Consider the following 72,089-nt stretch of genomic DNA (forward strand, 5'->3'; position numbering starts at 1 on the left):
CCGCCGATTATTCCTCCTCCACCTCCTCCTCGGTGTCGTCGTGCTCGTCCTCCATGTTGACGACGGTGTCCAGTGTTTCGTCTTGCATGCGGAACCCGAGCACGAAGCAGCGGCGACCGATCCGCTCGTGATGATCTCGTCCATGTTGGCTTCGGTGCTGGTGAACTGTGGTGCCAAGCCGTGTGCGAAGGGTAGGGCCCCACGATGCAGAGTCGGCGCAGGCGAGCCTGAGTACGTCAGCGGCAAGTAGCTATACTGGGTGTTGAGGCCGGCGGTGAACGCAGGGGAGGTAGTGCACCGGTCGGGGTTGAAGACGGGAGGGGACGTGCGCGGGTCGGGGTTGAAGACAGGGGACGCGCGCGGTGCCGCGCAATACGGGAAGGTGATGTTGTGGTTGAAGCCGCCATGCGCGTCGCCGTCGATGTAGCCAAGATAGGGCGCGTACCCGCACAGTGGCGGCGAGAAGTTGGTCGGCGACGCAACGCTCTGCAGGCTCGCGCATGCTCCTTGTGGGCACTGGCCGGCCTGCTGAGGCGGTAGGTTCACCACCCCGCGCGAGACGCATCCTCCTACTATGTTGTCGCGTCCCTAGCCTTCTTCATGTTGAGCCTGTACCAAAGATCGGTGGCGACCGCCGTCTAGCGATCAACGTCGGCGCATACTTCTTCGGAGGCATGGCAGGCGAATCCGGGGAGAATGGCGGGAGCGGTGGGGGAGAAGGGCGTCGGCAATGGGAAAATGGAGGGAAAGGGGAAAACGGTGGGAAGTCGGTCAGTGTCACGGACAGTGCGGGCCCACACGCCTCTTCACTTCAGCCGGTGCCCGAGGCGACCCCCGGTATGCTGGGTTCGGCTTGGGTTCACCGGTTGTAATTTTGGTCCAAACCAGCGAAAAACGAGTATATGGAGGCGGGCTGGGCCGTTTTTTCGACGCCAGTTTGAGGGGAAACACAAATCCGGTTGTTTGGTTACATCCAGGATGTTAGACACTAGTAGAAAAGGGGGCTTTGGTCCAGGCCGGGTAAGCCCATTAGTCCCGGTTCAGTCCAGAACCAGGACCAATGGGTGCATTTATCCCGGTTCGTGCGGCTAAGGCATTAGTCCCGGTTCACCTGGGCCCTTTAGTCCCGGTTCGTGCCATGAACCGGGACTAAAGGGTGCGATGCCCATTGGTCCCGGTTGGTGGCACCAACCGGTACTAAAGGTTAGACCTTTAGTCCCGGTTGGTGCCACCAACCGGGACTAATGGGCTTTGAGGCATTAGTACCGGTTCATGGCACGAACCGGTACTAAAGGTCCCATTTTCAACCCCCCCCTTGTGGACCGCCTTTTCAGTTTTAGAAAAAAAAGAAAATGATGGAAATGTTAATAAAAATAAAATAAAATAAGTTTCCCATGTGATATGTGGTCTACTTGTTGGGAAAATTTACAAATATGAATTTCGACTTTATTTACAAAATCTCTCTAGAATTTGTAAAATGGGCATAACATTTGCATACGAACTCGGATTAAAAAGTTCTTTATATGAAAAATCATCTACTCGAAAAGTTACATCCGATGGAGACCGCCTATGGCCTGTTTGCAAATTTGTAGAATCCTCAGATTCCAAAAGGAAAAAAAGTTATGCTCAAATTTCAGTTTTTTTAAATTTTCAGTAAATCTGGTCAAACTATGGTCAAACTACTTATTCAAGAAGTATTAGTGTTACTAAATAATTATTCAAGAATATTAGTGTTATTAAATAATTATTTCACCTTTTTTGAATTTTGGTCAAATCTGGTCAAACTATGGTCAAACTGTGGTCAAACAATGGTCAAACTACTTCTTCAAAAATATTAGTGTTACTAAAAAATTATTGTTTTTTAGAACAATAGTTTCAAACTCAAACAGTGAAATATGTGACTTCATGCTCAAGCTAAATTCCTGAGGGTTAATAGGATTGACATCTTACTATTGTCAGGAAAACAACAAGTGCAGACTTAGAAACGAGGGAGAATAGAACCCGGAAGTTAAGCGTGCTCAGGCTGGAGTAGTGAGAGGATGGGTGACCGTTCGGGAAGTTAGATGATTTGGAATGATGAGGGGTGATTAGAGATTAAATTGAGCAGTGATGAGGGGTGATTAGAGATTAAAATAATTCAGAAATTTGAAAATAAAAAAAATTCAAAAAAAATTTCAAAAAAAATCAGAAAATTTCCTTTAGTACCGGTTGGTGTTACCAACCGGGACTAAAGGTGGACCGGCCACGTGGAGGGCCTTTAGTCCCGGTTCTGGGTTCTGGATTGAACCGGGACTAAAGGGTCAAGGTAGAATTGTTCGTTGTACTACATGGTCATCTTGGAGTACAAATCAAGGTAGAATAATATCCTACGCTATCCTAGCTTTCCTAATAATCACGATACTCAACATCCCCCCACAGTAACGGTCGACGCATCGCGAAAGTCGTGGCTGGAGTGAAAACCGACGAGGTTTCTCAAGCAAGGCGGTAGCCCTTTGTGTCGTTTTTCGATGTAGCCGAGAGCGTAGGGTGGTGTAGCCGTTGTTGAGGTAGTCGTGAGAGGGACGCCGTAGTCGATGTGAAGTCGGGGTGCCTGGTGTCGAGGTAGTCGTCGTGGACCGGGAAGAAGAGCGGCGGCGGCGGCTAGGTCAGAAGCGCGATGACGGTGCTCGAAGTAGGCGAGGAAGAACCCGACAGCGTGACAAGGACCGATGCGGACGGTTGATACGTCTACATCATATCTACTTTTCCAAACACTTTTGACCCTGTTTTGTACTCTAATTTGCATGATTTAAATGGAACTAACCCGGACTGATACTGTTTTCAGCAGAATTGCCATGGTGTTATTTTTGTGCAGAGATAAAAGTTCTCGGAATGACCTGAAACTTCACGGAGAATATTTTTGGAGTATATAAAAAATACCGGCGAAAGAATCAACGTGATGGGGCCCACACCATGTCAACGAGGGTGGGGGGCATGCCCCCTATCTCGTGGGCCCCTTGATGCTCCACCGACCTCAACTCCAACTCTATATATTTACGATACGGTGTCGCCGCCAAGCCCTAATCTCTCTCGGGAGGGCTGATCTAGAGTCCGTTCGGGGCTCCGGAGAGGGGAATCCGTCGCCATCGTCATCATAAACCTTCCTTCATCACCAATTTCATGATGCTCACCGCCGTGCGTGTGTAATTCCATCGTAGGCTTGCTGGACGATGATGGGTTGGATGATATTTATCATGAAATCGAGTTAGTTTTGTTAGGGTTTGATCCCTAGTATCCATTATGTTCTGAGATTGATGTTGTTATGACTTTGCTATGCTTAATGCTTGTCACTAGGGCCCAAGTGCCATGATTTTAGATTTGAACCTATTATGTTTTCATGAATATATGTGATTTCTTGATCCTATCTTGCAAGTCAATAGTCACCTATTATGTGTTATGATCCGTTAACCCTGAAGTGACAATAATCGGGACAATTGCCGGTAATGACAGTAGTTTGAGGAGTTCATGTATTCACTAAGTCCTAATGCTTTGTAACGGTACTCTATTAAAAGGAGGCCTTAATATCCCTTAGTTTCCAATAGGACCCCGCTGCCACGGGAGAGTAGGACAAAAGATGTCATGCAAGTTCTTTTCCATAAGCACGTATGACTATATTCGGAATACATGCCTACATTACATTGATGAACTGGAGCTAGTTCTGTGTCACCCTATGTTATAACTGTTGCATGTGGAATCACATCTAACATAATTATGCATCACTTATCCAACGCCTACGAGCTTTTCACATATTGATCTTTGCTTAGTTACTTTTCTGTTGCCACTGTTACAAATCAGTACAAAACCAATACTTTTGCCACCGTTACCGCTACTTCCATATTACTTTGCTACTAAATACTTTGCTGCGGATATTAAGTCTTTCAGGTGTGGTCGAATTGACAACTCAACTGTTAATACTTGAGAATATTCTTTGGCTCCCCTTGTGTTGAATCAATAAATTTTGGTTGAATACTCTACCCTCAAAAACTATTGCGATTCCCTATACTTGTGGGTTATCAAGACTATTTTCTAGCGCCGTTGTCGGGGAGCATAGCTCTATTCTTTGAGTCACTTGGGATTTATATCTGTTGATCACTATGAGGAACTTGAAAGATGAAAGAACCAAGATTTTTCCCTCAACTACGAGGGGATGTAAGGAACTGCCATCTAGCTCTGCACTTGATTCACCTTCTGTTATGAGTAAACTTGCGACACCTACTCCTGCTATTCATTCTGATATGTTGCATGTTATTGATGATGCAACTTCTGCTTTGCATGATGCTTATGATGAAACTACTTCTATGCTTGATAATACTGTGCCACTAGGTAAACTTCTTGATGAACAACTTGCTAGGGTTAGAGAGAATGAAATTATTGAAACTGATAGTATTGATGAAAGTGATGATGAAGATTCTCCCCCTAGATATGAATTTCCTCTTGTGCCTGAGGGTTATGTTATGGATGAAGAAACTGCTAGAGACTTTTTAGCTTGCAATGATAGATATGTTCTTAAGAAACTGGTAGCTAAGCTGAAATAAAAGTTTTTGAAAACTACAATGAAATATGACCCTGCTTTTGCTACTTCACCTATCTGTATTTCCGATAAGGATTATGATTTCTCTGTCGATCCTGAGTTAATTATTTTAGTTGAATCTGATCCTTTTTATGGCCATGAATCTGAAACTGTTGTGGCACATCTTACTAAATTAAATGATATAGCCACCCTGTTCACTAATGATGAGAAAACTCGTGATTACTTTATCCTTAAGTTGTTTCCGTTCTCATTGAAGGGTGATGGTAAAACATGGTTTAATTCTCTTGATCCTGGTTGTGTGCGTAGTCCCTAGGATATGATTTATTACTTCTCTGCTAAATATTTCCCCGCTCATAAGAAACAAGCTGCCTTAAGGGGAATATATAATTTTGTGCAAATTGAAGAAGAGAGTCTCCCATGAGCTTGGGGGGAGGCTTCTCCGATTACTTAATGCTTTACCTGATCATCCTCTCAAGAAAAATGAAATACTTGATATCTTTTATAATGGACTAACCGATGCTTCCAGAGACCACCTGGATAGTTGTGATGTTTGTGTTTTCAGGGAAAGAACTGTTGATCGAGCTGAATTGCTATTGAATAATAAGTTGAGTAAGGATAATGATTGGACACTTCCTGAACCAACTCCTAAGCTAACTCTGAAGAAAAGGGGTATTCTATTTCTCAGTCCTGAATATATGCAAGAGGCAAATAAATCTATGAAATAAAATGGTATTAAAGCTGAAGATGTTAAGAATTTACCACCTATTGAAGAGATACATGGTCTTGATAACCCGACACAGGTAGTAAAGGTAAATTCTCTCTATAGATTTGATGAGGGTGACATTCCTCACTATAAGTCTGCTAGCCAATGCTTGGATGAGTTTGATAATTTTATTGTTAAACAAGAAAACTTCAATGCTTATGTTGGTAGACAATTGAAATGTAATGCTTATATGATTGAACACTTGAGTGATTATATGTCTAGAGTTAAATGTGAACTTAAACTTATTAGTAAACATGCTTCTATGGTTACCACTCAAGTAGAACAAGTACTTAAAGCTCAGAATGATTTGCTCAAGAATTAGATAAAAAGAAAAATGATAATTTTGTTAGAGTTATGACTAGAGGGGGTAAAATGACTCAGGAACCTTTGTATCCCGAGGGCCTAATAACCCACAAGTGTAGGGGATCACAATAGTTTTCGAGGGTAGAGTATTCAACCCAAATTTATTGATTCGACACAAGGGGAGCCAAACAATATTCTCAAGTATTAGCAGCTGAGTTGTCAATTCAACCACACCTGGAAACTTAATATTTGCAGCAAAGTGTTTAGTAGCAAAGTAGTATGATAGTAGTGGTAACGGTAGCAAAAGTAATATTTTTGGTGTTTTATAGTGATGATAACAGTAGCAACGGAAAAGTAAATAAGGCAAGAACAATATATGGAAAGCTCGTAGGAAATGGATCGGTGATAGAGAGTTATGCCGGATGTGATCGATCATGTAACAGTCATAACCTAGGGTGACACAGAACTAGCTCTAGCTCATCAATGTAATGTAGGCATGTATTCCGAATATAGTCATACGTTCTTATGGAAAAGAACTTGCATGACATCTTTTGTCCTACCCTCCCGTGGTAGCGGGGTCCTATTGGAAACTAAGGGATATTAAGGCCTCCTTTCAATAGAGTGCCGGATCAAAGCATTAACACATAGTGAATACATGAACTCCTCAAACTACGGTCATCACCAGTAAATATCCCGATTATTGTCACTTCGGGGTTAACGGATCATAACACATAATAGGTGATTATAGACTTGCAAGATAGGATCAAGAACTCTCATATATTGATGAAAACATAATAGGTTCAGATCTGAAATCATGGCACTCGGGCCCTAGTGACAAGCATTAAGCATAGCAAAGTCATAGCAACATCAATCTCAGAACATAGTGGATACTAGGGATCAAACCCTAACAAAACTAAATCGATTACATGATAAATCTCATCAAACCCATCACCGTCCAGCAAGCCTATGATGGAATTACTCACGCACGGCGGTGAGCATCATGAAATTGGTGATGGAGGATGGTTGATGATCACGATGGCGACAGATTCCCCTCTTCGGAGCCCCGAACGGACTCCAGATCAGCCCTCCCGAGAGAGTTTAGGGCTTGCCGGGGGCTCCGTATCGTAAAACACGATGAATCCTTCTCTCTATTTTTTTCTTCCTGAAAGTGAATGTATGGAGTCAAGGTTGAGGTCAGTGGAGCTTCAGGGGGCCCACGAGGCAGGGGGGCGCGCCCCCAACCCCCGTGGATAGGTGGAGGCCCCCTGATGTGGATCTTTCTTCCAATGTTTATTATATATTCCAAAATAATTCTCCTTTGATTTTCAGGTCATTCCGAGAACTTTTATTTCTGCACAAAAATAACACCATGGCAATTCTGCTGAAAACAATGTTAGTCCGGGTTAGTTCCATTCAAATCATGCCCCCTCCAAGCTCAAACCTTTGCTTGTCCTCAAGAAATTCAGTTGATAAACTGAAAGTGATAAAGAAAAACTTTTACAAACTCTGTTTGCTCTTATTGTTGTAAATATGTAAAGCCAGCATTCAAGTTTCAGCAAAGATTATGAACTAACCATATTCACAATAACATTTAGGTCTCATGTTTACTCATATCAATGGCATAATCAACTAGCGAGCAATAATAATAAATCTCGGATGACAACACTTTCTCAAAACAATCATGATATGATATAACAAGATGGTATCTCGCTAGGCCTTTCTGAGACCGCAAAACATAAATGCAGAGCACCTTTAAAGATCAAGGACTGACTAGACATTGTAATTCATGGTAAAAGAGATCCAATCAAGTCATACTCAATGTAAACTAATAGTAAAGGATGCAAATGACAGTGGTGCTCTCCAACTGGTGCTTTTTAATAAGAGGATGATGACTCAGCATAAAAGTAAATAGGTAGGCCCTTCGCAGAGGGAAGCAGGGATTTGTAGAGGTGCCACAGCTCGGTTTTGAAATAGATATGAATAATATTTTGAGCGGTATACTTTCATTATTGACATAACAACCAAGAGATGGCGATATCTTCCGTGCTACACACATTATATGCGGTTCCCAAACAGAATGGTAAAGTTTATGCTCCCCTCCACCAACAAGCATCGATCCGTGGCTTGCTCAAAACAACAAGTGCCCCAACTAACAACAGTCCCGGTGGAGTTTGTTTTCAATTATTTTGATTTGATTTGCGTAAAGCATGGGACTGGGCATCCCGGTGACCAGCCATTTTCTCGTGAGTGAGGAGCGAAGTCCACTCCTCTTGAGAATAACCCGCCTAACATGGAAGATACGGACAACCCTAGTTGATACATGAGTTATTCGAGCATACAAAACAGAATGTTTATTTGAAGGTTTAGAGTTTGGCACATACAAATTTACTTGGAACGGCAGGTAGATACCATATATAGGTAGGTATGGTGGACTCATATGGAATAACTTTGGGGTTTATGGAATTGGATGCACAAGTAGTATTCCCGCTTAGTACGAGCGAAGGCTAGCAAAAGACTGGGAAGCGACCAGCTAGAGAGCGACAACAGTCATGTACATGCATTAAAATTAATCAACACTGAATGTAAGCATGAGTAGGATATAATACACCATGAACATAAATATCGTAGAGGCTATGTTGATTTTGTTTCAACTACATGCGTGAACATGTGCCAAGTCAAGCCACTCGAATCGTTCAAAAGAGGATACCACCCTATCATACCACATCACAACCATTTTAATAGCATGTTGGCATGCATGGTAAACCATTATAAGCTCCTAGCTAATTAAGCATGGCATAAGCAACTATAATTTCTAATTGTCATTGCAAACATGTTTATTCATAATAGGCTGAATTAGGAATGATGAACTAATCATATTTACAAAAACAAGAGAGGTCGAGTTCATACCATCTTTTCTCATCTCAATAAGTGCATCATATAATCATCATTATTGCCTTTCACTTGCACGACCGAACGATGTGAATAATAATAATAGTGCATGTGCATTGGACTATGCTGGAATCTGCAAGCATTCATTTCAAGAGAGAAGACAAGGTAATATGGGCGCTTTGTCAGATCAATCAATAATGCATATAAGAGCCACTTTAACAATTTAATTATGGTCTTCTCCCATCGACCCCCAAAGAAAAGAAATAAAACTATTTACACGGGAAAGCTCCCAACAAGCAAAAGAAGAACGAGAAATCTTTTTGGGTTTTCTTTTTAATTACTACTACAAGCATGGAAAGTAAACTAATTAAAGGCTACAACTAGTTTTTTTGTTTTTATTAAGGTTTATTTAACACACAAGAAGAAAGCATAAAAAGGAAAATAAACTAGCATGGATGATATAATGAAAAAGTATGAGCACCGACAACTAGCAATGAGTGTGTGAACATGAATGTACTGTCGGTGAGAAATACATACTCCCCCAAGCTTAGGCTTTTGGCCTAAGTTGGTCTATGGCCATGACTGGCCTGGCGGATATTCAAAGTTATAGTTGGGGTCGTACTGTGAAGAAGCCTCGGATTTCCACTGGTTGGAAATCACCTCGGGATCCCACTGGTAATCAGACCGTCATGGAGGATCAAATTGTGGTTCCGGCTCTGGCTCTGTAGCTGATGTAGGGTTCCGGTAGGCATGAATGGCCTCCAACGGAACAAGGTACTTGCCTACAGATAAATCAAACAAGGAAGGAGCAGGCAAGATAATAGTCTCAGGATGATTTTTACCAAATATTAATTTGTACTTAAGCGCCTTTTCCCTATTCTTAACAATAAAATCATGTGCTACCATACTCTTATAATCTAGATAAACAGGAGGCAACAATTTTTCTTCTTTCTCATAATGCCTAATAGGTATGTTAAAATGTGCAGCGAGGCACGAGGCGAAGGTGCCTCCAAGGACAGGGCCCTTAGTACGGTTAAGATTTAACCGTTTTGCAACTATAGCGCCCATACTAAATGTGTCATCACGAAATAAGGCATGGCACAAATAACAATATTAGGGGCACTCAGGTTTCCACAGTTTCCGCGCCCAATTAAGCATCTACTAGAAAATATAGCAAAGTAACGTAGAACAGGAAAGTGTATGCTAGTAATTCGTGTGTCGGAAACCTTCCTCATTTCCCCTATAGCAATGGTATCAATAAACCCATCCACATCGTCACGATGTGGTTCCTCTACACTGCCCTCAAAAGGGATCAAACAAACCCGACAAAAATCACGAAGTGACATCTCCTTATGCTCATCATATGAATAAAATTCCACCGTAGGTGGTGAGCTCCTAGCATGGAAATGAAAGTTTTGCACAAAGTTATTGGTGAGTAAGAGATACTGTTCGCGTTGGTCGTGGATGAAGGCGGTGAGGCCTGCATTCTCAGCCAATTCATAGAAATCATCATAAATTCTGGCTGCTCTCAAGAAATTATCACAAGGCCATTCACATGGTCAGACCTCCGCGGTGCGAGGGAGATTATACTTGGGCCTATTATCCTCCTCACTTTGCTTATCCTTCTAGCTTTGGCTCGAAGAGCCCCTCAAAAATCTCTTCATCTTTTTTCTAAAAATTTCTGAAATTTTAGTAACTTCAAAATAAAAGTGAACCAAACTCAACAAAATGATAGCAACTACTCCCACAAGTGCCTAGAGAGTATATCATGCATTAACACTACTTTTGACCATATAAATTTGATATGCAATCTCAAGAACAGGGTCACCTAAGAAGCAAAAATATGCAATGAATAAAGCACTAGAACAAAAACAAATTGGACCATTGGAGGAGTCACATACCAAGGAACAATCCCCCAAAGCAATTTTATGAGAGGTGCTTTGAGCAAGGAGATCGAAAATGGCAGCAAAATGAGCTTGGACTCGGGTTTGAGCTGGTTAGTGATGTTTGTGACAGGAAGAAGGAGTGTGTGGTAGCTGGAATAAGTGGAAGGGAGCCACTGTGGGCCCACGAGGTAGGGGGGCGCGCCCTCCACCCTCGTGGCCAGGTGCTTGCTCCCCTGCTGTGTTTTTAGTGCCAGATATTCTCAAATATTTCAGAAAAAATCATATTTAATTTTCAGGGCATTTGGAGAACTTTTATTTTTGGGGTATTTTTTATTGCAAGGATAATTCAGAAAACAAACAGAAATTACTATTTTTGCTTTATTTAATATAAATAACAGATAGTAAAAAAACAGGGTACAGAGAGTTTTGTTTTCTAAATTCATCCATCTCATGCTCATCAAAAGGAATCCACTAACAAGGTTGATCAGGTCTTGTTAACAAACTCATTCCGAATAACATGGAACCGGAGAATTTTCGAATAACACTAGGTTACCTCAACGGGGATATGCACACCCCCAACAATAAGAATATCATATTTCTTCTTGACAGTAGGAAGGGGAAATTCAAAACCTCGAAAAATAATCGATGGAATTTTTCCAATAGAATTGATACTGGGGACTTGAGGTTGTTTTCTCGGAAAGTGTACCTATGCTCATTACCATTAACATGAAAAGTGACATTGCCTTTAGTGCAATCAATAACAGCCCCTGCAGTATTCAAAATGGGTCTTCCAAGAATATTTATCCCGAGGACGATAGTATGTCCATTATTCTTGGTAGACCGTTTTAGAATACTCCAGGGGCTGTTATTGATTGCAACAAAGGTAATGTCACTTTTCATGTTAATGGTAATGAGCCTACGATACACTTTCCGAGGAAACAATCTCAAGTCCACAGTATCAATTCCATTGGAAAATTCCAATGATTACTATTGGAGGTGTTGAATTTCCTCTTCCTATTGTCAAGAATAAATATGATATTCTTATTGTTGGGGACATGCATATCCCCGTTGAGGTAACCTAGTGTAATTCCAAAATTCTCCAGTTTCATGTTATTCGAAAAGAGTTTGCTAACAAGACTTGATCAACCTTGTTAGTGGATTCCTTTTGACGAGCATGAGATGGATGAAGTTAGAAAGCACAACTCTCTGTACCCTCTTTTTACTTTCTGTTATTTAGATTAAATAAAGCAAAAATAATATTTTCTGTCGGTTTTCTGAATTATGCTTGCATTAAAAAATACCTGAAAAATAAAAGTTCTCCAAATGTCCTAAAAAATTTACATGATATTTTCTAGAATATTTAAGAATTATTGGCACTGAGAACACACCAGGGGGACCACCACCTGGCCACGAGGGTCCAGGGCGCACCCACCCCCTGGGGCACGCCCCCTGCCTCATGGACCCCATGTGGGCCCCCTCCACTTATTCTTGCACCCACACACTTCATCTTCCTCCGGAAAAAGTCCTCCACCAGCTCAAACCCGAGTTCTAGCTCATCTTGCTACCATTTTCGATCTCCTTGCTCAAAGCTCCATTCACAAAACAGCTTTGGGGGATTATTCTTCGGTATGTGACTCCTCCAATGGTCCAATTAGTTTTTGTTCTAGTGCTTTATTTATTGCAATTTTTTGTTGCTTAGGTGACCCCGTTCTTGAGCTTGCATGTCAAATTTATGTGGTCAAAAGTAGTTTTAATGCATGATATGGCCTCTAGGCACTTGTAGGAGTAGTTGCTATCAATCTTGTTGAGTTTGGTTCACTTTTATTTTGAGTTACTAAAAATTTCAGAAATTTTCCAGAGGAAGAAATATGTTTAGGAAAATGTACCAAGGCGGGTCCTCAAGGAAGCAAGCACCTAGGCTCGCGATACGTGAGCCGGACTATGAACTACCAAGAGAAGCTCAAGTGCGGCCTTGTGAATGGCCGTCAGAAGATTTTATGGTCCGGGCAGGCATCAAGGATGAATTTGACGCATATGTGTGTAACGCTGATCTTGAGAGCTTCGTGACAGATAAGTGCCGGAAATACCTCTATCTAACCGATTCATTTGTGAGAAGTTTTAAATTTACATCCTCACGCAATTCTCACAATGCTTTATTTGATCTTTATGATAAATAATATACCATGGACCTAGAAGATTTTAATACTGCTTGTAAACTCCCGCACTGGGGCAATGTTAGTGAACCTCACAAATCTGAATATAAGGACTTTCTTGCTAGTATTATTGTGGGGGAATCTAGGGAAATTACACAAGCTACCATAGGGAGCATTCATTTTCCTTCCATACATTATTTTGCTCTTTTCGTGGGTAGATGCATTAACGGTAAAGATGAGGCTTGTCACATGTGAGTTCTAGATCTTAGTGTCCTCAGGAGTGCGGTATTAGGTGATAAACAATATAACTTGGGGGCTATTGTTGCACGTAGGTTGCATCTTAATAGTTTAAGTGGAGACTTGTTTGGTGGAATTTATGCAACTCGTGTAGCTAATTTTTCTTGAGATACCCATACATGAGAATGATATTGAATTGCCTCCTGCTTATCTAGATTATAATGCTATGGTTCGTCTTCAGTTTCTTGAGAGGAATGAACAGTTCCTCCAATACCAACTAATATTTGACAGACATCGCACTGTCCATGTTGCTCTCCATGCTCCTGCTTTCTTTGACTTTTAGACAAAAGGAAGATATGTTATAACCAGGGAGGAGGCGAACGAGTAAGAGAGGAGGACGGAGGCAGCTCGCCTCCAAGTTGCAGCTCGTGAGGCAATAGCCGCTGCATCTCAGGACAACCCTAGTTACAACTTTGGATATCCGCCAGGCCAGCCGTGGCCATAGACCTACTTAGGCCGAAAGCCTAAGCTTGGGGGAGTACGTATTCCTCACCGACATTACATTCATGTTCACACACTCATTTCAGTTGTCGGTGCTCATACTTTTTCATTGTATCATCCATGCTAGTTTAATTTCTTTTTAAGCCTTCTTCTTGTGTGTTTGAAAAACCTTAAGAAAAACACACACAAAATTAGTTGTAGCTTTTAGCTAGTTTACTTTCCATGCTTGTAGTAGTAATAATTAAAAGAAAACCCAAAAATATTTCTCATTCTTCTTTTGCTTGTTGGGAGCTTTCCCGTGTAAATAGTTTTGTTTCTTTTCTTTTCTTTGGGGGTCGAGAGGAGAAGACCATGATGAAAACGTTGAGTGGCTCTGATATGCATTATTGTTGATCTAAAAAGAGCCCATATTACCTTGCCTTCTCCCGTGTATTAAATGCTTGCAGATTCCAGCTTAGTCCAGTGCACGTGCACTATTATTATTATCCACACCGTTCGGTTGTGCAAGTGAAAGGCAATAATGACGATATATGATGGACTGATTGAGATGGGAGAAGCAGGTTTGAACTTGACCTATCTTGTTTTTGTAAATATGATTAGTTCGTCATTCCTGATTCAGCCTATTATGAATGAAACATGTTTGCAATGACAATTAGAGATTACAGTTGCTCATGCCATGCTTAATTTGCTAGGAGTTTATAATGGTTTACCTTGCGTGCCAACATGCTATTAAAATGGTTGTGATGTGGTATGATAGGGTGGTATCCACCTTTGAACGATTCGAGTGGCTTGACTTGGCACATGTTCATGCATGTAGTTGAAACAAAATCAACATAGCCTCCAGGATATTTATGTTCATGGTGAATTGTATCCTACTCATGCTTGTACTCATTGTAGATTAATTTTAATGCATGTTGATGACTATTGTCGCTCTCTAGCTGGTCGCTTCCCAGTCTCTTTCTAGCCTTCACCTGTACTAAGTGGGAATAATACTTGTGCATCCACTTCCATAAACCCCAAAAGTTATTCCGTATGAGTCCACCATACCTGCCTATATGCGGTATATACCTACCGTTCCAAGTAAATTTGTATGTGCCAAACTCTAAACTTTGAAATGAAATTCTATTTTGTATGCTCGAATAGCTCATGTATCAACTAGGGATGCCTATATCTTCCATGATAGGCGGGTTATTCTCAAGAGGAGTGGACTCCGCTCCTCAGTCATGAGAAAATGGCTGGTAACCGGGTGCCCAGTCCCATGCTTAAATTAAAATAATTGCAAACAAAACTCCCCCAGGATTGTTGTTAGTTGGAGGCACCCGTTGTTTCGGACAAGCCATGGATTGATGTTTGTTGGTGGTAGGGGGAGTATAAACTTTACCATTTTGCTTGGGAACCGCCTATAATGTGTGTAGCATGGAAGATATCAAGATCTCTTGGTTGTTATGTTGAAATGAAAGTACCACTCAAAATATTATTTATCTCTATTTCAAAATCGAGCTCTAGCACGTCTACAAATCCCTACTTCCCTCTGCAAATGGCCTATCTATTTACTTTTATGTTGAGTCACCATCCTCTTATTAAAAAGCACCAATTGGAGAGCACCGCTGTCATTTGCATGCATTACTATTAGTTTACATTGAGTATGATTATGACTGGATCTCTTTTACCATGAATTACAATGTTTAGTCAGTCCTTGATCTTCAGAGGTGCTTTGCATTTATGTTTTGCGGTCTCAGAAAGGGCTAGTGAGATACCATCTTGTTATATCATATTATGATTGTTTTGAGGAAGTGTTGTCATCCGAGATTTATTATTATTGCTCGCTAGTTGATTATGCCATTGATATGAGTAAACATGAGACCTAAATGTTATTGTGAATATGGTTAGTTCATAATCTTTGCTGAAAACTTGAATGATGGTTTTACATATTTACAACAGCAAGATCAAACAGAGTTTCTAAAAGTTTTTCTTTATAACTTTCAGTTTGTCAACTGAATTGCTTGAGGATAAGCAAATGTTTAATCTTGGGGGAGTTGATACGTCTCCATTGTATCTACTTTTCCAAACACTTTTGACCTTGTTTTGGACTCTAACTTGCATGATTTGAATGGAACTAACCCAGACTGACGCTGTTTTCAGCAGAATTGCCATGGTGTTATTTTTGTGCAGAAATAAAAGTTCTCGGAATGACCTGAAACTTCATGGAGAATATTTGTGGAATATATAAAAAATACTGGTGAAAGAATCAACGTCAGGGGCCCACACCCTGTCCACAAGGGTGAGGGGCGCGCCCACCCCCCTGGGCGCGCCCCCTATCTCATGGGCGCCTTGATGCTCCACCGACATCAACTCCAACTCTATATATTCACGTTCGGGGAGAAGAATCAGAGAGAAGGATTCATCGCGTTTTATGATATGGAGCCGTCGCCAAGCCCTAATCTCTCTCGGGAGGGCTGATCTGGAGTCCGTTCGGGGCTCCGGAGTGGGGAATCCGTCGCCATCGTCATCATCAACCTTCCTCCATCACCAATTTCATGATGCTCACCGCCGTGCATGAGTAATTCCATTGTAGGCTTGCTGGACGGTGATGGGTTGGATGAGATTTATCATGTAATCAAGTTAGTTTTGTTAGGGTTTGATCCCTAGTATCCATTTTGTTCTGAGATTGATGTTGCTATGACTTTGCTATGCTTAATGCTTGTCACTAGGGCCCGAGTGCCATGATTTTAGATCTGAACCTATTATGTTTGCATGATATATGTGAGTTATTGATCCTATCTTGCAAGTGAATAGTCACCTATTATGTGTTATGATTCGTTAACCCCGAAGTGACAATAATCGGCACAATTACCGGTGATGACCGTAGTTTGAGGAGTTCATGTATTCACTATGTGCTAATGCTTTGTTCCGGTACTCTACTAAAATGAGGCCTTAATATCTCTTAGTTTCCAATAGAACCCCACTGCCACGGGAGGGTAGGACAAAAGATGTCATGCAAGTTCTTTTCCACAAGCACGTATGACTATATTCGGAATACATGCCTACATTACATTGATGAACTGGGGCTAGTTCTGTGTCAACCTATGTTATAACTGTTGCATGAGGAATCGCATCCGACATAATTATCCATCACTGATCCAATGCCTACAAGCTTTTTACATATTGATCTTTGCTTAGTTACTTTTCCGTTGCCACTGTTACAAATCACTACAAAACCAATACTGTTACTTTTGCCACCGTTACCGCTACTCCCATTTTACTTTGCTACTAAATACTTTGCTGCAGATATTTAGTCTTTCAGGTGCAGTTGAATTGACAACTCAACTATTAATACTTGAGAATATTCTTTGGCTCCCCTTGCGTCGAATCAATAAATGTGCGTTGAATACTCTACCCTCGAAAACTGTTGCGATCCCTTATACTTATGGGTTATCAATGGTGACATTCCCGCGCCTAGGGAGGCAGCACGATGCATACCACGTAGAGGTCGACGCGCGAGGACGACGGAGTGGACCGCGCGCCACGACGCTATGGACCGAAGGGGCGACACAACGGTAGCGCGCGGGTCGGGGCGACGGCGGCGAAGAGCTCATGGAGGTTGCAAGGACCGCGTACCAGGCTCGCTACGGCCCGACCGGCCGACGCAGCGGCAGCGTGAGGGTTGGTGCAGCCTCGATGACGGCCTGGAGTGGACGGCCTCGGGGCGGTGGTTGACCGTGGGCCACAGCACTACGGCCCGAAGAGGCGACGCAGCGGTAGCGTGCGGGTTGGTGCAACCACGGGAACAGCCTCATGGTGGCGGCGGAGACTACGTGCCGCAGCGCTATGGCCCGAAGGGGCGATGCAGTGACGACGCGGATCGGTGCTGTCGCGGGAAGAACCGTGGAGCAGTGACACTGCGGTCCGTTGGGACGAGCGCAGTTGCAGCCCGTGCTCAATCGGTGGATAGGCGCACAAACTCTACAACGATCTTCATGTAATCCGGCATGAGACACGTTAGACATGGGACGTTGCAACAGCTTGTAACCAGGCTTGGACACGTACTGCAGGAAGGCACAAGAGGACTCTCCACTAGCACGGGACGCACCATGCATGGGTAGCCAACAAGCATGCATACGTACCATGCACTATGAACGTGGCCACGCTGTAGATCGGTGGGCTAGGGCGGGCGATCGGGCAGCCAAACACGCCCGCGCAGTATGTGTGACTCACGGAACAACACAACGAGGATGACGGTCATGCACGACCGTGTGAGCGACTGCATCTGGCTCGGGCATGAAGTCTGGGGCGCTGTGTGACACCTTATCCAGTCCAAGTCGATGAAGATGTTGATGGAGTACTAAGGCCTTATTGATGACAAACGGTGGCGAGCGAGTCAACCCGATCTATAGACCAGAGGACCAAAAAAGAACACCGATCAAACGACCGGTGAGAGAGAAAAACCCCGGATCAAGGATCGGGAAAAAGACTCTAGGGCAGCCGGTCAACATGACTGGAAGACGAACCCTAGGTACGGGTGGCGCGGCCCCCGGCGGTGGTCGTGAAGGCCGTCCTCCCCGGGGGCGGCGCGCGGAGCGGAAGCGACGGGTGGCTAGGGTTTAGAACTTGGAAATTGATACCATGTTAGACGGGAGAGAGGGGTTTGGTGGAATTGTTCGTTGTATTGATTGATCCTCGTGGGCATATATATAGGAGTATATGGTCATCTTGGAGTACAAGTCAAGGTAGAATAATATCCTATGCTATCCTAGCTTTCCTAATAATCACGATACTCAACACATGACAGTTGTGTGGTAACCTCCTACTCGATGTTGCGAGCTTACAAAAGACACACATGTACTAGTAAGAACTAAACTAGTAGCAACAAAATAATCTTAGGCACAAAAATAAGTTTTAACCGCGCAGAACAAGTTCTAAACCAACACTGTGCGATAAGTTCTAAATGAAACCGAAGTCTTAGAGCAAAAACAACCAAGGATTGGACCACATGAGCTCAGGCAGTCGCGACAAAGGCATTGCCGTGCTCCTTGCACTTGTTGATCACCTCCATGCCCTCATCGTTGAAGACGATCACCTTCATGGTGTCGGGGGATAGCATCTTGAACGTGAGCATGTACCCGATCATGATCTGGTGAATGGCGGTGAAGGTGGCCAACCTTGATCAAAGGTGACTGAGGGAGTCCTGGATTAGGGGGTGTCCGGATGGCCGGACTATACCTTCAGCCGGACTCCTGGACTATGAAGATACAAGATTGAAGACTTCGTCCCGTGTCCGGAAGGGACTTTCCTTGGCGTGGAAGGAAAGCTTGGCGATACGGATATGTAGATCTCCTACCATTGTAACCGACTTTGTGTAACCCTAACCCTCTCCGGTGTCTATATAAACCGGAGGGTTTTAGTCCGTAGGACAACATACAGAACAATCATACCATAGGCTAGCTTGGGTTTAGCCTCTCCGATCTCGTGGTAGATCTACTCTTGTACTACCCATATCATCAATATTAATCAAGCAGGACGTAGGGTTTTACCTCCATCAAGAGGGCCCGAACCTGGATAAAACTTCTTGTCCCTTGCCTCCTGTTACCATCCGGCCTAGACGCACAGTTCGGGACCCCCTACCCGAGATTCGCCGGTTTTGACACCGACATTGGTGCTTTCATTGAGAGTTCCTCTGTGTCGTCGCCATCAGGAAGGATGCCTCGCCCCGTCTTTAAAGACGGCACCGTTGCTAAGGGAGCTTTGGCTGTCGGCCAAACCCTCCGGCTAGGTGGTTTTCTTATGACCACCTGTTCGGCTTCTGCGCCGACGATGACCTCTAGAGCCATCGAAAACAATCTTCATGTCAGCTCGGAACTCGCCGAGCTGTTAGATCCAATGGAGCTCTCCTCCATAAATGAGCTCTTGGATCGCATCGCCGCCTTGGGAGTCGCTACGGATTACGACCAGATTGGGCCTAAACCCGATCTGAGAGAGATTAACTCTCCCCAAGTCACCCATCATGTTGCCGTGGTAGAGGGACCGTGCGGCGACCCTTCATCTATCTTAAGGACTAGCTACGTCTGGATTCCTGATCCCTCCAAGCCGGACACCCGCGGAGGGGAGGATATCACTCAAGACCTGAACTTAGAGTCAGGCGACGGGCTGGATTCATTGGACAACATCCAGGAATCCAAATTTTCGAGTTCGGAAATTCCTCGGCCTCTGAGCCTCAGATGGGTGAGGCTTCGGATTTAATTCCACCCACCCACCCGAACATAAGCGATCTATCCCAAATCAGGCAAGAGCCCGATGAAACAGTACATCATTACTGGGCCAGATTCCTTCTGGTTAGGAACAGGATAAGGGACTGCCGCGAGGAAGACACAATCTCAATCTTCTGCAATAATTGCATAGACAAGGGAATCCTCAACGCCATAAGTCGCCGTAATATTACACGCTTCGCTGACTTAGCGTCCATTGTACGAAAGTACTGTGCGATGGAAAGCGCCTGGAAAACCTAAATAAAATTTTGGGATGATCCGGCCCTGAATACAAACCCAGTCCGAAATAAAAGGGTGCATCATCGCCAGACACCCGGGTCAAACACCAAAAATCAAGCGGATTGAACCTCATTTATGAGGAAACCCTTCAAAAAATGGAAATAGACTGGAACCGCATTGAGCGAAGCAGCACAACCTTTAGAGGAATAATCCCCAGTCGGGAAGCATGCTGTACAGGAAAAATCACACTAGATGTGGTGTTCGGCACGCCGGATAATTACAGGTCCGAAGAGGTCACGTTCCATGTGGCTCCGTTCAGCAGCGGTTATCACGCTCTGCTAGGGCGGGAAGCGTTTACAATCTTCCAAGGAATACCCCATTACGGGTACATGAAGCTCAAGATACCCGGGCCTAACAGGATCATCACTCTCGCTAGTGATCCGGACATAGCACTCCGCGCCGAAAACAAGACAGCCGCACTGGCCCTCGAGGCACTATCCGAAGCCCTAGCGGCTGAGGAACTGACTACGCTGCGCACCACGGTGAATAGGGACGATGTGGTACTCGACAAAAGATCCAAGTCCACCTCCTTTAAACCGGCGGACGAAATAGTCAAATTCCAGGTCCATCCAACAGACCCCAATAAAACAGTTTCCATCGAGGCACAGTTAAATCCTGATGTAGACACCGCACTGCGAGAGTTCCTATGAGAGAACTGGGACATTTTCGCCTGGCACCCTTCAGACATGCCAGGAATCCCACGCAGGCTGGCCGAGCACAGCTTAAATATCCTAAAAGGAGTCAAACCTATCAAACAAGCTCTTCGGCGTTTTTCCGAACCTAACAGACATGCCATGGGAGAGGAGCTAGCAAAGCTATTGGAGGCCGGATTCATCAAAGATATAAAACATCCGGACTGGCTAGCAAACCTGGTGATGGTACCAAAGAAGGACAAATCCTGGCGCCCGTGCGTTGATTTTAAAGACCTTAACAAGGCTTACCCAAAGGACCCCTTCCCCCTCCCCCGCATCGATCAAATTATCGACGCTACCACATGACACGATTTCTTGTGTTTCCTCGATGCATATTCCGGCTACCATCAAATCAAGATGGCAGAATCAGACCAAGCCGCAACAGCATTTATCACACCATACGGCTCATTCTGCTTCAACACAATGCCCTTCGGGCTCAAAAACGCCTGCGCAACATATCAGCGCATGATTCAGACGTGTCTGGCAAACCAGATCGTCAAAACAGTCGAGGCATATGTAGATGATGTGGTCGTCAAAACAAGACATGTCGAATCTCTAGTAGACGACTTGAGGCTCACATTTGATAACCTCCGAACATACGACATCAAGCTCAACCCTGAAAAATGCGTTTTCGGCGTCCCAACCAGAAAGCTCTTGGGCTTCATTGTATCTGGTAGAGGAATTGAAGCAAATCTAGCCAAGATCTGAGCTTTGTCACAATTGGATATCCCAAAGGACCTCAAACAAATACAAAAGTTAACCGGATGCGTGGCGGCTCTAAGCCGCTTTATCTCCCGCTTGGGAGAAAAGGCCCTACCCCTTTACCACCTCCTTCGATGCACCAAACACTTTGAATGGACGGATGCAGCCACGGCCGGACTCAATGAAATAAAAGCCATATTGGCAACAAACCCAGTCCTGGCCGCGCCAAACATTGGCGAACCAATGCTATTGTACATTGCAGCAACACATCAGGTTGTAAGCGCAGTGCTCGTCGTCGAATGAGAAACGGACGGACACAAATTCCCCCTTCAAAAGCCGGTCTATTATGTGTCCATTGTCCTCACTCCATGCAAATCACGGTACCCGCATTATCAAAAGATTGCTTACGCGGTATTCATGGCATCCCGGAAGCTACGACACTACTTTCAAGAGTGTTCAATAACAGTAGCCTCGGAAGTACCACTTAACGATATTATAAACAACCGTGACGCAACAGGCCGGATTGCAAAATGGGCCATTGAGCTCCTCCCGTTCGACATAACTTATAAGCCACGGCGAGCCATCAAGTCACAAGTTTTGGCCGACTTCGTCGCAGAATGGACGGAGGCCGAACTCCCTAAAGAGTACGACACATATTCAAATTGGATCATGCATTTAGACGGATCCAAGATGTTGGCCGGACTAGGGGCTAGCGTCGTTTTGACGTCCCCCACAGGAGACACAGTTCAATACGTACTCCAGATTATGTACACAGACTCCAACAATGCAGCCGAATATGAGGCCCTTTTACATGGTCTCCGGATGGCAGTATCCATGGGAATTCAATGCCTAGAGGTGTGCGGGGACTCGAACCTCGCAATATCCCAAGTAAATGGAGACTTCGATGCCAAGGATCCAAAAATGGCAGCTTACCGCAACGCCGTCCTAAAAATGTCAGCTCGGTTCGAAGGGCTTGAATTTCACCATATAGCCCGGGAAAATAATCAGGCGGCAGATGTCCTGACACGCATCGGCGCAAAACGCGATGTAGTCCCCCCCAACATCTTCTTGGAAAGGCTGTTCAAGCCATCCGTAGTATGGGAAGGGGAGCCAAACAATAACAGCCCGGACCCAACCGCACTGCCCGACACCGAACATTCTGACACAATCGGAGGCTCTGCCAATGAAATAACACTTTCAGCCCACGTAATAATGGCCGTCATTGCCCTGTGGACATAACCATTCCTCGCCTACCTTACTAGGCAGGAACTCCCCGAGGACCAAAATGAGGCACGCTGCATAGTGCGGCGATCCAAAGCCTACAAAGTCCACGAGGGAGAGCTTTATAAGAAAAGCACTACCGGAGTCCTTCAAAGGTGCATCTCCGAAGAGGAAGGGCGGAACCTCCTGGCTGAAATTCAGGCCGGACTCGGCGGTCATCACGCTGCAGCTCGGTCCCCTGTAAGCAAGGCCTTCCGTACAGTCTTTTATTGGCTGACGGCCTGGGCAGACGCCCAGGACTTAGTCCAACGATGCGTCGGTTGCCAGCTCTTTGCAAACCAAAGCCATATGCCACCCACCACCCTCCAAACTATCCCCATCACTTGGCCCTTCACGGTGTGGGGGCTTGACATGGTTGGACCTCTTAAAGGCGGAAGCCACAAGCAAAAATACTTACTGGTCATGGTGGATAAGTTCACCAAATGGATAGAAGCCAAGCCTGTTAAGACGGCCGAATCCGGACCGGTGATAGACTTTATATACGGGGTTGTACACCGTTACGGCGTCCCCCACAGCATCATCACTGATAACGGCACAAACTTTACGGCCGACGAGGTAAAACTCTGGTGCAAAAACATGGGCATCAAGCTCGAATATGCTTCCGTCTATCACCCACAAACTAATGGCCAGGTCAAACGTGCAAATGGTCTTATCATGAGCGGCATCAAACCCAGATTAGTGTGGTCCCTCAAGGAATCTAACACGCACTGGGTAGAGGAGCTCCACTCCGTACTCTGGGGGCTGCGGACCACGCCGAATCGCACCACCGAATACACACCATTCTTTATGGTGTACGGCGCAGAGGCAGTTTTGCCTTGCGACATAATTCATGACTCACCTCGAGTGCGCATGTACGAAGAAAGAGAAGCCGAGCTCGATCGGCAGGACAGTTTGGACGCATTGGAGGAGGAGCGTGATGTGGCAAAAGCCCGTTCCGCATTCTATCAATAGCAGGCTCGAAGAAACCAAAGCAGAGAAGTACGGGCCAAAAATTACAACGTTGGCGAATTAGTTCTATGCCTACCGGACAAGAAAAAGGACAAACTCAAGCCCAAGTGGGAAGGTCCCTTCATAATTGACCAAGTCCTGACTGGTGGAGCGTACCGCTTGCGAGATGCATCGGATAACCGACTCGAGCCGAACCCATGGAACGCAGCCCGTCTCCGAAGATTCTATGCCTAGCGCCGGACTCTGTGTTCGCCTCCTTCCTTTGTCCATTTTTTATATACTGTTTGTCTTACATTTCTCTCCTTCTCCCCTTCCTTTCTCTTATAGCCTTTAAAGGCTCACCAAATGACGTGCTATTCACACTCATTAAACCTGGGGGCTTCTTTTAACAGAAGCTTATTTATACGGGCTTCATGCCCAACACATGTGTTACACTTCCGCATGTACCTTTTATTTCACCATTATATGCATCGATATGACTTAAGTTTTGGCCAAGCTGGGTTGCCTGGCTCCTGTGCTTACCCCTACATTCCTGATTATTCGGCTAGGCGGTAAAGGGAGCACCTCTGCGATTGTTATTGCCGGATCAGCCGGATGTCTACCTCAGACTGGGTGAAGCCGAAAGCTAGCGTTCTTAAGGGAATATTCGGTCGGTGACCTAAAAGATGATCTTTTCACTTATTTATTTATGCGCCCCCAGATGCTTTTTCCCGCGTCTTTTTCGCAGAATGGGCATGCACTTTAGGGCATGCCTCCCAGGGAAAGGAACCCCTAATGGAACTATTCTCCCTGGAATATGTTTCTTACTAACCATGTAATATAACATAACTAGTCGGGCACTTGTCTGTTCACGCACTAATGACCCCTACGCCTGGTCTCCATGCATTCCCCGGTTCTTATATAACCGCATGGGAATTCGGACACACTCCGGACCGTCAGGTCCCGAGGCTGAAGCGAAAAGGTTGGCCATGACAAACTATCTACAATCCGGCTAGAAGGCATTATAAATGTCAATTAAATTACATAGTCATTCTGATTGATTGTATTCCTCTTCAATACCATCTAACAGGCTGTCTAATTTACAGTCCTGCTGGGAATACTTTGCGGCCAATTCTACTTGGCCGTATACTAAGCTTATAGGGATCTCCTTCCCATCGGGCCCCATAGGACCGACCTCGGCCATGTGGTTGGGGTCATCCTTTGTGTACCGTGTCTTCACCATGGCCCAGGCCTCCCTAGCGCCTTGACGGCAGGCCGATATCTTCCACAATCGGAAGCGCCGGCATGCTCCCTTTAGCTTCTCCACAAGCTCTCCAAGACCTTCGGGCATGGAGATGGATGGCCACAAGGCCTGGGCGACGCCTTGCATCGCCTGCCAAACTCGCTCGAGCAGTTGTGAGAGCTCGGGAAGAAGGTCACCCGTAGAACCGGGCATCTCCTGTGCAGGACGACCTGTTAGCACACCTACAGACATTACTCTGTTATTCGACTTCCCCGCCGAACTTTTTTTCAAAGGTTCATTCAAGCACTTACTAAATATGCCGCGCCGAAGCCTCTGATTCTCCTTAACGGAGTCTGACAGCTAGGCACGAACATCTTTCAGGTCGACGCCCAGCTTGGTGTTGGCATCTTGGAGATCGTTCTTCTCCTGCCTCACCTTTGTCAGCACCTTCTCACCAGCCTTCAGCTGGCGTAGGAGTTGTTGCCTTTCCGGACTCAATCCGGCGCCATCTGCAATTTCATTTGTCAGATTCGCACCCATGCCGTGCTTCGCAAAATACTTATCTTTCGAAGTGTATATTACCAGAGGGGTCTCCTTGGGCTCCCCTGCCGCGGCTAGTGCGGCCTCAAGTTGGGCTTTGCACTCTTCCAGCTCCTGGGACAGTAGGGAATTCTTTTCTGTAAGAACCTGCATAACAAATGATCCTTAAATCAGTTATTCTAACTGTTTCAAGTCTCGGGGGCTACTGGTATATATATATAATTACCAAAATTTTCTTACCCGTATGTCTTTTACATATTGCTCCATGGCTCTGGCTAGACCATTTTGAGCGGCACGGAGGTACGCATCTCCCGAATTGAAGGCATCTAATGCCTCTTGGGAGAAACAAGCGTCGCGAAGAATTGTCCGGCGACGCCTGTGGTTCATGGCACTCTCCACCTCAGAGTTGGTGGCAGACAACCTGTCCACATCCTCCGTCGGAGGAGCGTCCGGTGCGCGCCTTGTGTTCGCCTCCGCCTCCGGACCAGGCTTTGGAGCCTGGCTGGTGGAGGCGCGATTGGCAGCCTCTCCGAATATAGTCCGGCGAGGTCTCTTTGTCCTTCAGAGAGCACGAGTGTTAATATGCCTTGAAGGTATAACACCTGGGATAAGGGGGCGCGCCATACCTTTGCGCTGATGGCTCGGTCTGGACTGCCCCTCTTTTCTGCCCACGGGGCCCTGCGGTCCCTCGTTGGCTTGTCACCGCAGGTTCGGCCTCCCGTCTCAAAAACCTCCCCTGCAAAGCTCGGTTGTAATCAGGAAACTAAAAACACGAGAGGGCGGACCCCTATTCGGGGTACTGGGACTTCGATCTCAGTTACCTGGGAGGCCGGGATTAGCCCTGGGTAATCGGACGTAATGGCCACCAAGGCGTTGTCCTTGCTCAATTGATGGAACACTCCATCAATCAGCTCCACAGATAAGTCCGGATCCTCTTGAGAGGCCAGGTCGAGGGACCGTCCGGGGTCCTCGGGTTGTGGAGGAGGGCTGTTTATTTCTTTAACAACCTGGCGCAGTTCCTGCATTAAAGTCCCTAGACTGAATATTTAACAATGGGAATATAAAATGGATGGGCAAGTAAATATGACCACTTACCCAGCTTGGGGGATTGTACATAGAAAATCCACCCTGTGGGTTGACGTGGAGAAATTACTCCTCTTCTCCCTTGTACAAAGCGGACAAGGTCTTTGTTAGGGCCGCAGCCGAATCCGGTCCCTTACGGCCGTAGCGGGTGGCGTCGTCCTCCCTGTTGAAATCCCACATGGGGTGGCCTCTATACTGTAGCGGCTGCACCCCTCGCATGATGCATGCGTCCATGACCCCGATCATGGTCAGTTCGGAATGAGCTAACAATCTTATCCGGCCCATCAGGTAAAGGACGTCCTTGTCACTTTCCCTCTGAGGCCTCCATGGACGCCAACTTAGGCGCTTCTTTAGTGGAGCACTGTCGAACTCAGGGAGGCCGATTCGGACAGGATCCGGCAGCGGGACGTCCTCTATGTAAAACCATTCCAAAGGCCAGTCCTCGGACGCCTTCTTTGGGGTTCCGGATAGATATCCGGTCCCGGCGATGCGCCACACTTCGGCTCCGCCCACTTGATATATTGACCCCTTCTGAGAATGGGGCACAAGGCAGAATAGCTCTTTCCACGGCCCGAAATGATCCTCAATATCCAAAAACAGCTCGCAGAGGGCTACGAAGCCCGCGATATGCAATACAGAGGCAGGCATAAGATTGTGTAGCTGGTGGCCATAGAATTCCAGGAGCCCCCGGAGAAATGGATGGATTGGAAATCCGAGCCCTCTTATTAAATAAGGGACGAGGCATACCCGCTCTCCTTTGGAGGGATTAGGGGCACTCTCCGCTTGCTCTCCGCCATTATAGATGGCAAGACCAGCTCGAACCGGGACCATATAGGCCGGGGGGAGAAATCCCTTGGTCTGGAGCATCACTAGCTCGCTATGAGGGATGGAGCATCTCTCCCAATATCCAGGCTGAGGGCTGGAAGGGCGAAAGGAGGAGTTGCGACGGCTGGCCATGGTGGTATGGACCTTTGTCGGATGCGCTCTGATGAACACTCGCGAGGGGGAGAAGGTGTGGTTTGGATCTAAATCCTTGTCCCCTTAAATGGGCGGCTCATTTACGTGGCTAGGGATGTGGATGTAACACACTGAGACTTTTCATATTCGTTTGACACGTGGGAGACGGCCATTATTGGGAGTAGAAGCCAAGGAGCGCAACATTTACAAGAAGCCGGACTTTATTCAATAGGTACACGGAATTTCGAGGAGAACCCGCCTTGCAATCCCGAAGACAATCTGTGCACCGGACTCATCGTCATTGAAGCCTGGTTCGGGGGCTACTGAGGGAGACCTGGATTAGGGGGTGTCCGGATGGCCGGACTATACCTTCAGCCGGACTCCTGGGCTATAAAGATACAAGATTGAAGACTTCGTCCTGTGTCCGGAAGGGACTTTCCTTGGCGTGGAAGGCAAGCTTGGCGATACGGATATGTAGATCTCCTACCATTGTAACCGACTTTGTGTAACCCTAACCCTCTCCGGTGTCTATATAAACTGGAGGGTTTTAGTCCGTAGGACAACATATAGAACAATCATACCATAGGCTAGCTTCTAGGGTTTAGCCGCTCCGATCTCGTGGTAGATCTACTCTTATACTACCCATATCATCAATATTAATCAAGCAGGACGTAGGGTTTTACCTCCATCAAGAGGGCCCAAACTTGGGTAAAACTTCGTGTCCCTTGCCTCCTATTACCATCCGGCCTAGACGCATTGTTCGGGACCCCCTACCCGAGATCCGCCAGTTTTGACACCGATAGTGACCCTGACGTGGATCACCCTCACCGTCACCCCCATGCGGAGTCAGTGTTCGTCTTCAGTTTGAACTCTGTAGGGATGGCGGGGGAAGTGCTTTGTAAAGTCCAGAGGCAATGGCAGACTCTCCAGCTTAGGAGCAAGGATAAACTTGCAGAAGTGGTTTGGTCCTGACTGTTGATGGAAGTGGTCATAGCTCCTCCACTTGGCGCTTGGGTGATCCAGCACTTGCACTTCGTCCAATGGAAGCACAACCTCCTTGCCCTTCTCCCATGGTGGCACCACATCCTTGCGCTTATCCATCTACATTATGAACAACAAGAAGTTCAATGGTTAGCATTCATTCATATTGGCCTAACGCTCCTATATTAACCCACCCTACTAACCCAACACCGCACTCAAACCCCCTATGTTTCACCACCTCTCGTCTTCCACCTCTCTTTTTCACCACATCTCCCTCACCATGAACTACAACTCCAACCCCAACCCTTTCCCCTGGGGCATTGGATGGAGGGCTGAGACGTCTCCGTCATATTTATAATTTTTGATTGTTCCATGCCAATATTCTACAACTTTTATATACTTTTGGCAACTTTTTATACTATTTTTGGGCTAACACATTGATCCAGTGCCTAGTGCCAGTTCCTATTTTTTGCATGTTTTTTGTTTCGCAGAAAATCCATATCAGACAGTGTCCAAACTGGATAAAAACTGACGAAGATTTTTTTGGAATATATGTGATTTTTGGGAAGAAGAATCAACGCGAGTCGATGCCTGAGGGGGCCACGAGGCAGGGGGTGCGCCCCAGGGGGTCAGGCGCGCCCTGGGCCCTCGTGGCCACCCCGTAAGGCAGTTGGTGCCCTTCTTTCGCCGCAAGAAAGCCAATATCTAGATAGAAATCGTGTTAAAATTTCAGCCCAATTGGAGTTACAGATCTTTGGGAATATAAGAAATTGTGAAAGGCCAAAATCCAAAAAAGCAGAAACAGAGAGAGACAGAGAGACAGATCCAATCTCGGAGGGGCTCTCGCCCCTCCGCCGCCATGGAAGCCATGGACTAGAGGGGAAACCCTTCTCCCATCTAGGGAGAAGGTCAAGGAAGAAGAAGAAGAAGGGGGCGAGGGAGTCATGGACTAAGGGGTCCTCGGGCGTCCAACCTGTTAGCCATGGGCCAGACTGATGGGCTATGAAGATACGTAGACCGAAGACTGTACCCATGTCCGGATAGGACTCTCCTTTGCGTGGAAGGCAAGCTTGGCGACCAAATATGTAGATTCCTTTCTTTGTAACCGACCTAATGTAACCCTAGATCCTCCCAGTGTCTATATAAACCGGAGGACTTAGTCCGGAGGGGGAAAATTCATTATCATAGCCATACAAGCTAGACCTCTAGGGTTTAGCCATTATGATCTCGAGGTAGAAAAACTCTTGTAATACTCGCATTCATCAATATCAATCAAGCAGGACGTAGGGTATTACCTCCATAGAGAGGGCCCGAACCTGGGTAAACACTGTGTCCCCTGTCTCCTGTTACCATCGACCTAAGACACACAGTTCATGACCCCCTACCTGAGATCCGCCGGTTTTGACACCGATATTGGTGCTTTCATTGAGAGTTGCACTGTGCCGTCGTCAAGAGGTTCGATGGCTCCCTCAATCATCTACAACGATGCTGTCCAAGGGGGAGCCTTCCTCCCCGGATAGGTCTTCGTGTTCGGCGGCTCCGCGTTGCGGGCCAATTCGCTTGGCCATCTGGAGCAGATCGAAAGCTACGCCCTGGCCATCAGGTCAGATTTGGGAGCTTGAACTACATTGCAGACATCCGTGGAGACTTGATCTTTGCCGGATTCGAGACCACGGCTACCACTCCTGGTCACCCCGAGGGACATGACCTAAATCTGTCATCGGACTGCACCCAGGAGATAGCTCCTTTAACCGCTCTGGCCGCAGATCCGGAGCAAACTGCGCCATCCAAGGACGGGAAGCTCAACCCCGCCATGGAGGCCACAGATTCCCCGACGTTGGAGCCGCATATAGACTTGATCTCACAGGATACCCGTGCCACCGGGACTCCGGACTCGTTTCTGGTCATAAGTTCCGAACCATGCGAGCCCGCGTGCGTCGAACATGATCGTTTATCGATATTCGAATTCAGTGCCACTAACATCTTCTAGCACTCGCCTTTGGGCGACATGCTAAACTCATTAAAAAACCTATCCTTAGCAAAGGACCCGCAACCAAACTATATCTGGTTCGAACTAGGGGCTGATGGTGGGGAATTTCGCTCCCCACCCGCCACCCACTTCATAGCCACTGTTGACAACTTAGCCGACATGCTCGATTACGGCACCGAAGACATCGACGATATGGACGGCGATGCGGAGGAGCAACATGGCCAAAACCCGCCGCTTATCGGATGCCGGACAACCACTTCTTCGTACAACATATACATGGTGGATACACCTAAAGAACCTCACAACGATGACAAAGAAGATCCAGTTGAAGATAAACCTCCGGGGACACAGCCTAGACACCGGCGTCAGCATCGCCGCTCTAAGTCACGCCGTGCAAAAGACAGCAACACTGGCGCCGGAGAAAATAATACTCTGGACAATGCCGTATACAATGAAGACCCTATTGGGGCAACGTCCGAACAGAATGAATGGGAAGACTGGCATGATAGCCCTGATGAACAGGCCATACACGAAGACTCGGAGGACAGTAATTATCTTCCACTCTCCGAGGATGAGGAGAGCCTCAGCGGCGAGGATTTCATCGTGCCTGAGGAACCTCTCGAGCAGGACCCACTGCAAGAAGCCTGAAAAAGAAGCAGCTGCAACTTCAAGATGATCAAGATCTGCTAAATGATAGATGGACTGATGTCCTAGCGGCCGAAGAATACGACCCTAAGCGGCCAGCCAAGATTTACTCGAAGCGCAAATTACTACCTCAGTTCGACGATGAGGCGCTAGAGCTCATACCATCATCACGCAATGGGGTTGACAGAATACCACGTGGCCGGGATAAAGCGGCAACTCAAGCCGAACACCAGCCCGCCCCGCCTTACTATAAAGGCAAAGATAAAATAGCTCTTGGTCACAAATATGACCTCCAGCAGGACCGAAACAACAGAGCGGGCATACCAGATCGATCTACGGATCACGAGGACGTGCCTCGACACGCGGCGACGGCCACCAACTCAGACGTGACAAACCCAGCCACACCCGGGCCGAAAACCGCAAACGGCCTCCATCGGAGGTACGTCGCAGTGTGGCCCAACATAGAGGTGCCGCACACCCGCTTTGCTTCACAGACGAAGTAATGGAGCATGAATTCCCAGACGGGTTCAAACCCATGAATATCGAATCATACGACGGAACAACAGATCCCGCGGTATGGATCGAGGACTTCCTCCTCCATATCCACATGGCCCGCAGAGATGACCTTCATACCATCAAATACCTACCACTAAAACTCAAAGTACTAGCTCAGCACTGGTTAAATAGTCTGCCGGAAAATTCGATTGGCAGCTGGGAAGATTTGGAGGACGCCTTTCGTGACAACTTCCATGGAACATATGTCCGACCACCGGATGCCGATGACTTAAGTCACATTGTCCAACAGCCCGGAGAGTCAGCCAGGAAGCTCTGGACTAGGTTCTTAGTTAAAAAGAACCAAATTGTCGACTGTCTGGATGCGGAAGCCCTTGCGGCCTTCAAATACAACGTCCGGGATGAATGGCTCGCACGCCACCTCAGTCAAGAAGGACCTAAATCCATGACAACCTTTACCTCTCTAATGACTCGCTTTTGCACGGGAGAAGACAGCTGGCTCGCTCGTAGAAGCAACAACACCAGTGACTCGGGCACCTTCGAAATCCGAGACGGCAATGGCAAGCCACGACGAAGCAAACACAACAGTCGCAATGATAATGACAGATCACGCGACACAGCGGTCAACGCCGGATTCAGCAATCCCAAACCCGGTCAACAGAAAAAACCATTGGAACTGAGACGGACCATCCAACCTAGACAGGATATTGGACCGACCCTGCCAGATTCACGGACAGCCCGATAAACCAGCTAATCATGCCAACAAAAGTTGTTGGGTCTTGAAGCAGGCCGGGAAGCTCAATGCTGAGCACAAGGGGAGGGGGCTGCCATGTGCTAGGGATGACGGAAAGGTTCACCAACCAAATACCAGGGGTCAGAAACAATTTCCCACTGAGGATCGATCAATCACAGAGCGGAAATAGTAGTTCGCCTTCTGCCGCCCACTTCATATACCCGCAAAATTTGTACCGCGCATACATCACTACGCACTCAAGATACCATGGGCATTGGCGGAAGCACAATACAGACAAGCCTGCAAGCATTCCAGTAACATTTTTTATCTACTTTCCTTTTTCTTTCTTTATTATCTCTTCAAAACAGGTGACGCAAAGGACAAACATATAAACTGACTCCATCGGAGTTCGGATCCGTACACTCACCCAAGGGGCTATTTCCGTCAAGGAGTCCCTTCATCGAGGACAGGCGGTGCAGACGTGCGACATGAGGTCCGAAATTACTTTTTGTAGACCACATTCTCTATTTCGAGCCTGTAAAGTGCCTTTTCCCTCCGCCTTCGACCCTTGGCATATCAAATAGCAAGGGTTGCGGCTTTGTTATCTATATACACAATTGGCACATCATTCAGATCCCAGTAAAAATAATCCATTGTTTTCTAAAGGACCAAGTTTTGCCCCTACGGTTGTTTCAAACATACACCTCGGCATAACTTGCCAGGGGCTCGGTATGGGAACAAGCGAGTTGCTGACAAGTCCGAACAACTCTATAGCGTACTTCATCATCGCGAGTTTGGCCTTATATGCGTCAGCCCCGAATCATGTCTTGGGTCAATAGTTGGGTTGCCCGGCTCCTGTGCTTGCTATCCTACGTTCCGCTCTATCAGCTAGGGTAGTAAAGGGAGAACTACTGCGATTGTGCTTCCGGTTCACCTGGTTAAGCACCTCAGTAGAGAAAGCCGAAAACTGACTGTCATGATGCGGCGAGAGCTGGTCAACCACTCGATGACTTATCAAAATCTTTAGCGATTCCTCCATGTCACACGAAGGACCTCTTTCCGGTCAAATATGTAAATATATTGTATGAATAAGCCGCATACATACCAGGGGCTATGTCATAGACCCACCATAAAACTCCTATGGCTAAGTGAAATTGTTAACACCCTATAGTCTGGTTGCCTGGTTCGTCGCATTGACACCTCCTTCACGGACCAAGACGTTGGGTCAAGAGTGATCAGATGGTTTTTCAAACACCCCTGTACTTCCTACGAGGGGGCTGAAGCCGATGACTGGAAAACGTCAGATCATATACAAACGGCCGCACAGAAGGAACAAAAGCCTTTAGGCAAAATCAAAATATACACTGATTACCACAATTGTCTTTCACAATTCGTAAAGAATTCACTCGAATATTATGCCTTTAGAACATTGACCCTCTATCAAGCGGCTAGCCTCTAAGACGTCCTCAAAGTAATGCTTTGGTGCGTGATGGTCCTTACCCTTGGATGGACCCTGCGCTACAACATCGACGGCCTTCATCTTCCCCCAGTATGTCTTCACTCGGGCAAAGGCCATCCGTGCACCTTCAATGCACGCCGACCGCTTCACGGCGTCAATACGTGGCATCGCATCAGCAAGCCGCCGCACCAAGCCAAAATAGCTATTTGGAATCGGCTCAGTTGGCCATAGCTGAAGTATGACATTCTTCATGGTAGCACCGGACATCATGTGAAGCTCGGCCCATTGGTACATCTATTCATTCAGTAGCAGAGGGCGTTTTGATACGCCGAACTGCGACCAGAAAAGCTTCTCCGTTGCATACCACTCTTGCGCTTGGTAAAGCTGCGCCGCATCGGATGAACTCTTCGGCAGGTCGAAAAACACGTCTAGAGAACTCCACACTTGGTTAAGCTGAGCATAGTTCGGATCGCCGAACTTAGTCTGTAATAAAAAAGGCCTACCAGCCGCAATCTCCCCAGCTTGCCGGATCTCCTCACGGGCTGCTCTGGATTCAGACCGCGCTTCTCTTGCCTCTCGTAAGGCCTTGTCAAGTTCAACCGTTTTGGCTTCATTTTCCTTCTCAAGAAGTTCACAGCGGCTAGCAGCACTCTTCAGTTCGAGCGCCATCATGGATATCTTCTCCTCGTCTTGGCGCCGGGCAGCTTGTTCGGCTTTTAACTCAACCGATGCCTTTTCAGCAGCTGCATCACTAAACCGGGCCTGCTCCTTGGCCCGGGCCAGCTCTGCCCAAAGAATTTCAATGGGGCAGCACCATCTGCAGTCGTGCATATTCCAGTATATAACTTTCAGCGTCATGCTTATATCACAAAAATGTATGTGAAGGGACTGCCCTAAATACATACCTTGCGCCTCGTCAAGACGCATATTGATTAACGCATTGTCATCCCCGGCCACGTCAAGCTTCCGCTGCAGCTCGGTAATATCCGTAGTCTGGGAAGTAGCCAGGGGGAGGCAGCCTGTGTTCAAGTTAATCAGATTAGTCCTTGAATATTTCTTCTTGATCCTCCGTTCACCTCCCATGGGAAGCCAACCCGAGTCTCAGGGGCTACTACCTATACACAGGTGCATCTTTGCAAATAAAATATAGTTGAAAACATTACATCACAAACCTCGAAGCCTATTAGCAGGCCCATGAAGGCCTCATTCAATTTGCTTTTTGCGGACAGGATCTTTTCGACCACCTTACCCATCAAGGTACGATGTTCCTCTAAGACGGACGCCTGTTGACACGTCCATTTTGCATCATGCTTTTATATCGATATTTATTGCATTACGGGCTGCTATTACACATTATGTCACAATACTTATGCCTATTCTCTCTTATTTTACAAAGTTTACATAAAGAGGGAGAATGCCGGAAGCTGGGATTCTGGGCTGGAAAAGGAGCAAATATTAGAGACCTATTCTGCATAGCTTCAAAAGTCCTGAAACTTCACGGAAGTCATTTTCAGAATATATAAAAAAATGAGTGCAAGAAGTTCCAAAGGGGGCCCACACCCTGCCCACGAGGGTGGGGGGCGCGCCTACCCCCCTGGGTGCGCCCCCTGCCTCGTGGCCCCCTAGTGGCCCTCCAATGCCCATCTTCTGCTATATGGAGTCTTTCATGGAGAAAAAAAATCATAAGCCATCTTTCCGGACGAGACACCGCCGCCACGAGGCAGAACCTTGGCGGAACCAATCTAGGGCTCTGGCGGAGCTGTTCTGCCGGGGAAACTTCCCTTCGGGAGGGGGAAATCATTGCCATTGTCATCGCCAACGATCCTCTCATCGTGAGGGGGTCAATCTCCATCAACATCTTCACCAGCACCATCTCATCTCAAACCCTAGTTCATCTCTTGTATCCAATTCTTGTCTCTAAGTCCGGGATTGGTACCTGTGGGTTGCTAGTAGTGTTAATTACTCCTTGTAGTTGATGCTAGTTGGTTTATTTGGTGGAAGATCATATGTTCAGATCCTATATGCATATTAATACCCCTCTGATTATGAACATGTTTATGCTTTGTGAGTAGTTACTTTTGCTCCTGAGGACATGGGAGAAGTCTTGCTATTTGTAGTCATGTGAATTTGGTATTCGTTCGATATTTTGATGAGATGTATGTTGTCTCTCCTCTAGTGGTGTTATGTGAACGTTGACTACATGACACTTCACCATTGTTTGGGCCTAGAGGAAGGCATTGGGGAGTAATAAGTAGATGATGGGTTGCTAGAGTGACAGAAGCTTAAACCCTAGTTTATGCGTTGCTTCGTAAGGGGCTGATTTGGATCCATATGTTTCATGCTATGGTTAGGTTTACCTTAATACTTTTGTTGTAGTTGCGCATGCTTGCAATAGAGGTTAATCATAAGTGGGATGCTTGTACAAGTAAGGACAGTACCCAAGCACCGGTCCACCCACATACCAAATTATCAAAGTACCGAACGCGAATCATATGAGCGTGATGAAAACTAGCTTGACGATATTCCCATGTGTCCTCGGGAGCGCTTTTCTCTATATAAGAGTTTGTCCAGGCTTGTCCTTTGCTACAAAAAGGATTGGGCCACCTTTCGGCACTTTATTTAATTTTATTACTTGTTGCTGGTTACAAATTATCCTATCACAAAACTATCTGTTACCACTTATTTCAGTACTTGCAGAGAATACGTTGCTGGAAACCGCTTATCATTTCCTTCTGCTCCTCGTTGGGTTCGACACTCTTACTTATCGAAAGGACTACGATAGATCCCCTATACTTGTGGGTCATCTAGACTCTTTTCTGGCGCCGTTGCCGGGGAGTGAAGCGCCTTTGGTAGGTGGAACTTGGTAAGGAAAAATTTATATAGTGTGCTGAAATTTACTATCACTTGTTACTATGGAAAATAATCCTATGAGGGGCTTGTTCGGGGTATCTTCACCCCGACCAGTAGAGCAAAGAGTTGCTCCTTGATATCCCACAAGTATTGGGGATCGCAACAGTTTCCGAGGGTAAAGTATTCAACCCAAATTTATTGATTCGACACAAGGGGAGCCAAAGAATACTCTCAAGTATTAGTAGCTGAGTTGTCAATTCAACCACACCTGGAAACTTAGTATCTGTAGCAAAGTATTTAGTAGCAAAGTAATATGGTAGTAGTGGTAATGGTAGCAAAAGGTAACAGTAGGAAAAGTAATGTTTTTGGTATTTTGTAGTGATGATAGCAATAGCAACGGAAAAGTAAGTAAGCAAAGAACAATATATGGAAAGCTCGTAGGCAATGGATCAGTGATGGAGAATTATGCCGGATACGGTTCATCATGTAACAGTCATAACCTAGGATGACACAGAACTAGCTCCAGTTCATCAATGTAATGTAGGCATGTATTCCGAATATAGTCATACGTGCTTATGGAAAAGAACTTGCATGACATCTTTTCACTACAAAAAAATACACTTCCGTGATGATACGTGTTTGTCACAGTAGGTCGCTTTTTTGTCATGCATGTACATCCATGACAAATTTATGACAGAATCAAGATAGTCATACCTGTGCTATCGTACAAGTGTTCCATGACATTACCAAAATTATCATCACGGAAGTGTCCACTTCCATGACGATAAATCGCGCGTCACAGAAGTGCTTTCATCAAGGGTGACCGGCACGTGGCATCCACCGTAACGGAACGCCGTTAAGCTATCGGGTCGGGTTTTGGATCCGATAACCCATTAACAGCCCCGACCAATGGGGATTTTCCACGTGTAAAATCATCATTCGCTAGAGGAAACTCGTGTTGTCTCATCGTTGGGACAGATGTCATCCACTTACGGGACAGAATACGCCTGTGATACGTCGACACGTGGCATGGCCCAACATGTTTAAATGGGCCGGCCCAACTAAAGGCCCACAAGATTTTGCGGACCATAATGGGCCGGCCTTGCTAAAGGCCCATGAGATTGTGCGAACCATAATGGGCTGGCCCAGCTAAAGGCCCATAGGATTTTGCGGGCCATAATGTGCCGGCCCAGGTAAAGGCCCACAAGATTTTCGTGTGCCATAATAGGCTGGCCCAGGTAAAGGCCCACAAAATTCTTGCGGATCATAATGGGCCAGCCCAGCTAAAGGCCCATGAGATTTCGCCGACATTAATGGGCCGGCCTAGGTGTAGGCCCACAAGATTGTGGGGACCCTAGTAGGCCAGCCCGTTAACTGGCTGCCATGTTTTGGGCCAAATGCCGGCCCATATTTGATCCGGTCTATTAATGGCCTGCCACGCTCCGGGCCTAATAGTGGCCCATATGAGATCCAGCCCGTTAAAAGCCTACCACGTTCTGGGCCAAATTATGGCCCAGATCAGGTCCGGCCCTTTAAGAGGTTTTGGGCCTAATTATGGCCCATATCAGATTCGGCCCGTCAACTAGACACTATGCTTTTGGGCCCACTTGCTAAAGGCCCACTTAGTAATTCGGCCTGATATTAGTTTTAGCCTGTTAAGGGCCCGTTTAACATTTTGGCCCTATATTAATTTCAGCCTGTTAAAAGCCCGTCATATAGTTGGGCCTAACCACGACACGGTTTGCATCCGGCCTGCTCGCAGCTGATATCTGATTGGGCCAAACAAGGTCTGAGACAATTTTTCGGCCTGTTAAAAGCCCGTGATTTGTTTCGCACAATCATGGGCCGGGGTTCATTTCGGGCTGCTGCCGGCCCGTGAGCTGATCGGCATGTTTCAGGCCGAACCTACATCGTGATTGCATGACAGCCCGATTATGTACCGTAATTTTACGGTTTGGCCGGTTTACTGCGAAGACATGATATATATACAGTAAAATAACTGCAGCATCGTGAATAAGAAAAAACCTATACAATAAAGAAATTACGGCATATTACATCCACTGGGCATCAAAGTTCGCCACTATGATAATAAAGCACAAGCAGACAACAGATTACATACACTGGGCATCAAAGATCGCCACCAGTGCAAATAAACACGCCGAAAAAATAATACACAAAACCGACAGCACTTTAATAGAGTTGAAGAAAGGTTAGCCCTGCTGGGGAGCTGCACCGCAAGTAGCTGAGCAAGATGATGAGACTGCGCTTGTTCAACACTTATATGTTCCTCACTCTGAAAGATAAACAAGCAGACAGATGACAGGTTTTGCACATAAAAGTATCAGTGCTGACAATTCATCACATTTCTTAATGACGAATAAAGTGACACAGTTTAAATTTGCATTAACACAATATGGTATTTTTCAGGTCAAGACATGGCAGGAAATGACATTGTGAAGGAGTTGGCAGCTTCATGACACCACTGGATTACAGATCAAGAACTCATAAGTATCAATGGTTCGTGTGCTGTCAATTTATACCATTTCAGATTGGCAAATAAAGAGCCAGTTTAAATAATAGTAGAATGATATGACATTGTTCATAGTTAAGACATTGCAGAATATGACATTGTGCTGTAGTGGTTAGGTTCACCACACCACTGGATTACGGATGAAGAACAGAAGCATACATACAGTGCAAAATAAGATCACTTGCTCTGTATAGTTTAATTTACATGGTATGAATAAGGAAGTTGGTTGTACAACTGAAAACTTAAATTGAGAAAGGACAAACTTTTGTTTATGAACTACATAATAAACTTTAAATAGGCAATTTGATGCAAACACCAAAAATAAACAGCTATTGCAGTCATGCCTAACCAAATATATACAACAACGTTTGAAGGCTTGAGATGGACAAACTTACATTATTGGTGAAGACAGGCTCTATAAAGGCCTTGTCCATGCTGATGGGGGGGGGGCAATTCAAGAAGTTTACCACAGAATCTTCTTCAAAAGCATTGCCTTTATTCTACATTTTGTTAAGAGTAAATATAGATGTGATAATATACGAAAAAATGGAGAATATTTAAGATAAGATGAAGAGTGATGCTACATAACCAAGTAGCAATAAATGTAAGTGCAGCGATACAGGCAAAAGGTACAGCCAAGAGCAATGCACAGCTAAACTTCTTCAGTACCAACCTTATGGTAAGAGTAAATATAGATCCGATGTGTAGAAAATGGAGGGCAAAGGAAAATAAGTTGCAGAGTGATGGTACATGAACAACTACCTGTCATTATAAGTACACTCATAAAGGACAACATGTACTTACAAGAACAATGCAAAGCTAAAAAAACATTGGCATTGGATATATTCTACACTAATGTAACCATTCATATAGATCAGATAATTTGGAGCGAACAATTGATAAGCAAGCTATCATGCATACTGCTGTCACATGATGAACCAGGTATGTATGCAAGTACAGTGATACAGGACAACAGGTACTAACAAGAGCAAAGCAGCGGGTAGCATATTTGCGATATCCTGTCGTTCTTGTCAAACCGGAATTCTTCGTCGAGCAGATTTCCTGCAAAAAAGATCCGTAAGGCACATGCGGAAAAGTAGAAGTTCAAATTGTCATGTGATTTCATAGACATTACCTCATCCTGGGAACGAGACCAGTGCATAAAAAGGTTTTTCCATTCAATGTCTTCTAAATTTAGCACAGGAGACTTCACCGGAAATTCGTTTATAGACTTGCCATCAAAGTGTGATTTCCTCAGGTAACACCGATACTGCTGCAATGCTTCCTTGAAAAGCACAAGCAAGCTTTGCTCGTCATGACTATCCAGATTGACCCTCGCCTAGTTACAACAATGTAATGTAAATCATTCATGTGTTCAATCAGCAGAAAACAGGAAAATAATAACCATGAATAATAGCACTTACACGTAAGTTCGTCAGGAAGATGTGAAAATGGTGTTTGTCTTCAGAGTAATCTTCCCATGATGGGAATATATGCACGTAGTCCCTAACAACATTGAAAGCATTGTCTTTTAAACTGGGAATAAATGGAATGGGGTTCCAATCTGCAGGAATTGGCCGTCTCTGCAGTTGGGATGGGTCTTCGGCCAGTGGACTTGCTGTACTTTTTGCTGGAGTGCGATTTTTCTATGGTACAGCTAGTGCTATGGCAAATGAAATCGGTATACCTTTTGCTCGAGTGCAGGTCCTGTGTGGTGGGGCTAGTGGTGTGGCCAGTGAAGTATGGGTACAGTCTACTGGAGTCGGTCCTATGTTTTGTGTCACTGGTTGTACAGCCAATATAAGTGGGGTGCTGTCTGATTTCTCCAGCACCACCACGTTTTTCAAGGACTTTGCTGGTGCTCCTTCAGGTTCGGCAATCACCCTCTTCCTTTTTGATGTCTGATGCACAAGAACAACATTTGAGTGGAAAAACATGATACGCTGACAAATGGAATATGTATTGATAATGGATGGGCATGGCATCTCGACATATATGATGAGTAAACTAAGCAGATGGCGGTGCAACAAAGTAGAAGAAATGCAAGACAACATATGCAAGATACCCGCAATCAATAAAACATTGCCAAATTAGAACAGGCACCTTGATGGGTGAACAGGACAGGCCATCTGCCTTTGACTCCTCAAGGTTAGAATAGTCACTAGGATCATATTCTGAACAAGAATCAATAGGTGGAGAGCGTATGAGTTTCATTGCATCCAGAATGGCACTCAATGCCTTGGTGCCAATTTTGTAAGTCATTGCAGTGTTTAGCTTCAACAGTGGACTGCTGCTAGTGGGACACAAAGCAGCTACACAGATCATAGTGTAGATATAACGGGAAAACCTTAAGCATCAGAGTAAAATCAGCAAAGTGGAACTTGCTGGAATATATGTGCTAGTATTGCCGGTACAGCTAGAAAGGCTTCAGATACCAGCTCTCTTCAAGTGAAGGTGCGGTACTGTTAATATCAATGTAACTCTCAAAGGGGACACAGGTCCCCGCATTTCCTTGCTATTCTTATAGGATTCAAGTTGGCAGGCCACTACAAATCCTATTCCTATGTTTACAAGATCCTACGAATCAAAGAGGCTCAAAGTGTCCATCACAACCAACCGTATAGACCTCTACACTGGAAGTGTCCCTGCTCATCTTTATTACAAGGAACATACTGTACTACTATCGTACTCCCTCTGTTCCAAAATATAAGTCTTGGTAGAGATTTCCACTATGGATCACATACAGATGTATCCAGGTTCATTTTATAGTGTAGATTCACTCATTTTGCTCCATATGTATTCCATGGTGGAATCTATACAAAGACTTGTATTTAGGAACGGAGAGAGTACATATTAAAGAAGAACGGAAGAGGAACATGGTAAAGAAGAGCAAGCAGATTTTGGATAATAAAATGTTGGTTGCGCAGTGCCCACACATGATGAACCAGAGCGCATTAGGAATGCAACTCCTAGCAGTCTCTCGACCATTTCAGGCGGTTGGATGAAGATCCTACGTCTCCTAACCCTTCTGAAAGTGCAACTATCCCTAGGTGGTTTTGGTAATTCATAACAACATATAGCTCATTGAGCTAATGCTATTCCAAGATGATTATTTCAGGAAAGCTCAATGATTGGCATGGCATGGATGTGAAAGTGGAACCCTCAAAATGCTAAGGACAAAGGATTGGCTCAAGCTCAAAAGCTCAAGACTCTTCATTTTATATTTTAGTGATCCAAGATCACATTGAGTCTTTAGGAAAAGCCAATACTATCAAGGAGGGATGAGGTGTTGCTTAATGAGCCTCTTGCTTCATGTGCTTAGTGATATGCTCCAAAACCCTCAACTACTTTCCCATATCCACATATGACCTAAACCCTAAGCCAAACTCGGTCATACCGATTCTTCCTATCCGGCGCCACCGAGTTTCACTTGTCATAAGCCACTGCCAAACCCTAGCAATTCGGTTCTACCAATAGGGATCTCGGTCTCACCGAGATGGGATTGCAAACTCTCTGTTTCCCTTTCGTAACTTTTCGGTCTCACCGAAAGAGCGAATCGGTCCCACCGAGATTGCAATGTAAATTCAGTGTTTCCCCTTTGTAACTTTTCGGTCTCACCGAAAGAGCAAATCGGTCCCACCGAGTTTGCCTGACCAACTCTCTGGTTAGCTAATTACCAAATTCGCTCTCACCGAGTTTGTGTAATCGGTCTCACCGAGATTACATTATGCCCAAACCCTAACCATATCGGTCCCACCGAGTTGCATGTCAGTCCCACCGAAAATCTCTAACGGTCACTAGGTTTACATTTTCGGTCCGACCGAGTTTATTGATTCGGTCCCACCGAGATTGGAAAACTGTGTGTAATGGTTGGATTTTGTGTGGAGGCTATATATACCCCTCCACCTCCTCTTCATTCATGAAGAGAGCCATCAGAACACATACACAATTCCAATTCATATGTTCTGAGAGAGAACCACCTACTCATGTGTTGAGACCAAGATATTCCATTCCTACCATATGAATTTTAATCTCTAGCCTTCCCCAAGTTGCTTTCCACTCAAATCTTCTTTCCACGAAATCCAAATCCTATGAGAGAGAGTTGAGTGTTGGGGAGACTATCATTTGAAGCACAAGAGCAAGGAGTTCATTACCTACACACCATTTGTTACTTCTTGGAGAGTGGTGTCTCCTAGATTGGCTAGGTGTCACTTGGGAGCCTCCGACAAGATTGTGGAGTTGAACCAAGGAGTTTGTAAGGGCAAGGAGATCGCCTACTTCGTGAATATCTACCGCTAGTGAGGAAAGTCCTGTGTGGGCGATGGCCATGGTGGGATAGACAAGGTTGCTTCTTCGTGGACCCTTTGTGGGTGGTTGCTTCTTCGTGGACTATTCGTTGGTGGAGCCCTGTGTGGACTCACGCAACCGTTACCCTTTGTGGGTGGAGCCCTCCGTGGACTCTTGCAACCATTACCCTTTGTGGGTTGAAGTCTCCATCAACGTGGATGTAGGATAGCACCACCTATCCGAACCACGGGAAAAACATCCGTGTCTCCAATTGCGTTTGAATTCTCCAAACCCTTCCCTTTACATTCTTGCAAGTTGCATGCTTTACTTTCCGCTGCCAATATACTCTTTGCATGCTTGCTTGAATTGTGTGATGATTGCTTGACTTGTCCTACAATAGCTAAAATCTGCCAAGAACTAAAATTGGGAAAAGGTTAAGCTTTTATTTGGTCAAGTAGTCTAATCACCCCCCCTCTAGACATACTTTCGATCCTACAAGTGGTATCAGAGCTTTGGTCTCCATTTGCTTTGATCCCCATAGCTTTTGGTGGTCATAGCCTTGGTTTCACAACCTAGGAGAGTACGGCGTCTAGCGAGGGAAATTATCACCGTAGAGGTCCTTACTTTGATGGTACTAATTTTGCTAGTTGGAAGCATAAAATGAAAATGCATATTCTTGGACATAACCCCGCTGTTTGGGCTATTGTGTGTGTTGGTTTGCAAGGTGACTTCTTTGATGGGAAAGAACCAAACCATGAAGCTACTGCAGATGAGTTGAAGATGTTGCAATACAATGCTCAAGCTTCTGATATTCTCTTCAACGGATTATGCCCCGAAGAATTCAACAAAATCAGCCGTCTTGAGAATGCAAAGGAAATTTGGGACACTTTGATTGATATGCACGAAGGTACCGACTCCGTCAAGGAATCCAAGTTGGATGTGCTTCAAAGTCAACTTAACAAGTTCAAAATGAAGGATGGTGAAGGTGTCGCTGAAATGTACTCTAGGCTTGCTCTCATCACAAACGAGATTGCCGGCTTAGGAAGTGAAGAGATGACCGATAGATTCATCATCAAGAAGATTCTAAGAGCCTTGGATGGAGAATATGATACCGTGTGCACATTGATCCAAATGATTCCCAATTAAAAGATCTCAAGCCAACGGAGGTGATTGGAAGAATTGTTGCTCATGAGATGTCACTTAAGGATAAAGAGGAACTTCACAACAAATCAAGTGGTGCCTACAAAGCCTCATGTGAAGCCCCTACATCATCAAGTGAGAAACAAAACTTCAATGAAGAATTGAGCTTAATGGTGAAGAACTTCAACAAGTTCTATAAGAGTAGAAGCAAAGATAGAAGCTTCAAGTCAAGGTCCTACAATGACAAAAGATCTTCTAGTCAAGAGCGAAACTACTACAGTTGTGGAAGACCCGGACACTATTCCAATGAGTGTACGACTCCCTACAAGAGAAGAGAAGATTCTCCAAAAAGAAGAAGCAAAGAATCACCACCAAGAGAGAGAAGGAGTAGAGATGATCGTTATGAACGAAGATACTCATGGAGAAGCAAGGATTCGGAAAGGAAGGAAAAATCATCAAGGAGCTACACAAAACGAAGACATCAAGCTCATGTTGGTGAATGGGTATTCGGCTCCGACTCCGACAGCCACTCCGAGAGAAGTTATCACTCCGACTCCGAAGATACTCAAGATGAAGGTGTTGCCGGTCTAGCACTTGTGTCAACCAACTCCTATGACATATTTGACTCACCAAATGAAGGAATTGGAAGATGCTTCATGGCCAAAGGTCCTAAGGTAACACACCCCGAGTATGTTGATTTCAATAGTGATGAAGATGACTTGTTAGGTGATGATTTGAAGCTACCGCGGATGAGTTGAAGATGTTGCAATACAATGCTCAAGCTTGTGATATTCTCTTCAACGGATTATGCCCCAAAGAATTCAACAAAATCAGCCGTCTTGAGAATCATGATTTCGGAGTTAACTTCCAAGGTTGAAAGAATATTTAACGAAGTAGGCACTCCTCTTCCTTTAGAGGAGGGTGGTGAAATTCTTGCTGAAAGCACAGCTACGTGCTGGCACTCAATCAAGTAGTAGCGCTGGCACGTCACTCGATGGCAATTTCTCCTAGGAAATTTGGGACACTTTGATTGATATGCACGAAGGTACCGACTCCGTCAAGGAATCCAAGTTGGATGTGCTTCAAAGTCAACTTTACAAGTTTAAAATGAAGGATGGTGAAGGTGTCGCTGAAATTTACTCTAGGCTTGCTCTCATCACAAACGAGATTTCCGGCTTAGGAAGTGAAGAGATGACCGATAGATTCATCATCAAGAAGATTCTAAGAGCCTTGGATGGAAAATATGATATCGTGTGCACATTGATCCAAATGATGCCCAATTACAAAGATCTCAAGCCAACGGAGGTGATTGGAAGAATTGTTGCTCATGAGATGTCACTTAAGGATAAAGAGGAACTTCACAACAAATCAAGTGGTGCCTACAAAGCCTCATGTGAAGCCCCTACATCATCAAGTGAGAAACAAAACTTCAATGAAGAATTGAGCTTAATGGTGAAGAACTTCAACAAGTTCTACAAGAGTAGAAGCAAAGATAGAAGCTTCAAGTCAAGGTCCTACAATGACAAAAGATCTTCTAGTCGAGAGCGAAACTGCTACAGTTGTGGAAGACCCGGACACTATTCCAATGAGTGTACGGCTCCCTACAAGAGAAGAGAAGATTCTCCAAAAAGAAGAAGCAAAGAATCACCACCAAGAGAGAGAAGGAGTAGAGATGATCGTTATGAACGAAGATACTCATGGAGAAGCAAGGATTCGGAAAGGAAGGAAAAATCATCAAGGAGCTACGCAAAACGAAGACATCAAGCTCATGTTGGTGAATGGGTATTCGGCTCCGACTCCGACAGCCACTCCGAGAGAAGTTATCACTCCGACTCCGAAGATACTCAAGATGAAGGTGTTGCCGGTCTAGCACTTGTGTCAACCAACTCCTATGACATATTTGACTCACCAAATGAAGGAATTGGAAGATGCTTCATGGCCAAAGGTCCTAAGGTAACACACCATGAATATGTTGATTTCAATAGTGATGAAGATGACTTGTTAGGTGATGATTTGAAGCTACCGCGGATGAGTTGAAGATGTTGCAATACAATGCTCAAGCTTGTGATATTCTCTTCAACGGATTATGCCCCAAAGAATTCAACAAAATCAGCCGTCTTGAGAATGCAAAGGAAATTTGGGACACTTTGATTGATATGCACGAAGGTACCGACTCCGTCAAGGAATCCAAGTTGGATGTGCTTCAAAGTCAACTTTACAAGTTTAAAATGAGGGATGGTGAAGGTGTCGCTGAAATTTACTCTAGGCTTGCTCTCATCACAAACGAGATTTCCGGCTTAGGAAGTGAAGAGATGACCGATAGATTCATCATCAAGAAGATTCTAAGAGCCTTGGATGGAAAATATGATATCGTGTGCACATTGATCCAAATGATGCCCAATTACAAAGATCTCAAGCCAACGGAGGTGATTGGAAGAATTGTTGCTCATGAGATGTCACTTAAGGATAAAGAGGAACTTCACAACAAATCAAGTGGTGCCTACAAAGCCTCATGTGAAGCCCCTACATCATCAAGTGAGAAACAAAACTTCAATGAAGAATTGAGCTTAATGGTGAAGAACTTCAACAAGTTCTACTAGAGTAGAAGCAAAGATAGAAGCTTCAAGTCAAGGTCCTACAATGACAAAAGATCTTCTAGTCGAGAGCGAAACTGCTACAGTTGTGGAAGACCCGGACACTATTCCAATGAGTGTACGGCTCCCTACAAGAGAAGAGAAGATTCTCCAAAAAGAAGAAGCAAAGAATCACCACCAAGAGAGGGAAGGAGTAGAGATGATCGTTATGAACGAAGATACACACGGAGAAGCAAGGATTCGTAAAGGAAGGAAAAATCATCAAGGAGCTACACAAAACGAAGACATCAAGCTCATGTTGGTGAATGGGTATCTGGCTCCGACTCCGACAGCCACTCCGAGAGAAGTTATCACTCCAACTCCGAAGATACTCAAGATGAAGGTGTTGCCGGTCTAGCACTTGTGTCAACCAACTCCTATGACATATTTGACTCACCAAATGAAGGAATTGGAAGATGCTTCATGGCCAAAGGTCCTAAGGTAACACACCCCGAGTATGTTGATTTCAATAGTGATGAAGATGACTTGTTAGGTGATGATTTGCATGTTGACAACTCTAGTGATGAATACTATGATGAAAGGTCAATTAATCATGCTAATCAAGATAAAATGAATGACAATGATAAGCAGAAGATTGAGGCTCTAACTAAAGAACTAAACACTCTTAAGTTAGCTCATGAAACTATCTTCGAAGATCATCGAGAACTTTTAAGAGCTCATGAGAAATTACGCTTTGAAAAGATCAATCTTGAGCAAGAGCATGAGTTCTTAAAAGCAATCAATGATGATCTCCGCAAGAAAAGTTCTTCTCACATTGCCAAGCGTTTACTCTTATCCACTTACATGCCTCAAGTAAAGTCTAGTAACAAGAACAAGAAAGATTCTTCCTCTAGTAGTAACGATGATCATGCTAAATCCAATATTGTTGCTTCTAGTAGTTCTTTTGATTCCACTAATGATTCTCTTAGCCAAGTTACACTTGAGCAAGAAAATAGCTTATTGAAGGGAATTATAGAGAAAGGAGTGTACAAAAGCCTTGCCGGGAGTAAGCAATTCGAGGAAATTGTGCGCAAGCAAGGAATGCACCGGAAGAATCAAGGTGTTGGTTTTGAACGAAAGTTCAATGCCAATGGAGTTGAGTGGGAAGAAGATCAATACCCCAAGACAAAGTTTGTTCCTCAACAAGAGAAGTATGATACTTCCTTCAAGGGGACACAAGCTCAAGATGATCTTCCACCACAAGACTACAAGCAAAAAGGCAAGGACAAGCTTCAAGAGGAAATTGATGCATTTGAAGAAGCTCCTAAGACGTTAGTCAAGTGGATTCCCAAGACTACTTCAAGTTCCACTTCATCAAGTACGACTACAACTCCAAGGATTCCCATCAAGATGGTGTGGATCCAAAAGAAGAAGAACTAGAGAGTTCTTGAGGGTGACTCCGCCAACATACTTCACTCTTATCATTTTGGCAAGAACAAGTGCAATCAACTTCCACATCTTGCACTAGTTCAAGGAGTCACAAAACCTCTTGTTGGTAAGACAAGGGACAAGGTAACCTAAAAGTTTTCATGGACATCATCTTGTGTGTGCATCACTCTATGTCTATGGATATCCTTGTTTGTTCCTTGTGGGACTAACCCATGTAGGTATTGAAAGTGCAATTCACTCAAATGGATAGCTCCAAGTGATCTACATCAACATTGAGCATCCACATCTTCAACATCTACATGAAGTCATCATCGACAAAACCCAAGGTTAGTTCATCCCTCTTAGGGGGGATATCACATCTAGGGGGAGCTTTACTCTAAGACTTGAGCTAAAGCAACTCTAACGATGTGAACACAACAATGCTTTATGTAAAAGTGGTAACCCCACTTGAGCTTAAACGATGAGTATGACCTATGATCAAGTGTTCTCACTTGACTCCTAAGTCAATATACTCATATATAGATGACCTTGTCATCGCAAATTGCTTGATAGATGCTAGAATTGGTTGTGCATGCCTTGTCACATATTTCATTTGCCATATTATTGTGTGAGCATGCTGGTTGCATATTTTACTCATTCGAGGACATCCACTTGTTGCTTTGATTGTTTGGTTTTATTTCCTTTTGCCAAGTGGATGGACAAGAGTGCCTAAGAACCTCCTCTAGCTATCTATACCTTTCTCGTCTCAAACTCTATTCATGCTACATCACAAAATTTGATCAAGTCAGATTCGAACCACTCTGTGTGAGGAGCGCTCGGAGTCCCCGATTCGTCATAGACTTAAACTTCCAAAACCTCTTTATGATTCTCGGTCTGACCGATACCCCACTTTCGGTCCTACCGAGATCATTAAGTTGATCCAGGTTTTCGATCTCGGCGCAACCGATTTGAACCTTTCGGTCACACCGAGTTTCAGTAACTGCTTGCAGTTATGAATCTCGGTGCCACCGAGTTGTTCCACTCGGTCACACTGAAAGGGTCGGGCTATATATAGTCACGGGCAAAAATTTGGAAATTTCTCCGAACCCCTTCGCCCGCGCGATAGCCTGCTCTGCCAACATGGTCTCCGAATCGTCTCCTCGCCGCCAGCTGCCTCCAGTCGCTGGTCTCCGTCGCCGCCAATGGGAATTCTACCCCGCCGTTGCCGCCGTAGTGAGTCTCCGCCGAACTAGGGTATGGACTCGATCTTTGTGCTATTCTCCAATTGATTCTTAGCACATTGTGATCATCATGATTCTTGCCACGATTGAAACACTCCTATCCAGTCAATGTGTCGGGTGGTAGGTGCGACATATGCCAACGGGTGGCCTATCATTGTGGGAGCCAGTAAGACATCGCCGGTGCCTGGAAACGGGATAAGGCGAAGACATGCACGCCGGCGGATCTTACCCAGCTTCGGGGCTCTCCGTGGAGATAACACCCCTACTGCTGCTCTGCGGGGTCTCCGCATGATCACTAGATGAGTAGCTACACAATGCTCCTTGAGCTGTTTGGTGGGAGGAGGAAGAAGGGCACGACCAGCCTACTTCTTCTCCTTGTGTGGTGTCTAGGATTAGTAGGGGGTCCAACCCTTTGCATGGGTGCCCCGGGGGATTTATATAGGCCTACTCCCCGGGGGTACAATGGTAATCCGACTGGGCGCGGGGCCCAGCCGTCTGTGACTGCGCTCGCCGGCTTCTGCGCCGGCTGCTGGGGCCCGCCGACTGGTGGGTCCCGCCGGCTGCCGGCCCCTTGGTCGACAGGCAGGCCCCACTGTCCAGGGCCTGGTCGACGGCTGGTTACTGTGGCTCCATCTTGATGACGTGGGCTTCGTCATGGTAGGCGCGGCTACAGTGCCGCCGCCCGTCAGGCGATCGCTATAGCCTCACCGCGTCTTGTCTCCTTAATGGGGCGTCTCCTTCGAGGGAGGTGGCAAGCCGGCTGCGGGGAGCCGGCTCTGTCTTGGGCCAACTGGTTGGAGGCGTGGCCGCCTTCGGGCGTCTCTCCGCCCGAAGGGGTCCACCATCTGTGGGCCACGCTGGCGGCCCGTCGTGGGTGTCATCAGGGTCAACGTGGCAACAGTGCCGCGCCGGACGGGTCATGGCTACTCCGTACGGCGCACTGTGCTAGGCGTGCTCCGGGATTCGGGGGTGGCAGGCTTTACTGTAGCCACGCCCCGTCACACCGCTTATAGGTGGGTGCAAACTTTGAGGGTATGGTCTCGACCGCTTTATGGGAGCCGGCTTCTTGGAGTCGGCCTTCTCATGGCCGGCTTCCCGAAGTCGGCCCTCCCGTGGCTTTCTTCATGAGGGCTAAAGTCGGGCCGCCTTCCGAAAGCCGGCCTGGATGGCAGCCAGCAAGGGGAAGGCAGCTCCATGTCTTGGATTTTTGAGAGCCGGACGGGCTCGTAATTTTTTCAGAAGGGCCAAGGGAAGCCAGCTAGGCTACCCATGGCTATTTGCTCCGACAGTAGTCCCCAAAGCTGATCGAGCTCCGAGGCGGACAAAGGGACGAGAAGCTTGGTCAGCTTCCCATCCTGAAGAGCCGGCTTTGCGGGTGTATGCCGACTTCAGAGAGCTCCGCGCCTTGCAGGCGGGAAAGGGGGCGACCTGCGCGCTGATCGCGGGCCCTCCCGCGGCCACGTGGCGGCAAGATCCTGCCAGCGCATGCGTGCGACGGGACGCCGCCGCAGGCCCGGGCCCGCCACTCGCAGGCCTTGGTCCGAGCGTGGATCTTCCATGGCCCACATGGACCGCTCGCCTTCCCGCGGCGGTTTTATTTCGTCGTTTAAGGCACAATAAACGCGGGACGCGGGGGAGTGGGCACGATCGATCCCCACGATTCCCCACTCCACGTCTCCTCGGCTCTGCCACGCGAGCCTATAAGTAGGGGGAGGAGGGGGAGCGACAGAGGTTCGCACGCTCTCTCTCGCTCCGCCCCCTCTCGTCCTCGCTTCTTCCTCTCGTTGCCGCCGCAGCCTCCCGTCTCAGCGCCGCCGTGCCTCCACATCGTCTCGCTCCCATGGCGCTGTCAAGTTCGTGGGACGGCTCCAATGTCCATGAGGACCACATTGAGTTCCTCCGCCAGACCCGGCGCCTGCCTGACGCCAACCTTGTGCGGGTCCGCCTGGCGCCGAAGACGGAGATTTCGCCAGCGCCGGAGGAGGGCGAGCGGGTCGTCTTCCGCTCGCACTTCCTGCGCGGCTTCGGCCTTCCGGCGAGCGGATTTCTGCGCTCCTTCCTTGAGTTCTACAACCTTCAGCCGCATCACCTCACGCCCAATGCGGTGATGCTGCTGTCGGCCTTCGTCTCCCTCTACGAAGGTTTCTTGGAGCTGCTCCCCATGCTGGAGCTCTGGGGGGAGTTCTTCCAGAGCAAACTCGGCACCGTCGTCGCAGGCGTGCCCGCCCCCTGCGGGGCCTTCATCGCCATGAGGAGGGCGAGCGAGAACAACCCGTTCCCACCTATTCCCCTGATCCAGTCGGTGAAGATCTGGCAAAAGTCATATTTCTACATGAAGAACGTCGCCGAGCAAGGAGACCACGTCAACCTACCGGCTTACGTAGCCGGCCCGCCGGCTGGGAGGCAGCCCTCATGGAGTTTCCGGTCCCGGTCACTGTCTCAGGCCGGGAACGCCGCCGTCTCCCGGCTTCGGGTGATGATCCAGTCGGAAGGCCTGAACGGGGCGGATTTGGTGGCCGCCTTCGTGGAGCGCCGGATATCTCCTCTCCAAAGCCGGCCCCAAATGATGTGCTAGATGAGCGGCCGCTTCGACCCAAGCCGGCTGAGCACCAAGGAGATGCCTCATGCGGAGGTGTCTTACATGGTAAACTATATCTCCAACTGCAAGCTCGCCGAGGACTGGCGATACGGGAAAGCGCCGTATTCTCGCGCCAACCCTCCGCCCGTGGTAAGTTTCGTTTCTTTCTTCTTTTCATTGGTAGCCGGCTTCATGATGGCCGGCTTCTAATCAGTCGGTCCTTCTTAGCAGAACCCCCTTCTCCCACCGACGACCGGGACATCGGGGATAGAACGCCAGTATGCCCCCGACCGCACGGCGGACAACGTCGACTATCCGGACTTGGGGGCGGCCGCCATGGAAGACGCCGTCGTGGGGGACGACGCCGAGCCCGGGGGCTCAAGGCTCACCGCGAGCTCCGAGGACTGGCCGGATGATGCTGAAGCCGAAGTCGCCCCGCGTCGCCAGCCGACAGCCGACCATCAGGGCGCGAGCTCGTCCATCGCGCCGGCTGCCGACGGTGGCACACAGAAGCGCCGAGCCGCTTCAGGCCTCTTCGACAGTCGGCCGAAAAAGTCCAAAGCCTCCACCGTGGCGACCAAGCGAGACGAGGCGGCTGCGAAAGCGGCCCGCTTCCGCAAGGCGGTGAAGCAGCCTCAGGCGGTCTCAGCGTAAGTCGCCAATTTCCTTGTCGCATGCTCTTAATCATTCTCTTCTTGTTCGAGCATTCTTCTTAACTTCTTCCGCTTGCTGGACAGGGCGCCGCTTTCCATTGAGCGTGGTCCGGGCGGCTCCGTAGTTGGGCCGACTGGAGGTTCTTCAAGCTCCCGCCGCGTGGACCCCCGTGCCGACCTCAGGGAGGCCACAGAGCGGAACGCCCATGAAGAGCGGGAGGAGCGTCAGGCGGCGGAGAAAGCGGCCGCCCAGGCGGCGAGGGAGCAGGCCGACGCGGCAGCCAAGGCCCAGGCGGAGGCAGCGACCGCGGAGACGGAGGCGGAGGGTTCGCGCAACCAGCCTTCGCTGCTCGCCATTCCCCTCCGAGCCGTGGCCCCCGACACCCCATTGCCCTTGGCGGAGGAGATCGTCCAATGCCCGCCGCTGATGGAGAGGGGGGAGGACCCCGTGGCCTTTGCGAGGAGAACGCCGCCAGCAGCGCCAACCGGAGCGGGCCAAGGCGGCCAGTCGTCAGCGGCGCCAGAGGGGCCGACCGGGGGCGAGCCGGAGGACAGAGCCGGCCTCGAGGTGCAGCCGGTGACGGGCCGACGCGCAGGGGGAGGCGCCGCTCCGCCGGAGTCGCGCCGAGTCGCGGGCGCAGGCCAGTAGGCGGAAGATCTGGTGGCGGCCAGCAGTGCCACGTCCGAGTGGACTCCCAGCGGGGGGACTGGCGAGCTGAATGTGGCGGCTCAAGGGGTCCGGAACCGGCTGCAAGCTCAGGCCGCCCTGCTGCAACAGTTCACCCAGGAGTTCCTGTCGACGCGAGCCACCATCTGGGTAAGTCCTTCATTCTTGGACGCTTTGCTCTCTTGATTTCTTCCGTGGGGGCGCGTCAGCACACCCACTAGGTGTAGTCCCCGAGATTCGGGTCGACTGCTGCGCAGTCGGGTCGGATCTTTCTTGACGGCTACCTTATTTTTTCCTGTTGTCTGAACTTCCAAGAGTATCACAACCTCCGTGCTGCCGCCTTCAACTCCCAGGCTCGGGAGTTGAGCCGGAGGACCGACGACCTGGCCGACAGCCGAAGTAAGTACTCGATCTTGTCTGTCTCTTGTGGGGGCGCGTCAGCGCACCCACTGGGTGTAGTCCCCGAGATTCGGGCCGACTGCTGAGCAGTCGGGTCGGATCTTTCTTGACGACTCTTTCCTTATTGATTTTTCTTTTTCTTTGTCTTCAGGGGCCAACGCCGACTTGAGGAAGGAGCTCGGCGAAGCGAAAGCCGCCCTTCATACCAAGGATGCCGAGTACGCTGCCTTGGTCCAGGAGCGTGATCGCCTGGCCAAGAAGCTGGCCGACCAAGAGCAGAGCCACAAGGCGGCCCTGCAGAAGGCGTAGGACAGCGAGGCCGCCCCGAAGGCAGAGTTTGAGACCGAGGCGGCGAGCTGGGCTGAGACCCGGCGAGCACTGGATGAAGGCTTCGGCCTCATCAAGGACTTGATCGACGGTAAGCCGCCTTCCTCGCTCCTCTCCTGCCCATTGCCGCCTGGTCTTTGGCTTAACTTGTGCTGCTGCTTATCTTTTTGTGCAGACTACTTCCTCGGCTACTCCGCCTTCGCCGCCCAAAGCATCGAAGCCCATCGCGAGGCGTGCCGTCAGACGGGGGCCAACATCGCGCCGGATGCGAATCGGACGCTTGAGGAGAAGCTCTTGGCTGTCCAGGCGCGGTTTCAGCCGGCTCATCGGATGCTTCGCCGGCTCCAACGTGCCGGGGCGCAAGTGTTGGCCGCCCTCTGGCCCGGCGAGACGATCCCCCGCACCCCAAGCCGAACTGCCGACTGGCTGGAGGTCGCAGTCGGTCGCTTTGAGGCTTGGAAGGCGTCGGCGGCCTGCCTCGGAGCCGGGCGAGCGTTGGAGTTCGTTCGGGCTTGGTACCCAGGACTGAGCCTGGACCAGCTGCGCACTTGGTGGATGGAGGCCGACGCAGAGCTAGAGGAGGTGAGGCCGGCTATCGCCCAGCGGGCTTTGACGATCGCCGAGTGCACCGACATCAGCGTCTTTGCACCCGAAATCGATGATGACGGTGTTGCTCAGCCGGAGGAGTGGTTCGGGCTGAACCCGACGGTGGGTGAGGACTCGGCGGAGGAGATTGCGTCCAGCGACGAGGGCGAGGATGACGAAGAGGAGGATGGCGAAGACGTCGAGCCGGCTGGTGGAACAACCGGTCGTCCTCAGGCCGACCGTGCCTCCAGCAACGAGGCGCGTGGAAGCGCGCCCTCTGCGGGAGGCGGTGACCAAGCCGAAGTTCGCCAGCCGGCCGCTCCTTCAGCCGGCACGACCGTCTCCGCCAACCAGCCCGGCTCGTCGGTCGCTCCGCCAGCTTGACCTGCCGTCCTTATTTTTCCTGCTTGTTGTCTTTTGAACAATCTTCATTAAGTTTTCGCAGTTCCACCCACTGGGGGTGTATCCAAACTATGTTGAATGCTGGCCTCTCGGAGGTCTTTTATGTAAATACTGTTATGTGCATGTTTGGTTTCCATTCGCGTATGCTTTTTATCCTTAGGCCTTTTCCTTTGCCGCCTTCCCTCTTTGGGGAGGCAAGTACTTGAGCTTTCTTGGATTGAAGTGAAGTGAATGGAAACCGGCCGGCCGGCTACTCTGGTAGCCAGTCGGCGGTGGGAGAAAAACCGGCTTTTGTTATATTAGTCCGTTAGTCCCTAGCCGTTTTTCGTGCGGGCGCCCGTTCCTGCCTTTAACTCTTGCCAGCCGGACAGCCGGTTCTTCGAACTGCGACTTTTGGCAAGAAAAGGCTTGGGAGCTGGCACACTACTTGTCTGGCTGCGGGTAGGACTTCTAATATAACTCCAGTCGGCCAGTCCCCGAGCCGACTAGTCGAACCCGGTGCCGGACGGAACAAGTAAATGAAATGACAAGGTCATAAGCATGATACTTTTTAGTCATAAATAAGGGATGGCAGTCCCCGAGCCCTCCTCGGGGAGCCTATTGTCTCGTACTTAATACAAAAGTTAGCGTGATACATACTGCATTTCAACTGTAAACTCTTCTAAGGAGGTTGGCGTTCCATGGTCGTTCCGACTCCTTGCCGGAGTCGTCTCTCTTGCGTGCCTTTGGCTTCTGTGCATCTATCAGGTAGTAGGAGTCGTTGCCTAGAGCTCTGCTGATGACGAAGGGGCCTTCCCAAGGGGCCGAGAGTTTGTGCTGGCTGGCTGTTCGCGGGATCAGCCGGAGCACAAGATCACCCTCTTGGAAAGATCTTGGCCTGACCTTCTGGCTGTGGTAGCGGCGCAAACCCTGCTGGTAGATGGCCGACCGGCTGAGGGTTAACAGCCGTCTTTCTTCCAGCAGGTCGACACCGTCTTCTCGTGCTTCCTTGGCCTTCGCTTCTGTGTACATGATTACTCGAGGCGAGTCGAACTCGATGTCAGTTGGGATGACCGCCTCGGCACCATACACAAGGAAGAAAGGGGTGAAGCCGGTTGACTTGTTTGGTGTAGTGCGCAGACTCCAGAGGACAGCCGGCAGCTCATCGAGCCAACAGCCGGCTGAGCGCTCCAGAGGTACGACCAGCCGGGGCTTGATGCCGGAGAGGATGAGGCCGTTGGCTTGCTCGACCTGGCCGTTTGACTGCGGGTGGGCGACGGATGCTAAGTCCAGTCGGATACCTTGGGCTGCGCAGAAACGTGCCAAGGCTCCTTTGGCAAAATTCGTGCCATTGTTGGTGATGATGCTGTGTGGCACGCCGTACCGAGTTGTTATGTCTGCGATGAACGTCACAGCAGTCGGCCCATTCAGCTTCTTGATCGGCTTTGCCTAAATCCACTTGGTGAATTTGTCCACGGCGACGAGCAAATGCGTCATGCCGCCGCGCGCCGTCTTGAATGGGCCCACCATGTCCAGTCCCCAAACGGCGAAGGGCCAGGTGAGGGGAATGGTCTTGAGTGCCGAAGCCGGCATGTGTTGCTCGGAGCTGAAGAGTTGGCACCCCTTGCAATGTTTAACTAATTCTTTGGCGTCATCCAAAGCAGTCGGCTAGAAGAAACCATGGCGGAAGGCTTTGGCGACAAGTGATCTTGAGGCCGCGTGGTGGCCGCATTCTCCTTGGTGAATGTCTCTGAGGATTGCAATGCCCTTCTCTTGCTCGACACACCGTTGGAGGATTCCAGTGACACTGCGCTTGACTAGTTCTCTGTTGACGATTGTGTATGCTCCGGCTCGACATTGGACTTGTCTTGCTTCTGTTTCGTCAGCCGGAAGGTCTTGGTTTACTAGGAAGTTGAGGATGGACTGAGCCCATGATGGAGCCGCGACTTCCTCTACTGCCAATGTGGCTACTGCCACCAGGGTGGGCGGGCTGGGTGGTGAGATGCTGGAGTCGGCCGCCGGCCGTTGCGCTGGTGCAGTCCCCGGGCTGGCTATCGCAGTCCCCGAGCCGGGTGTGGCAGTCCCCGAGCCGGTTGCCGAAGTCCCCGGGCCGGCTGCCGAAGTCCCCGGGCCGGCTGCGGGAGTCTCGGGGTCACCTGCTTGGTTCTTCGAGCCGGACCCGGCCGCATCGGGGTCAGGCGGCACGAAGATGGAGTCGGATTCTGGAGACGGCTTGATAGATGGCTTGAGGAGGCGTTGTAGAGCGACGCCGGTTGGTATTGCTTGCCGAGTAGAGCCTATTCGAGCCAGGGCATCGGCTGGCTTGTTGTCGGCTCGCGGTACGTGGAGGAACTCGCATCCTTCAAAGTATCCGCTGAGTTGTTGGACCAGGAAGCGGTAGCTCGCCATATTTTCGTCCTTGGCGTCCCAGTCGCCGGATGATTGCTGGACAACCAGGTCCGAGTCGCCATAACATAGGATCCGGCGAATGCCAAGTTCTTTGGCAAGCCGGAGCCCGTGTATGAGCGCCTCGTACTCGGCCACGTTGTTGGAGGCGGCAAAGTGGATCTGCAGCGTGTATCTGAGCTTGTCGCCTTTGGGAGAGGTAAGGACGACACCGGCTCCCAAGCTGGTGCGCATCTTGGACCCGTTGAAGTGCATGCGCCAATGGGTGGAGTCGGGAGCTGGCGGCAGGTACTGGGTCTCGGCCCAGTCGACGAGGAAGTCGGCCAGTGCTTGCGACTTGATGGCGGTGCGGGGCTGGTAGAAGATCGTGTAAGGGGCCAGCTCGATGGCCCATTTCGCCACCCGGCCGGATGCGTCCCGGCTGCCTATGATCTCGGCCAGCGGGGCGGTGCATACGACCGTGAAGGGATGCTCTTGAAAGTAGGGCTTCAGCTTCTTGGCGGTGAAGTACACACCGTAACACATCTTCTGGTAGTGTGGGTAGTTCTGCTTTGAGGCAGACAACACCTCGCTCAAATAATACACCGGCCTCTGGACCGGCTGGGCTCGGCCTTGTTCTGGGCGTTGGACTACGATGACGGTGCTGACCACCCGGCTGGTTGCGGCGATGTAGAGGAGCATGGGCTCTTTCTTAGTCGGCGCCGCCAGAACGGGTAGCGTGGCCAGCATCTTCTTTAGCTCGTGAAAAGCTTGGTCGGCCTGGTCGTTCCACTCGAAGTGAGTGCTCTTCTTCATGAGGCGGTAGAGGGGGAGAGCTTTCTCTCCGAGCCGGCTGATGAAGCGGTTCAAGGAGGCCAAGCACCCGGTGAACTTTTGAATATCTCGAAGCTTGGTGGGGATCGCCATTCTCTCGATGGCCTTGATCTTCACCGGGTTGCATTCGATGCCGCGTTCGGAGACCAGGAAGCCTAGGAGCTGGCCGGCTGGCACTCCGAACACGCATTTCTCGGGATTGAGCTTGATTTGAAATTGGCGCAGGTTCTCAAACGTTTCCTTGAGGTCTCCCAGCAATGTGCCGAGCTTCTCCGTCTTCACCACGATGTCGTCCACGTAAACGTGAGCGTTTCTGCCGAGCTGCTTGAGGAGGCACTTCTGCATGCAACGCTGAAAAGTGGCACCGGCATTTCTCAAGCCGAATGTCATAGTCAGGTAACAAAAGGCTCCAAATGGCGTGAATGAAGGCGGTCTTCAGGCGGTCGTCTGGATCCAGCTCTATCTGGTGATATCCTGAGTAAGCATCCAAGAAGCTCAACAGCTCGCATCCGGCTGTGAAGTCTATCACTTGGTCTATCCTTGGCAGGGCAAAGGGATCTTTGGGGCAGGCCTTGTTGAGGCTTGTGTAGTCTATGCACATGCGCCACTTGCTGTTCTTCTTTAGCACGAGGACCGGGGTGGCGAGCCACTCTGGAAAGAAAACTTCCATAATAAAGCCGGCTGCCAGAAGCCGGGCTATCTCCTCCCCTACAATCCTGCGTTTCTCCTCCGACAGTCGGTGAAGGGGTTGTTTGACTGGCTTTGCATCTTCTCGAACGTGTAGTTTGTGCTCGGCGAATTTCCTCGGAACACCCGGCATGTCCTTGGGGGACCATGCAAAGATGTCCCGATTCTCACGGAGGAAATCGGCGAGCTCGCCTTCCTATTTGCTGTTCAGGTTTGCCCCGATGACGGCAAACCTCTCTGGATGCTCGGGGTCAAGAGGTATCTTCTTCGTCTCCTTGGCCAGCTGGAAAGATCCTTGAGTATCATGCTCCTTGGGGTCGGGGGACACGGCCGACTGCTTGCCGGCTATGGCCACGACTCGGTCCAGCATCTTCTTTTCTTCGGCAATCACAAGGGACTCGGTCAGCCGGAAGCTGGCTGCTGCGCACTCAGAGGACTTCTTGTAATCGCCGGCTATGGTGATGACGCCTTTGGTGCTTGGTATCTTCATCTTGAGGTATGCATAGTGGGGAACTGCCATGAATTTGGCCAAGGCAGGTCAGCCAAGCAATGCATGGTAAGGGCTCTCCAGGTCCACCACTTCAAACTAGATCGCTTCCCGGCGGAAATGCTCCTTGTCCCCGAAAAGTACATCAATCTTGATCTTGCCAATGGGGGCGCAGGACAGGCCGGGTACGATGCTATGAAACACTGTCCGAGTAGGCATGAGCTGCTTCGTCTTGACGTTTAGCTTCTCCAGGGTGTCATGGTACAGGATGTTGATGCTGCTCCCGCCGTCTATCAGCACACGGGAGAAGCGGGCGGCGTGTCTGTCTGTTGCAAGGGTGGCTTCCAGGACCAAGGCATAGGAGCCTGGAGACGACATCACCTCTGGATGGTCGGCCCGGCTCCAGCTGATGGGCTTTTCTGACCAATGCATGTGTCCGGCGGGGTTGGCAGCGACCACGCTGACTTCCTGGTGCTCTCGGCGTTTGCTGCGCCGGTCTTCGGGCTGGCTTGTAAAGACGATGTAGGTTGCTTGCTCGTCGGGGAATTCGTCGTGCATGGCTCCGGCTGCGGGCCGAGCGGCCGGAGGCGGCGGTCCGGCAGGCGGAGGCGGCACGAGCCCCTCGCCTTTAGAGATTCGGGTGAGCCAATGGCACTTCCGGGTTGTGTGGTTGGACGGCTTCGTGCCGCTGTGGAACTTGCACGGGGCGTCGAGAGTTTGCTCGTAGGAGAAGGCGGGCTGCCAAGCCGGCCTGCCGCCCTTGGGCTTCTTGGGCGCCGGTCGCCCTTCAGGCGGCGCGTCTTCAACTGTGGCCACCTGCCGACTGGCGGGAGGCGGCGCGGGCCCCTTGCGCTTATGGTCGTTCGAGTGTGGGCATCGGCCGGAATCCCCAGCCGGTGTCTTGGGCGCCGGGTTAAGTACTTTCCCAGACGTGTCTACCCGAAGCTCGTCTTCATCGAGGAGTCGGCGATGGCGTACTTGTCCGCTATGTCCAGAAGCTCGTCGAGGGTAGTCGGCTCGTCGCAGAGGAGCTTGTGCTTGAGGAGGGTGCCTTCTTGGCATCCGGTTGTGAAGTATTCTATGGCTTGCACCTCGTGCACTCCTTCGCAAGAGTTGCGGAGCTCGGCCCAACGCGTGAGGTAATCGCGAGTGGACTCGGCGGGGCCTTGTACGCACAAGGAGAGCTGTCTGGGCTTGGGAGCCCGCTTGTAGGTGCTGGTGAAGTTGCGGATGAAGGCTTCTGTGAAGTCCAGCCAGCTGTTGATGCTGCGCGGCTTGAGGCTGTTGAGCCAGGTCCGCGCCGTGCCTTGCAGCATGAGGGGCACGTACTTCACGGCAACGCGCCGGTTGCCGTTGGCTATGCTAACCGCCGTGGAGTAGTCGATCAACCAGTCTTCCGGCTTCACGGAGCCGTTGTACTTGGGCGTGTCTCTTGGGAGCGAGAACCCTTTGGGGAAGGGCTCGTCGCGGATGCGGGGGCCGAAACAAGGCGGGCCGACATCGTCTTCTTCTTCCAACGCCAGGGATCGCGCCAGGCGGTCGATCCGATGGCGGGCGTCGTTCTCGCCGACTCCCTCGCGGCGGCCTAGCCGGCCGCTGAGAGTCGGGTGGTCCACTGGCGGCGGGGCGGGATATCTCTCTCCACGGGGTGGAGGCGGAGGTGGGTTGCCCCGCCATTCCGTGGCTCGGGGATGGCCGTCCGCATCTCGCTCGATGGAGATTCGGGTCCGGCTGCGGCTGGCAGCCGACTCTTTCTCACGCCGTGCACGGGTGTTGCTCGTAGTCGGTGTCCGGGACGTCGCACCGTGATCTCGGCGCGGGGGAGGGCTTTCCGCGCGGGCGTCGGCTTCGTGCCGCCGCGTGGCTGCATCGATCAGCTGTTGGATGCGCCGGGTCATGTGGGGGAGGTCTTCGGCCTCCAAGCCGTCCAACTCGTCTACGGCCTCCTGGGCAGCACGCAAGTTCTCGAGCGGAGTGGCATAGACCGGGCGGTCGACTCCCAGCATGTCGGCGATGACGGCGCCGCGTTTCTTGACAAGGCCGGCCCGGCTTGGCCCGCCCGGGGCCGGCGTGCCGAAGGCGACGCGGTCGGCTTCGCGCTGGTAGGCGTCAGTGAGGCGTCTTACGGAAGCCAGCCTCCGGCCCTTTGCGAGGAGGGCGAGGCGGCGTGCCTCCAGTGCTTCGTCGTCGGCATTAGCCGGGAGGGGGGTGAACAAGTCGTGGGCCGCCGCGTGCGGGGCGTCGTGGGCGCTCTCGTCCGCCGGGCCACCGTGGCCGACAACCATCACTTCAGTGGTGGCAGCATCGCAGCCATCGGCTCGGGGAAGCGGGTCGTTGTAGACCGTGACGTTGGTGGGGAAGGTGCCGAACGAGGCCGTGTCGGAGTCGACAGGCATCGGGTCGGTGGAGCCAACCGACTCCAGGTCCACAGCGGGCTCGCTGGAGACATGGAGCTGGCCGAGAAGGTTGGCGAGGTGGTCGGTGCCCGCATCGGAGGCGAGCTCGTCGGAGATGAGGGTTTCGTCAAGGAGATCGGCGAGGCTGCTCGCCGCGCAGACGCTGGTGACGCCTTGCAGCGCGTCGTGGCAAGCGCTATCGGGCGTGCCGGGCTGGCTACGCTCGCGGGGGAGGAATAAGGTTCCCGTCCAGAACAGGTCTCTGGACGACGGTGCACCTGGCCCCATGGTGGGCGCCAAATGTCGGGTGGTAGGTGCGACATATGCCAACGGGTGGCTTATCATTGTGGGAGCCAGTAAGACATCGCCGGTGCCTGGAAACGGGATAAGGCGAAGACATGCACGCCGGCGGATCTTACCCAGCTTCGGGGCTCTCCGTGGAGATAACACCCCTACTGCTGCTCTGCGGGGTCTCTGCATGATCACTAGATGAACAAGTAGCTACACAATGCTCCTTGAGCTGTTTGGTGGGAGGAGGAAGAAGGGCACGGCCAGCCTGCTTCTTCTCCTTGTGTGGTGTCTAGGATTAGTAGGGGGTCCAACCCTTTGCATGGGTGCCCCGGGGGGTTTATATAGGCCTACTCCCCGGGGGTACAATGGTAATCCGACTGGGCGCGGGGCCCAGCCGTCTGTGACTGCGCTCGCCGGCTTCTGCGCCGGCTGCTGGGGCCCGCCGACTAGTGGGTCCCGCCGGCTGCCGGCCCCTTGGTCGACAGGCAGGCCCCACTATCCAGGGCCTGGTCGGCGGCTGGTTACTGTGGCTCCATCTTGATGACGTGGGCTTCGTCGTGGTAGGCGCGGCTACAGTGCCGCCGCCCGTCGGGCGATCGCTGTAGCCTCACCGCATCTTGTCTCCTTAATGGGGCGTCTCCTTCGAGGGAGGTGGCAAGCCGGCTGCGGGGAGCCGGCTCTGTCTTGGGCCGACTGGTTGGAGGCGTGGCCGCCTTCGGGCGTCTCTCTACCCGAAGGGGTCCACCATCTGTGGGCCACGCTGGCGGCCCGTCGTGGGTGTCATCAGGGTCAACGTGGCAACAGTGCCGCGCCGGATGGGTCATGGCTACTCCGTACGGCGCACTGTGCCAGGCGTGCTCCGGGATTCGGGGGTGGCAGGCTTTACTGTAGCCACGCCCCGTCGCACCGCTGTTAGGTGGGTGCAAACTTTGAGGGTACGGTCTCGACCGCTTTATGGGAGCCGGCTTCTTGGAGTCGGCCTTCTCATGGCCGGCTTCCCAAAGTCGGCCCTCCCGTGGCTTTCTTCATGAGGGCTAAAGTCGGGCCGCCTTCTGAAAGCCGGCCTGGATGGCAGCCAGCAAGGGGAAGGCGGCTCCATGTCTTGGATTCTTGAGAGCCGGACGGGCTCATAATTTTTTCAGAAGGGCCAGGGGAAGCCGGCTAGGCTACCCATGGCTATTTGCTCCGACACAATGCGTTCGTAGATTAGGTTTGATTCGAAAATTTTAGGGTTAGGTTTCCGCCGAAACCATCTCAGACCCACCGAGTTGAAAAACTCGGTCCCACCGATTTGGCTTATGCCATTGCACAAGTGAGACTCTGTCTGACCGAGAATTACTTATCGGTGTGACCGATTTTGGAACTCTGTGAAACCCTAGCAGTCTCGGTGCCACCGAACTGTGACTCGGTCTGACCGAGTTCACTAGTTTAGGTTCCGAAACTGCTTCGGTATCACCGAGTTTAAAAATCGGTAGATCCGAGATGATTTCAGTGGGAAACTAAAACTAAGTTTTGGGATCATTCTTTTGCAAAAATCTCTGCATTTTGTGATGCTCATCTATTCTACCTCATCTATAAACTATTCACAGGGTCAGCAGTCAGAGTTTGCAACATGTCTGATCAGAGTGACAGCCAGAACTTGTCAGAGCAGCAAGTGCAGATGAGTGAGGGCACTAGTCCCTCCAGCTCTTCAGATGATGGCAGCAGAAGTACCCCAAGCAATCTGCCAAAAGCTGCCACTAGACAGAGGAAGAAGAGAACTTTAGACTCTGAAGATGAAGATTATGTGGCAGAGGAAGAGGCCACATCAAAGAGAGTTGAGCCAGCACAGGGCACAAAGCCAGGCTTAAAGATCAAAAGGCCAGCAGGTAGGCAGCCTATGTCAAAGGCCAGAGCTTCAACTGAGAAGCACACACCCAAAGAGCCAGTTGCTGCTGAAGGCAAGAAAAGAAAGGAAAGGGTGAAGAAGACCGTAGCCAAAGTGCTTGGAAAGGCTTCCATCATGGAAGAGGAAGAGGAAGAAGAGGTTGCTGCACCAGCACCTAAGGCACCCAAGCTAATGGGTGATGCTATCAAATCAGGGGCTACTACATCTAAGCCCAAGGCTGCATCAAAGGTCAAGACAGCACCAAAGAGAAATATAAGGAGCATACCTGCAACTGAAAAGAACAAGGCCCCAGTGCCTGAAGCTGCTGAAGAAGAGGATGAAGAGCAAGTACTTAGAAAGCTCAAGCCCAAGATCCCAGACCACAATGATGCTCATCCTGTGGCTGAGGACATGAAGCTCAAGAGAGACTTAGGGCTGAGGAAGTGGAGAGAAGCAGATCCGTATGCTTCAAGGAGAAGAACTGCTGTGGATTATAGATTTCACACCAAGGAACAGCAGGACTTCTATGAGACATTTTTTCTTGACAAGAAGCCAATAGTCTATGACATGAGATGGGTCGATTGGCAATACATCAAGGACAACGAAGAGTACTACCCTGGAGTGCAGGACAGCTTCAAGGCATGTGGAGTAGAGGACTTTGTTGGGTAGAAGCTCACAAAGTGGTACGAGGAACTCATCATGCAATTCTACTCCACAGCCCACTTTTATCCAGATGGTAGGATAATTTGGATGTCAGAGGGTACGAGGTACCAGTCCACAGTTGCTGAATGGGCACAACTCATTAATGCCCCAGAGGAGCAAGCAGATGACTTGGACAATTATGCCAAGAAGAAGATGGACCACAACTCTATGTCCAACATGTACAAGGAAATTCCAAACGAGGCACTTGATACTTTCAAGTTTGGGTCTGTGCATTATCTTCTGTCAGGGCTGCCAACAATCAATTGGATATTGAGGCACACTCTCTTGCCCAAGTCTGGAGATCACAAGATGATCAGAGGCCATGCAATCAATTTGCTTCATGTATTTGATGTACCTCAGAAATTCAAAGTCATGAGCCTCATAGTAGAGACTATCAAGAGGACTGCAGCAGACCAGAAGAGGAGTTGTGGATATGCCCCACAAATTCAGGAGCTCATTAACTCCAAGATGGGCACGGGAATATACTTATTGGACAAGGAACACCTGCCCATCCGTCCAGATTTTGAAGATAATCAAGTTGTGATGACTGAAAATGAACCATCGTCTGCCCAAGCACAAGCAAAGAAGGAGAAGGCAAGGAAGGAGAAAGCTGCCAAGATGCCAACTCAAGAGGAGGCATCTGAGTATTTCTTGAAAACCAAACAACAGTAGCTTGGTTACCTGATTGCATCCACCCTGCGGATTGAGAAAGGACTAGCCACCCTAACTCAGAACCAGGCAAGCTTAGAGAGGATCATGGAACAAAAGTTATTTGACTTGGATGTCAAGGTGAAAGAGATTCAAACTGCCGTGGAGCAGCTCCAGGATGACATGCAGGAGAGGAGAGGGAAGACAACCACTGATGCCTTTGCCAGAGTGCCACGAGGTCCGAGGTCGTCTGTAGTGCCAGTTCCTGACACAAGAGCAACTGCCTCAGCTCCAGCCGTAGCACCAGCCCAACCAGCTCCAGCATCTACTTCAGCCTCGACTCCGACCACGTCTACAGAAGGCTTCGTCCTTGGAGTGCTCCGGACTCCACCACCACCAGCAGATCAAGCCTGATCATCGACTTAGCACTATGCATTTTCTAGGAACTTTTTGGTAACTTGTTGCCAAAGGGGGAGAAAAATGTATAGATCATAGGCTTCGAGAGAGAGTGTTGTTTTTTTTCTCTCTTGCTTTATTTGGTGGTTATTCGAACTTTGTTTGCTTTTGAGTGCTTGAGATACTACGTCATTATCTGTGAGACATTGATGATCATGTGTTTGATCATAAGCTACACTTAATGTTTGCTTAATGCTAATGCTATTATCTTATCTATCTTATGTGATCATTCACTTTTCTTGGTGATGAGTGCATGTATTTCATTCTTATCATTTTAAGCGCTCCACCAAGATGTATGTGACATGGAAGAGTAACCCATGACTCTAACTCCTTGTGCATTTGCAGTCCAAAGCAAATTTTAAACATGCACAAATTTAGGGGGAGCTCTTACTTGTCACATACTTCTCAAAGCGACGATATATTACATGCTTATTATCATTTGTCGAAGCTTTGATCTATCTGTTGTCATCAATTACCAAAAAGGGGGAGATTGAAAGTGCAACTATCCCTAGGTGGTTTTGGTAATTCATAACAACATATAGCTCATTGAGCTAATGCTATTCCAAGATGATTATTTCAGGAAAGCTCAATGATTGGCATGGCATGGATGTGAAAGTGGAACCCTCAAAATGCTAAGGACAAAGGATTGGCTCAAGCTCAAAAGCTCAAGACTCTTCATTTTATATTTTAGTGATCCAAGATCACATTGAGTCTTTAGGAAAAGCCAATACTATCAAGGAGGGATGAGGTGTTGCTTAATGAGCCTCTTGCTTCATGTGCTTAGTGATATGCTCCAAAACCCTCAACTACTTTCCCATATCCACATATGACCTAAACCCTAAGCCAAACTCGGTCATACCGATTCTTCCTATCCGGCGCCACCGAGTTTCACTTGTCATAAGCCACTGCCAAACCCTAGCAATTCGGTTCTACCAATAGGGATCTCGGTCTCACCGAGATGGGATTGCAAACTCTCTGTTTCCCTTTCGTAACTTTTCGGTCTCACCGAAAGAGAGAATCGGTCCCACCGAGATTGCAATGTAAATTCAGTGCTTCCCCTTTGTAACTTTTCGGTCTCACCGAAAGAGCAAATCGGTCCCACCGAGTTTGCCTGACCAACTCTCTGGTTAGCTAATTACCAAATTCGCTCTCATCGAGTTTGTGTAATCGGTCTCACCGAGATTACATTATGCCCAAACCCTAACCATATCGGTCCCACCGAGTTGCATGTCAGTCCCACCAAAAATCTCTAACGGTCACTACGTTTACATTTTCGGTCCGACCGAGTTTATTAATTCGGTCCCACCGAGACTAGAAAACTGTTGTAACGGTTGGATTTTGTGTGGAGGCTATATATACCGCTCCACCTCCTCTTCATTCGTGAAGAGAGCCATCAGAACACATACACAATTCCAATTCATATGTTCTGAGAGAGAACCACCTACTCATGTGTTGAGACCAAGATATTCCATTCCTACCATATGAATCTTGATCTCTAGCCTTCCCCAAGTTGCTTTCCACTCAAATCTTCTTTCCACGAAATCCAAATCCTATGAGAGAGAGTTGAGTGTTGGGGAGACTATCATAAGCACAAGAGCAAGGAGTTCATTACCTACACACCATTTGTTACTTCTTGGAGAGTGGTGTCTCCTAGATTGTCTAGGTGTCACTTGGGAGCCTCCGACAAGATTGTGGAGTTGAACCAAGGAGTTTGTAAGAGCAAGGAGATCGCCTACTTCGTGAAGATCTACTGCTAGTGAGGCAAGTCCTGTGTGGGCGATGGCCATGGTGGGATAGACAAGGTGATACAGGACAACAGGTACTAACAAGAGCAAAGCAGCGGGCAACATATTTGCGATATCCTGTCGTTCTTGTCAAACCGGAATTCTTCTTCGAGCAGATTTCCTGCAAAAAAGATCCGTAAGGCACATGCGGAAAAGTAGAAGTTCAAATTGTCATGTGATTTCATAGACATTACCTCATCCTGGGAACGAGACCAGTGCATAAAAAGGTTTTTCCATTCAATGTCTTCTAAATTTAGCACAGGAGACTTCACCGGAAATTCGTTTATATACTTGCCATCAAAGTGTGATTTCCTCAGGTAACACCGATACTGCTGCAATGCTTCCTTGAAAAGCACAAGCAAGCTTTGCTCGTCATGACTATCCAGATTGACCCTTGCCTAGTTACAACAATGTAATGTAAATCATTCATGTGTTCAATCAGCAGAAAACAGGAAAATAATAACCATGAATAATAGCACTTACACGTAAGTTCGTCAGGAAGATGTGAAAATGGTGTTTGTCTTCACAGTAATCTTCCCATGATGGGAATATATGCACGTAGTCCCTAACAACATTGAAAGCATTGTATTTTAAACTGGGAATAAATGGAATGGGGTTCCAATCTGCAGGAATTGGCCGTCTCTGCAGTTGGGATGGGTCTTCGGCCAGTGGACTTGCTGTACTTTTTGCTGGAGTGCGATTTTTCTATGGTACAGCTAGTGCTATGGCAAATGAAATCGGTATACCTTTTGCTCGAGTGCAGGTCCTGTGTGGTGGGGCTAGTGGTGTGGCCAGTGAAGTATGGGTACAGTCTACTGGAGTCGGTCCTATGTTTTGTGTCACTGGTTGTACAGCCAATATAAGTGGGGTGCTGTCTGATTTCTCCAGCACCACCACGTTTTTCAAGGACTTTGCTGGTGCTCCTTCAGGTTCGGCAATCACCCTCTTCCTTTTTGATGTCTGATGCACAAGAACAACATTTGAGTGGAAAAACATGATACGCTGACAAATGGAATATGTATTGATAATGGATGGGCATGGCATCTCGACATATATGATGAGTAAACTAAGCAGATGGCGGTGCAACAAAGTAGAAGAAATGCAAGACAACATATGCAAGATACCCGCAATCAATAAAACATTGCCAAATTAGAACAGGCACCTTGATGGGTGAACAGGACAGGCCATCTGCCTTTGACTCCTCAAGGTTAGAATAGTCACTAGGATCATATTCTGAACAAGAATCAACAAGTGGAGAGCGTATGAGTTTCATTGCATCCAGAATGGCACTCAATGCCTTGGTGCCAATTTTGTAAGTCATTGCAGCGTTTAGCTTCAACAGTGGACTACTGCTAGTGGGACACAAAGCAGCTACACAAATCATAGTGTAGATATAACGGGAAAACCTTAAGCATCAGAGTAAAATCAGCAAAGTGGAACTTGCTGGAATATATGTGCTAGTATTGCCAGTACAGCTAGAAAGGCTTCAGATACTAGCTCTCTTCAAGTGAAGGTGCGGTACTGTTAATATCAATGTAACTCTCAAAGGCGACACAGGTCCCCGCATTTCCTTGCTATTCTTATAGGATTCAACTTGCCAGGCCACTACAAATCCTATTCCTATGTTTACAAGATCCTACGAATCAAAGAGGCTCAAAGTGTCCATCACAACCAACCGTATAGACCTGTACACTGGAAGTGTCCCTTCTCATCTTTAGGACAAGGAACATACTGTACTACTATCGTACTCCCTCTGTTCCAAAATATAAGTCTTGGTAGAGATTTCCACTATGGATCACATACAGATGTATCCAGGTTCATTTTAGAGTGTAGATTCACTCATTTTGCTCCATATGTATTCCATGGTGGAATCTATACAAAGACTTGTATTTAGGAACGGAGAGAGAACATATTAAAGAAGAACGGAAGAGGAACATGGTAAAGAAGAGCAAGCAGATTTTGGATAATAAAATGTTGGTTGCGCAGTGCCCACACATGATGAACCAGAGCGCATTAAGAATGCAACTCCTAGCAGTCTCTCGACCATTTCAGGCGGTTGGATGAAGATCCTACGTCTCCTAACCCTTCTGAAAGTGCAACTATCCCTAGGTGGTTTTGGTAATTCATAACAACATATAGCTCATTGAGCTAATGCTATTCCAAGATGATTATTTCAGGAAAGCTCAATGATTGGCATGGCATGGATGTGAAAGTGGAACCCTCAAAATGCTAAGGACAAAGGATTGGCTCAAGCTCAAAAGCTCAAGACTCTTCATTTTATATTTTAGTGATCCAAGATCACATTGAGTCTTTAGGAAAAGCCAATACTATCAAGGAGGGATGAGGTGTTGCTTAATGAGCCTCTTGCTTCATGTGCTTAGTGATATGCTCCAAAACCCTCAACTACTTTCCCATATCCACATATGACCTAAACCCTAAGCCAAACTCGGTCATACCGATTCTTCCTATCCGGCGCCACCGAGTTTCACTTGTCATAAGCCACTGCCAAACCCTAGCAATTCGGTTCTACCGATAGGGATCTCGGTCTCACCGAGATGGGATTGCAAACTCTCTGTTTCCCTTTCGTAACTTTTCAGTCTCACCGAAAGAGAGAGTCGGTCCCACCGAGATTGCAATGTAAATTCAGTGTTTCCCCTTTGTAACTTTTCGGTCTCAACGAAAGAGCAAATCGGTCCCACCGAGTTTGCCTGACCAACTCTCTGGTTAGCTAATTACCAAATTCGGTCTCACTGAGTTTGTGTAATCGGTCTCACCGAGATTACGTTATGCCCAAACCCTAACCATATCGGTCCCACCGAGTTGCATGTCAGTCCCACCAAAAATCTCTAACGGTCACTACGTTTACATTTTCGGTCCGACCGAGTTTATTGATTCGGTCCCACCGAGATTGGAAAACTGTGTGTAACGGTTGGATTTTGTGTGGAGGCTATATATACCCCTCCACCTCCTCTTCATTCGTGAAGAGAGCCATCAGAACACATACACAATTCCAATTCATATGTTCTGAGAGAGAACCACCTACTCATGTGTTGAGACCAAGATATTCCATTCCTACCATATGAATCTTGATCTCTAGCCTTCGCCAAGTTGCTTTCCACTCAAATCTTCTTTCCACGAAATCCAAATCCTATGAGAGAGAGTTGAGTGTTGGGGAGACTATCATTTGAAGCACAAGAGCAAGGAGTTCATTACCTACACACCATTTGTTACTTCTTGGATAGTGGTGTCTCCTAGATTGGCTAGGTGTCACTTGGGAGCCTCCGACAAGATTGTGGAGTTGAACCAAGGAGTTTGTGAGGGCAAGGAGATCGCCTACTTCGTGAAGATCTGCCGCTAGTGAGGCAAGTCCTGTGTGGGCGATGGCCATGGTGGGATAGACAAGGTTGCTTCTTCGTGGACCCTTTGTGGGTGGTTGCTTCTTCGTGGACCCTTCGTGGGTGGAGCCCTGTGTGGACTCGCGCAACCGTTACCCTTTGTGGGTGGAGCCCTCCGTGGACTCTCGCAACCGTTACCCTTTGTGGGTTGAAGTCTCCATCAACATGGATGTAGGATAGCACCACCTATCCGAACCACGGGAAAAACATCCGTGTCTCCAATTGCGTTTGGATTCTCCAAACCCTTCCCTTTACATTCTTGCAAGTTGCATGCTTTACTTTCCGCTGCCAATATACTCTTTGCATGCTTGCTTGAATTGTGTGATGATTGCTTGACTTGTCCTACAATAGCTAAAATCTGCCAAGAACTAAAATTGGGAAAAGGTTAAGCTTTTATTTGGTCAAGTAGTCTAATCACCCCCCCTCTAGACATACTTTCGATCCTACACCTTCTTCTTCCTCGTCTCCGATTCTTCCCATACAGAACACCCCACGGGCCGCCGGTCGGACCACCGGCCCCCACCACCTGTGTTCCTCTGCCACCCCCACCCCCACCCCCACCCCAACCCCCACCCGTGTCGAGTTTTCTTTGTTCGGCGAGGCCCCACAACCACCCGAGCCCCTTCGATCGCACCGGCGAACTCCGACGAGCTCTGAAAAATCGACTGACCCAATTTTGAAATTTAGTCTACTGTACTTTAACTAGTGTGGAATATAAAAGGGGAAAACCATAAGCATTGCGAGTATGGTGCTGAGCGTGCCATGGTGGATCTGAAGGTGCAAACCGGACAAAGGCAACTTCGCAACCAAGACAAGAAATCATAGTAAAGCAGTGGCGATCTATTTTCTTGCTGCGATAAATAAGTTGAGCAGATACGAAAGAGTACCGCCTCTGGTGCAGCGCCATGTACGCATCTACTGAGAATTT

The sequence above is a fragment of the Triticum urartu genome, chromosome 5A (assembly GCF_056163025.1).
Source record: "Triticum urartu cultivar PI428250 chromosome 5A, HENAU_Tu73, whole genome shotgun sequence".
In the NCBI taxonomy this organism is placed as follows: Eukaryota; Viridiplantae; Streptophyta; class Magnoliopsida; order Poales; family Poaceae; genus Triticum; species Triticum urartu.